The following is a 71,111-nucleotide window of genomic DNA, read 5'->3' on the forward strand; positions in this document are numbered from 1 at the left end:
TATTCAGGAAGTGACCCAGTTCTGCACCACTGATTTTTGTAGCTATCCCGTAAGGCTGCTGGCTGAAAGCTGTGTCTATGCAACCTTCCAAGTGCGGAGTGTCAACCAACTGGACAGGAGAGAGCACTGCCTCCTACTCCAGAACTCAAAACAAATAAAGCTCATCCAGCTGTACTTCAAAAAAATAATTCCATGTTTTGTATATATCTGACAAAACTGGCAACATTATACAGACTACTGACTTGAAGACCACCTCTTTTGTATTTCTCTGTTTCTGGGCTGATGAGTTGGTTTCATCCATTTTTCCCCCTTCAGAGTTTCCCTTGGAAAAAAGTACTAGCTTAGCTGGTCATTTCTTTGTAAGGTAGTTAGAAATTTTAAGTCTTTCTTTGGGCAACTTTTTTTTTCTTTTCTTTCTTTCTTTTTTTTTTTTTTTTTTTTAATGTGAAGAGTTAGGTGATATAAATTTTTTACTGCTTTTATGTTTTTCTGTCTTGTTTTGAAACCATGACGGTTACACTTTTGGTTCCTAAATAAAATTTAAAACAATTAACAGCCAAGTCACAAAGATAAATGGGTTGCACATAGACTAAGGAATAAACTTCAGATTTGTGATTTTTGTTTCTAATCTTGATGTAAATTTACACTATTTATAAATACATATTTATTGCTTGAAAATATTTGTGAATGGAATGCTGTTATTTTTTCCAGATTACCTGCCATTGAAATTTTAAGGAGTTCTGTAATTTCAAACACTACTCCTATTACATTTTCTATATGTAAATAAAACTGCTTAGCATTGTACAGAAACTTTTATTAAAATTGTTTAATGTTTAAAGTTTTTCTATTGTTTGAGTTTTAAAAAGATTTTATGTACAGTGCCCAGTTTTTGTTCTTTTTTGAATCTGATTATATATATTTTATATATACTCTTGTGCTTGTGTATATATATAATATATATAGAAACTCGAATATAAATATGTGTATAAAGATTTAGAGACTAAATTTTTCTCGTTTTAAGTTTTACATCTATGGTAGATTTGAGGTGTCTACTGTAAAGTATTGCTTACAAAAGTATGATTATTTTTAAAGAAATATATGGTATGTATCCTCAAGACATAGAATGACCTTCAGACTGGTTTATTGTTAAATTGCACTTTTTGCAATAACAGACCAATAAATAGTTGCTGCCAAAATGTAGTAGTAGAAAATAAGTAATGGCTAAATTTTAAAGCTCTTCAAGAAAATACCAACTTTGACAGGAAGTTTGGCACTAGTTTTAGAGGAGGAATGAAGAAGATTTGAGTTTTGGTGGGGATGTTCTCTAGATTTCAACCAAATTGCAACTTATATATTACAAGATGTTCTATTAACAATTTTAAAAGTTAAGACTGAATCATCTTGGCGTCATTGTTGACCCCAAAAAAGGACGTTGTTTTGTGGTATTCTATTGTATTTTCACATATTTTGTAATACGAATTCACTGGTAAATTTTTGAAGCACTAGGTTTATTTAGGACAAGTTTATAATATATCATTGTAACAGTTTGCAGTTTTAATGATGGTATTTATTTTAAGTTGCTCCTTTCTCATTAGCTTCTTGAAAATGCATTAAATCTAAATTTCAAAATTGATAGCTTTCTTATCGATCAGAGTTGACTGATGCACAAGGTTGTGCATCAAACAGTTTCTCATAATTTCTTATTAGTGGGGTATGTTAGTGGTTGCATTGTTAAATTTTTTGTAATCAATGTGAAGTGTTCCAGGCACAGAGCATGCAGATAGTTCCTTTTGAACAAAAAGAATCGCCTCTTATGTTGTAGCTTCAAACGAAGGGTGTTTTAATGAAGAATCAGCACAGTTTATCTAACGCTGTTAAAACAGTTTAACCACAGGTAGAGCTGACTTTCTTGCTAGTTCTTACTAGTTGGACAAAAGGGTGTAGAGATTAAAGAAAAGCATATCTGAATGTTCTTGCCAGCAAAATTATCAACTAGCAGTTAGGAAGCCAGTATTTGCAGTTCTGTAAAGGTGTAAGTCTCAGCTCTTGATAACAATCTCTACAAATCATAATTTTTTTTTTTACTTATGTATTTTATGCAGTCATAAATATTGTAATCTTGACAAACCATGCTGCAGCTGAAAAGCTACTCCTTTAAAGTAGTCTTAAACCCAAATAAAAGCAAGATACACTTACCTCAACTAATGGTAAACAAAAAGTCCTCATTTCTCAGTGCTTTAAAAGAACATTGCTAATTAGGGAAAGAGCTCCTGTGTGCTGATCAGAAGGGCTTTGTACCTTTCCTCCCCTTTGGAAAAGAGGATATGGCATTACCAAGGAAGAATATTCATATTTTGCCAATGAGCAAGTAGACAAAATCGGTAGAGCATCAGGCAGCATTCCTCGTGCTGTGGGAAGGGTTGTCATGAATTGGAATTGCTGCAGGGCTTTAATATTTTGCAGTTTCCACACTTCTTAATCACACTCTGCTCCCAAGCGATGGACAGTTTGGATCTATAAGCTGCTATGATTTAGAATGCTTTTGTTTCACTTTATTAAAAAAGCACAAGTTAATATTTCGTCAGTTGTACTTCTTAAGAAGCGCTTTCTGCTTCTTCAGTTGTGAAGCACATGATGCCAGGTGAAGCATTTGTAATCTCTGGGTGTTTCCAAGCATTAGGAGTTGGGCAGGGTGGGGGAGGCTGGAGTCTGGAGCTGAACTTTCCAAGGAATCTTGGTGTTGGGGCCCTTGAACTCCACAGCTGAGCCCTACTGCAAGTGATTCTGATCTGCTTGTAGCTACTAATTGTAGTAGCAGGCAGATTTAAGATGAAAATGGCCAAAGATGTGGCATTTGTTGCAAGAATTTTCATTAAGTTACAGGCTGAGAGAAAAGTTACACTGTTAGGAGATGGATAAAACCAGAGATAAAAATAGGTGTTCTAAAAAAATAGTATAAAGTTGAATTACAGATGAAAAGGAATTAGAAAGTAAGAGCAACATTTGCTACTGAGCTGTGGGTCTGAGAACTGTCCTTGAGGAGCTTGACAAAAAGGGATCCTTAAATGAGGAAATAAATAGTTGTGTGTTTCTGAGCTTAAGTTCTTCCATAAATATATTCAACAGCATTTGATTTTAAAACTTTCCTCCAGATACATAACTTGGGAGTAGTATATCTTTGCTTTTTTGGAGAAGTCCTACCAGTGGTTACAGTTTAGAAGTAGTGGTGTTGGTATCTATATACAAAGTATTTACATAAAAATCACTAGAAAGTGAGAAGTACCTACTTATGGGAAATCCCAAAGCTTCCTGAATTTGTGTGGCAGAGGAAACTTGTTGGTCCTAAAGGCAAAGTACCCTGAATCTGTGCCTTGCTGTGTGGAAAAAGGACTTTCCAAGTAGCAAAGTGATGATGCTTTGCTTAAATGAGCGTAGCTTGACTAAGATGAGGTTATTCTTGGGTCAAAGGTGGGCAAGGCTTGGGGATTTCACAGCTGGTGATTTCCTGGCCACAAATAGATTTATTGGTCAATAAAGAAAAGGAAGTTGCAGGGGTTCTGCCAAGACCACAGGGAAGGTACTCATCCTTGATAGCTGCCCTGATCATGGGAAGGGGCTCAGACATGGTGCTTAGTGCAGGGGTTAGGAGGGAGGAGGGTGTTTAAACCTGAGCTTACCTAGGTCAGAACCATTTTGTGTGGAACTAGAGCAGAGCAGATGAGTGTGGTAGGAAGATGAATGTGCTCATGTAAGGTGGGCTTGTCCATAAGAAGGCCACGGAGCTGTTGGAGCAGGTTCAGAGAAGGGCCATGAGGCTGACAAGGAGGGCTGGAGCACACCCCTGTGAAGACAGGCTGGGGAGGTTGGGGCTGCTCTTCCTGGAGAAGAGAAGGTTGTGTGGGGAGCTCAGAGCACCTTCCAGAGTCTGAAGGGGCTACAAAGAACCTGGAGAGGAACTTTTCTGCCAGAAGCTGTAGTGACAGGAAACTGGGGGAATGGTTACTAATTGAAAGAGGGGGAATTTATTTCAGATATTAGGGAGAAATTCTTCCCTGTGAGGGTGGAGAGCCCTGGCACAGGTTGCCCAGGGAAGCTGTGAAGGCCCCATCCCTGGCAGTGTTCAAGGCCAGGTTGGATAAAAGCCTTGAGGAACCTGGTCTGGTGGGAGATGTCCCTTCCAATGGCTGGATGTTGGGACTAGATGAGCTCTAAAGTCTATGATTGAGTATAAATATGACTCTGTGATCTTCCATGGCTGCTTTAGCCCGTGTGGGAACAGGCAGAGGAATCACTCCAGCTGGGAGTACAGAGACAAGGCTGATGAATGTGAGGATTTACCTCGGGGACAGGTCAAAGCCAGCCAGTGCTGCCCGTTCCCGTTGTGCTGGTGCTGAGTGGAGGAAGGAGGGGTGCAGGTGGTGCCCACACAAGTTCAGGCACAGAAGGAAGCTGAAGCCCAGGCCCAGGTGAGCTCAGTGCAGGGCTGCAGCCCGAGGGCCCTGTGGAGGAGGACACAGGGCACCAGGGACGAGGCTGCCAGCAAGGCAGCAGTGCAAGGGGAAGGGCACAGGGCAGCCTCATGGCAGGAAAACAAAGGCATTCCTCCAAAACCAGGAGAGAGCAGGACATTTGGGGGAGGCAGAACGTGACATTTCCTTGGTGCTGGATGTTCCATGCAAAGCTGAAAACAGAGCCCCTGTGGTGACAGGGCCGTGGGGAGGGGGTGCAGCACAGCTGTGTGTCTGGACAGGAGCACAGGCACCATCCCGAGCCCCACAGGAGCTGTCCCCTGTCACCACAGCAGGGAAGAGCTGCCCTGTCAGCTGCTGTGCCCAGGAGGAGCAGTGCTGGCCTCTCCCATTGCACTGGGACAAAAGGAGCAGGGATGAGTTGTAGAGGTGAGGGGTGAGGTGCCCTTATCCATATTTATTTTGGGAAGCCATAAAAACACTGAAGGGTTGGAAGACGGGAAGAGCAGCAGCAGGGAGGGCTCAGCTCCCAGCCTCCCTAGGGCAGCAGTGTCAGTGTTTCACTGCAGCTCCTGCTGCCAGGGACCTTGTTAAAGGGTTAAAATGCAATTGCTGCTGTCCCTGCCTGGGGAACAGTGGGCATGCACAGCAGTTGGGGGACATGAAAATGGATTTACCATTTGAGCCCTCGCCTCCCTTCTGTCCTGCCCCCAAGCTCCTGACAGGCAGTGGTTCCTCTCTCACAGAAGGCAGCACACTCTGCTTTCTATTAGGATGGAGCACTGCTCCCAAATTACATCCCACCTTTTTTTTTTTTTTTTTTTTACACTCTGCTTTCTGTTAGGATGGAGCACTGCTCCCAAATGACATCCCACCTTTTTTTTTTTTCCCCTCATAGAAGGTATTTTCAAGCTGTAGGAGAGAGCAATTTAAAAGCAGCAAAATCCCAGGCAAGGGTTAATGGATGGGCTAATGGTTGAACAAAGGGGCTAAAAGCACTGACTCCTTTAATGCACAGAGCTGGAAGATTCTTGGAGTCACACCCGAACAACTCAGCCATTGCCAGAGTCCATGGGAGCACTGAAACGTGGCATGAGAGTTGGCTCCAAGTACTTGCAAAAACTTAAAATCACTGAAAGAGTCAGGAAGGGACACAAGAGAAGACTGAGAGAAGAAGTAGCTTAAGATGTGTGCAGTGGCATGGCTGGGATATCATTTAGTTCAGCCTTGTGGGCACAGAGAAATCAACAGGTATAAAGGGTGTTTTCACCCCTTTCCTCCTCTGTACTTTTCATCACCAAATCAGTGGGAAACTGAGGAATCCTTTGAGGAAAGTGGGTTTTTCTTGTGGCAGTGGTCAGTCAGCTGTAGCTGTCAGTGCCTTATGCTGAGTGCAACTTGCAGTTCACATCCTGGATGCTGCTGGAGCTTTAATCTGTTCAATTTTAACATATATAAAATGTAGGGGTTTGGGGCTGTTTTGTTCCCCCAGAACATCACTGCCAGTGGGCTGTCCCACAGGCTGACCTTCACAGCAGAAACTTGAAGGATTTTTATGGCACCTGGAGAAGGCTGAGAGGTGGGCAGGGGGTGCAAACAGAGTTTGGTCACCTGTCTGCAAGCAAGGTGCAAAAATGACCAATTTAGGAACCAAAGTGGTCCTCAAGTAGGAGTGAACATTGGCTCCTGGAGGGAAGTGAGCCACCAGGAACAGCCTCATTTGGGCTGTGATGAAATCCAAGGACAACAACTAGCAGCCAGTCACAGTTGCCACATGTTTTGGGTTTTTTGGGGGGTGCAGGGGGGAGTGTGAAGGGCTTTTTAAGAGTGGTAGCACTAGGGAGGGTATCCAGTGCAATGTGATAAGAGCCTCTGCTGTGGTTCCAGTAGTTGAAGACCTCCTTAAAGGTCAAATGCCTTCGTAGTGAAGATCTGCAAACCTATTCCAGGGGCTCAGGAACTGCTGGCAGGCTTGGGGCAGACTTACAGCTCAGTATTTACGTGCAGGACTTTGTTTTGAGATGCCAGTGTTATCTCTGCTGTCCCAGATTAAATGGTGATTTAGGGATGCATCCATTGCAAGCAGAGCAGCTCTCCCAGCCCCTGTGCTGGGCACCAGGAGGAAGGAGGAGCAAGGAGGAGCTGGCTCAGCTGGCACAGGAGAGAAAATTATTCCAGCCCTGCCACAGCACAGTGGCTGCTGGATCCCCTGGGTTGTGTGAACCTTCCAGGAGCACAGCAGCTGCAATAGGACTCATCCTGAGTCCTGTGGGAGAGCCCAGGGCAGGGCTGGGTGCTCACCCACACCCCTTGGGAAGGGCAGACAGCAGGAGCTGGGAATGTGTTGGAGAGGGTTTAGGGCTGCTGCTCTTTAATACTCTGCCCATCTTGTTACCTCCTGATGCTTCCCAGGCTGGTGCAACCCTGGAAGCCTCGGGAGAGCACCCAGAAAGGTTTGTTTTTAGGTGGAAAAGGGATTGTAATTATTCTTGAGGAGGCAGAAGTGCCTAGGCAGCCCAGGGATGCTGATATGCAGCCATCAGATAAGGGTGAGGATACCGGATACCTGGCTGGGAGATTTAACAATAAAAGATTGGTTTCAGTGACAGGCTGATGGGGTATAATGTTGCTGAGAAATAGCAGTGTGGGCTCAGCCCAGGGGTGCCTCATGGCACACATTTTGCATCAAAATACTGAGCTTTGGCTGAGAACCAGCCCACAACAGACCCTGGGCAGATGGACATCTTAGGAGAAAAATACCTCAGCTCCACATGGATTAGGTTTTCTTCACCATTATCCATTCCTGCACTCAAATGCAATGAGATTTTGGTATTCCTAAACATGGATGAGGGGAATTGCTGTGTCTGTGTGCACTGAGCTCTGTGCTGTAACCATGTGATTCCAAGTTGCAGCCACACATTTAAATCCTGCATCTTCATTCTCAGGAGGAAATTATTCTCTGAAAGGGTTGTCAAGCAATGGAAGGGGCTTCCCAGGATGGTGGTGGTGCCACCCTGAAATGTTCAAGAAACAGCTGGATGTGGCATTTAGTGCTGTGGTTTGATTGGTGTGGTGGTATTTGGTTAAACGTTGGACTTGATCTTGTAGGGTTTTTGCAACATTAATAATTCTGTGATTTTTTAATCTTTCAGCTTTTACCCGTGTTCTCCAGTCAGAAATTCTACAGGGTTTTTTCTCTAAGACAGATACAGACATGTCCCCTGTAAAAGAATAAAAAATCAGGGGGAAAATACCAGTTTCTGTGGTATTAGTGGTACAAGAATACAAGAATAAGGGTCTTAGTGGTACAAGAATACAATTTTTTAAAGGTAGCAAATGAAGACGTAGAGAAGCAAATTCTGGCAGGGCAAAAGTCTGGAGAGGCAAAAAGTTGTTTGACTGAGAGCTTTGTAAACCCCCCTCAGTTCTGTTAACAGAGAAATAATGTGTGTGCCAGTAAGTGATGATACCTTTGAAAAGCTGCTTCAGCAGCTACAAGGGGAAAAGCAAAGGTGGAATGAGTTTTCCAGCACCGAGCAAAATGAGTTGGCAATTATCATAAGTGCAACTTCAGCTCCTAATTTCCAAAATCAGTGCAAAATGCTGTTTACAGAGCTCGATGGAGCCTCTAGCAATTAGGGCTGTGTTATGAAGAATGCCATGGCTAATGCTCTCTATGGCTTATTTACACAACCACGAGATGGGAGAACATAAGACAGCCTATGAATGAAGTGCTGCTGTGTTTGAATAGGTATTTGATTGCCCTGTGTGTGCCAGGAGCTGCCTTTTTCAGCTCTCTCTGGTGTTTCTCCACCTCCAGTCCTGCTGGCGCCTGCAGGGTAGGAGCCCCAGGCCCTGCCAGCACAACCCATGGCTTCCTTCCCTCGGGGTCGTGGCCATGAGATGTTTTGGGTGTGATGCTGCACTCTGCTGAGCTGTGCATTAATGTGGAAACTGCGCTAGAAAAATCAATTTGGCCTCCAGCACGGAAACATTCCCAGCCCTGTGCTCGTGGGTCCCCTGCCCTCAAACCACCTCCTGTCCCCAGCAGTCCGTCCCAGGGGGCTGGGGGTCACAGGGGTGGCCGCTGCAGAGGTGCTGGCTCCTGAAGGAGGGTGCTGGGCCGGCTCAGAACCTTCCTCCCTTGCTGCTCATCACCAGCCAGGCCGAGCGGCGCTGCCAGGAAAATGAGGAACGCGCTGTTTTCCCACACACGTCCCTGAGCTCTGCTGAGAAAGGGCCTTGGAAGGAATGAGGAGGTTTGTGCTGGTGGATTTTGGTACCTGGAGAGAGGATAGAGGGGTGGAGCACCTTGCTTCAGTGTTCCTTTCCTGGTTACCCACGTTTGGCGTTTCTGCCCGGGGACCCCCGCGCTGCAGGGACGGTGGGTGCGGGTTCAGTGTTTCCTTTCCTCCCTGCCCGTGGTTACCCACGTTTGGCGTTTCTGCCCGGGGACCCCCGCGCTGCAGGGACGGTGGGTGCGGGGCAGCAGTGGATGATGTGACTTTGGAAATTGAGTTTTTCTGTGGCTCAGGAGAAGGGACGTGCATTTCTTCTCATCTTCCAGAAGCTGGGTGGTGTGACTGCTTTTGAAAAACTTGAATACACGGAAAAAAAAAAAATCTCACATAGAGAGGAAGTGCTGCTCATTGCTCTGTGTCTTTTTTTTTTTTTTTGCACCTCCTTCCTCTTCCAGTTTGTTTGGCAAGCTATCTTGCTTGAGATCTGCCAGAGAAGAAGCCCTCTTTCTCTCTATTCTGGCAAATCTCTTCACTTCTTGAATGTCTCCTGTGCCTTATTTGTGTGCTCATTTTGGTGCTTTTCAGTGGCTGTGCTCATCTCTCCTTCTCAAAATATCTTTCTTTCTCTTCACATTTATCTCCATGCTGTCACTGGCAAACATCCCTAGTGCAGCCTTTCTATTCATTGACACACTCCTTGTGTCTCAGCCATGCTCATCACCTTCTCTTGGTGGATTTAATGCTCAAAGGGGAGGGAAAAATTGGGTTTGAAGAATAGGTTGGCATTAGGAGAAACTTCCAGACCAAAGGATATCATAAAGCAATTAGCTCAATACTGTAGGTAGGCCTGTGCCTGTCACTGATAATGGCAAATCCCCTGGGATACAAGAAAAATAGTTCTTTTAAAAACAGGCTTTTATTTGTCTCATTGCAAGGTGATTCATTTGTTTGGGCTGTCTCAGAAAGCATTCAATGTCTTTAAAGTTTTAAAAACTGAAGGTATAATGTCCCTCCAATGCTCCTCCACCTTAGTCCCCATTACTGAAATGCTGTTTTAAATGTTGGTTTGACTTGAATTGCTTTGTGGTTCTCTACTTGTTTTTTCACTTTTGCCTCTTGCCGTGCTAAAATGCTCTGGGTCTGCCACACAGGGAAGTGTGGAAGTGTTTCCCTCCTCTGCCTCCCTCCTTTATCCCTCAAGGTTGTTGACCAGTGGTTATTGGGTCAGCTGGGGAAAAAAAATGGTCTAATTGATAGAAAATGAACTAGAAAGAGTTGCATTTACATTTTTTTTCAGTGAAACCTCGTTCAGTTTCTGCTTTCTTTAATGTGTTTGTTACACCTGTTTGGATGGCAGGTTCCCCTGAGCACAGTTCATCTCATCTGATGTGCAGAAGCACAGAAAACCTCGTGCCCTGGGGACCTCTGCCCTGCCATGCTCCCTTAATTGACCTGGAATTGGAGGGCCCAGTGCTGGTTTGGGTGATAACAACCTTTCCCTGTTTCTGCTCTTTGCCATTTCTTTCATCTTCTCTGGGAGCACCACGGGGAAGTTTTTCCCCTGGCACTTCTCCAGCTGCAGCGACTTTGAGGGAAGAATTCCACTTCCCTGTCCCAAGCAGCTGAAGCTGCTCTTGTCCAAGAGGTGTCCCTGCAAAGCTCCTCTGCAGCCAAACCCCTGGGGTTTGTAACCTGGCCCCTGGCAGGGGGGACATCCCCTGGGAGCAAACAGGGCTGGAGCTGCACCATCCCAGCCTGGGGAAAGGTGTCCTCCTCCCTGGCTGCCTGTCTCTGGGCAGAGCCCCCAGTCCTCCCTGATTTCAGGTCAGAAAACACTGCTGTCTCCTTTTCTGGAGGGAGGAATTGTCCCTTGGGAAGGAGCCTGGGATCTCTCCAGTCCTCTGAGAGAAATGATTTAACTTCAGCAAACACAAGGGAGTGAGGATGGTTAGAAGGAAAAACAGAAAGAGCTGTTTTGGGTAAGACATCAAGGCAACTTGGTCATGGTAGTTAATTTCTCCAAAAACTCAACAAGGACACGAGAAGACAGGAGAGGGGACAGTTTCCTGAGCCTTTTCCTCCCAGTTTCACCTGGGAGGAAAGCAAATTCTCTGAGCCCACGATTTCCCAACCCTGAAAAGCAAACAAAGAGCAGAACAACTCTCTTGGACCATTCTGACTCTGTGAGAGGAGAGAAACCTGTATCAATCCATGTACAGCCACTGAAAGCTGTTTCAGATGTTGAAACAAAAAGTCTCTCGAGGATCCCAGCCCTTGAAAATTAAACCAGATGCATTTTTGCCTGATAACTTGCTTTTGATTATGATGAAAGTTTGTTCTGAATGAACATTTCCAGGCATGCAAAGTGGCTAATCTGGCAAAGCAGCACTTTAATAGGTCTGGGATCTCAAAGCTCCCATGTGCCATTACACAGTGTTCCCTCCCTCCTACTCACGACTCTGATGTTAGACAGTTTCTTTGGATCAGGATAAGGTTATTTCCTTCAAGTTGGGTTTGGTTTGTGGTTTTTATTCCCCAAAAGGAGATAGCAGTGAAAATTAGGGTGTTTCCTTGAGAAGACAGTGAGTCATTAGTAGCTATGTTGCAACAGCTTTATTCATAAATATTGTAAAATTATTCACATCTTTAATTCTACAGACACTGCAAAACTAAAGACTCCTTTTCAACTGAGAAAGATATTTCCTTGGTCATGACAAGTGGGCACCTGACCACAACCTGGGACATCACCCCAGGAGCCCCAGTCCTTGTTCCTGCCATTCCTGTGACATTTGGAGCTCCCTTGGGCTGGATCAAATCCCACTGGGCCAAATCTCTGGTGTTGTGTTTGGGGAGGAGTGTAGGAAACAAGACAAAGAAGGATCCTTGTCCTGCTGCATCCTTGCACTCTCTGCACTCCCTGACCTGGGGGATTCCTCTCCTCAGGCTCACGACATCTTGCAAGGCTCTCCTGGGAAAACCCTCCCACGCCTGTGCCCCTCCAGTTATCCTGTTTTCCTGTGCATTTAGCTGAAACCTCAACTCTTCCCAGGCTCCCTTGGCTGCCTGAGCTCCCTGGAGCCTCTGCTCTGTTCCTGGTTTTCTCCCCATGAAGAGCATCTGCCCTGGATGGAATCACACACGCCCTGAGCAGGGCTCCTCACTTGCACCCACTGGGTGCTATTTCCACCCATTTTTCACCATCTTTACTGCAAAACAGCATCAAAGTCCTAGTGCACCCTCCCTCATGTGCTCCTTGCTCTCTCAGAGGGGAGGCTGGGCTGGGGTTTACCTGATTTTAGTCTTAACAGGGTCACTTAAGCTCTTGCTCCTGTTTCTTCTTTGAAACACCGCCTGTCACTGTCATTGCAAAATACTGATTTCTTCATTCCTTGGGCTGCCTTGCACTGAGATTTCCTGCTGGCCTCAGCAGCTCTCCTGGCAGACTCTCTGCCTCTGATGTGTTTGAGAAAGGGCTCATTGTCAGCCTCCACGCTGTTAGCAAGTCACTCCTTGGATTTCTCTTCTGGGGCTGCCTTACTGTAGCCCTGCATCTAATTTGCCTAATTTCTGCATCTGATTCCTCCTTTTTGAAGGGTGTCTGTTTGGTTAGAATTGCTCCCTTGTGCTGCTGTTCAGCCACCTGGGGTGTGTGTGTCTATTTTTTATTTATTGTCAGTACACATTTACTGTGAACTTCTAATGTGGTGTCTTTAAAGAGATCCCACTCTTGCAGGGCTCTTCAAGAAAAACTTGGGCAGAGATCACAGCAGATCCCACTTTCCCATTGGGCTCCTTATATGGCTTAAAAAAGATATGAAGCAGCTCACAGCTGTTCCTGCAACCTGCAAATCCAGTCTCCAAAAATTTCTCTCTAAGTCTCTTCACTCCTCTGCCAGGGAGCAATCCCTCCATCCTTGTGCAGCAGCAGGGGGGGATTTGGGGAATTGCATCTGAGGGCCTTTGCTCCCACCAGCCCCAGAAGCAGCTGCCCAGTGTCTCAGAGGTGCTCATGGATCTGGGTCTGCAGCAGGGGGTGGTCACAGCTTTTCCAATAATTCCTAATTTTTGCCTCTGCAGTACTGAGTCCTCTGTCCTTTAGCTCAGTCTGTGTTTTTATCAAATTTATGAACAATCTCTCTCATGAAATCCCATGAACATGGACACCTCTGGGAATGACAGTCTTTTGAAGACTCTGATCCAGTTAGAAAAATCAATTTTTTTCCATGCCTTTTGACCTTTTATATTCCTCTTTGATCTGCCAGTGCTGAGGGGTTTGACTTTCTTTTTTTTGAAAAACATACACATTTCTTGGTGGCACCTCAAGGTCATATTTGTACTCCTGTCCTCCATTCAGAAGCTCCTTTTTCCTGCCCTCCTTCCCCAGTAATTTTATCTTGCTGCACATGCTATCCTGCAGTCATGCAAAAGCTGTATTTTTAGACAGCTCTGCTTGGCTCCAGCCTAGGGACGTGTGACCATAAAGTTCAGCCAGCCCTTCCCTGGGGTTGGTAACCCCAGAACTCCTGCTGGAATAAAAGTCAAACTGCTTGACTTTGGAGAGCCTTTCCCTAAGTACTTTGACAGAACAAGTCAGCAGCTGGTGTTTTTTTTGTTTTTCTGGTAATTTTACTCACAGAGTGCAACAAGACAATTTCCCGCAGGTTTGGTGTTTTTCTCTCACACCTTGTAGACACAAACTCCTGTCAATATTTGTCCCCAGTCAATGCAGCCATTTGATGGAAAGCCCCCATCACCTCTGGCCCTGCTCCTCAGGCAGCTGCTCCTGTCCTCTGACACCTGGGAGGTTTGATCCTCTGCATCCCTCATGGAACAAAGGCAGCCCATGGGGGCCTCTGCCTGGTGGAAAGGGACAGGCAGAACAAGCAGTGCTGTGAGTGGAAACGGGAAGGGATAACATGTTCATTTCCTGAAATCTGGACAACTGTTCCCATCCCTTCTCCACCTGCTGAAGGGATTTCCACTTTGAAACACCAGCAAGGATGCAGTGACTCCTTTCAGGGGTGTCTGAAATGGTGACAAGTGCCCTGACTGGGTGCAGAGGTGTTTAATCCCAGCTCTTGCCCCCCACAGCATCACTGTTCCAGCATCCTTCTCCTCCTGTCCTTTGCAGTGCCTGAACTGTGCACAAATCCCTGCTTTGTTCTGCTCTGTAGAAAGAGTGCAAACACAGAAAGGCACTTTATTTTCTCCATCATCTTCTCCATCTTCATCTTCAGGTATTGGGGAAAAAAAATGAGCAAATGTTTACAGCTGTTCCAGCCAGAGCAGAGTGAACACCCAGAGGTGATTTTCTCTCTTACTTTTTCTGCACCAAGAATGTGAACAGAGGGAAGTTTCAGTCCCTGAGAAAAGTCCCTGAATTATTCCAAGTGTCTTGATAATTTTTTTCAAAGCAAGAAAACCCACTATTTTCAGGCATCACTAGAGGAATGAATCTGACAAGCCCTTATCCAAATTAATGTTTAAATTTTGAAAGGGGGAAAAAAAACCTCCCGTGTGACTGACAAGGTCCTTTTCAAACACATAATATGCTGAGCCTTGCATGACATTTCTGTGGGTGTTAAGCCTAAAGAGCTATCTTTGCATGCAATGCAGCAAATGAACTGTGTAAGGCAGGGCTGGAGCTCTGAGCATCCTTGCTGAGTAGTACTAGAGCACTGTACAACCTGACAAGCTGCTTCTTTCAAACCTGCCTGTCCCCAGAGAATAGGCTGCTGTATTCTTGCTCTTCAAACACCTGAAAAATTTGTTCTAGACTAACTATTGTCATTTATACTGTGTGTTGCAAGGAATAGGTATTGTGGGGTTTTGTGGAAGAGCAGAAAGGTAGAATGATGCAAGTAAAGCTATGACTGTAACAATAAATACTGTTTGAAGATCTTTATCAGGTGTCCCTCCCTAGTTTTCCACCTGTCTTTTCTTTCCTCTTCACTTTTTCTGGATTTTGGATCATCCTCATCCTTCCTTGGGGTCTCTTATCAGTTGTGCAGGTCACCCCAAAACCCCACTGCCCCTGCTGTGGCTGAGACCATCCCCCTGTGGAGGAGAGCAGATGAGTCTGCCCATATTCTGTAATCCCTAAGGTAGAAACAGTGCATGCCTCTCCCAGCCCCCCAGCCTGGAGTAGCTGTTTCATTTCATTTTTCCTTCCCCCGAAATTCCTTTTTGTGTTTTTGTAGTTTCAGGATGTTTACCAAGCTCCTTCCAGAGCTGAATTAGGGGAACAGAGGGTACAGTAGCAGACAGATTCACCTATTAATCAAATTTATGTGTCTTGGTGAGCCAATTCAGAACACAACAGAGCTGGTTCTTGTGATTTCATAACATCTCATGACACTCAATATTTTTTGTTAAAATAATTTTTACTTTCCAGATTCATGGGATGATGGGAGAAGCTGAGGAAGAATTAGCAATAAAGCATCTAGAGCACCTGGCTGTAGAGAGTAATTGGCAAATGGGACCCAAGTGCATCCTAAAGTCTCAGCAAACCAGAAAGCAAATAAAAAGCACCTGCAAACAACTGATATTGGCCGAGCTTGCTGGAAAGATGCATGAAATGTGCTTGACTGGCTGCTCCTGTGCACTGGAGCTGTCCAGTGGTGGTTCCAAGCTCTCCAAAATGCCACAATATTCCTACAGGTTCCACAATATTCCTAATATTCCCTATAGGTAGCCCTCTGTAGGGAGCTGGGAGCTGGCAGGGAAGGGGATGAAGGGGATGTGTGTGTGTGTGCAAAGTGTGGCAAGAAATTATCACTCACAAAAGCAATGGAGTGGGAAAATTGAATCTCCAACCCCAGGATGTGTAGCAGCCTCAACCCCCTGAGAAATGACAGTGTCAAAATACACTGCAAGTCAAAATAAGGCCAAAACCACAGTTTTACAGACCTCTTGACATGAAAACTCTGAAAATATGTGGGACATAGGGCACTAAGAGAGACACCTGATGAGCAGCTGGGCATAAAGGCAGCTGCAAACTAGCCACAGAAAAAGGAAGTGCTGAGGCTGCCTGGGAGATTGGTGGAAGATCTCTCCTGCCATTCTTGTTCTGCTGTGGAAACAGCTGAAGTTGTTACCAGGAACAGTTTGCAGAGGCTCAAACAAAGCCACTGACAGAAATAACTCGAACACAGAGAGGAAAAAATTGCTTGAGAGTTCTTTTGGGAAGGATTAGATTTTAAATAATTGCCATTTATAAGTTAATTTCACATCCTTTTGGAACTTGGCCTACTAGGATTTGAAGGCTTGACTGAAGCTGGCAGACAGGGTGGGCACTGATTCCAGAGTTTGACTGCCAAGAAAAAGGAAAATATTAAGAGTAAAAATTGGCAATTCTGAAAAAAAGAAAAAAAAAAATAATAAAAAAAAGGAGGCCAGGGAAATATAGGGAAATGAGATTTAGTTTAGGAAAATTATTGTTCTCTGAGCCATGGACTGATTTTATGGCTGGCTTATTAGTCACAGTCTTACATGAGCCAGGCCTTTGTAGTCAATGTCTGCAAAGAAACTAGTGGAGAACACAGCTCCCAATGATTTAATAATTTGTAAATCCACAATTTTGTTATTTTTAATCATGAGGGTTTCTTTTATTTAAATTCATATCAAAGTCTATTAAAAGAAGTGGGGAGACTCATCTCAGCTTTAACAACTTTGAATCAAGCCCTGTAAAAATAGATGCTACGTGTCTCAAGGCTTCTGCTGCAGCCTTGCAAAATGAGTCCAAGCAGCAAAGCAAAACTCTTCTGTTTCTGACCCCCAGCTCCTTAGGGCTGGAGTTACCAGGGCTTGTGGGACACCTCTCTGTCCTTCTGCCCAATGCTGGGCTATTCCTGAGGGACCTGGGCTTGCTCCTGGCATTCTCTGTTGAGCACACACATCCTCTCTGTGTTTCCTCCGTGTTTCCAGCACAATGTGGGATGATCTCTGCAGGAAAAGGGGCCCAGCAAACTCCCAGCTCTCAGGTAACCCCACTCCCCAAGAGATTGGAGATGCAGACAGATTCAAGAAAAACTGATGGAAGCAGGTTGTTAGACAGCCTCATGCATCTCAGTGAAGGACATGTTTTTCTTTCTGGAAGAGAGCCATGATGTAGAAATAGACTGAAAGCAGGAAAGAGGGCTGCAGCCGTAGCTGAGGCTGTATATTTAAACCTCTTTGCTGTCTGACCATCTGGGCCTGCAGCTAAACTTACCTACAAATTATTTTCAGTGTTTCTAGATCTTGAGAGGTAAAAGGTGCACTTGATAATTTATGCCAGGAAGAAAGGCAAAATAATTGTCCTGAGTCATATTTCCCCATGTCAGACCTTTGTGTGTGGTTTTTGATGCCCAACCTGTTCCATCAGCCTTCATCCACACCTGCCTGGAACCCCAGGCTGGATGTTCTATGTGCACAGAGCCCCTCACAGCCAACACAAAATCTGGATTTGCATTCCTTCTCTGTACAGCACAAGTCAGAACAACCACTGGCACTGCAAATGCACTCACGTATTTTTCTGCCTTTACATTTTTAACAATTTTTTTTAAACCATAGCTAGAAGAAGACTCTTTCCATGATGAAAATTCTTGTGCATGATCCAGAAAGCCTCGTTTCTCACTTAGCTCAGTCAAATTTTCTCAGTGACTCCTGTGAGCCTGGATCCCAGGTGAAAGCCCCAAACCAGGTGAGGTCTGTCTGACCCCTACACATCAGGGAAGGTTTGGTGTGGGCTTCTGACACCTCACAGGGAGCTCACATGAGGGGGACTGACAGATTCTGGGTGAGAATAGTTGTGTTTTGCCACTTTTGCAACCATCTCGTGCAAAATGAGGCACCTGGATCTAGCCCTGGTTTGACAATTTCTGTGAAATATTTCCAGAACCACCCCAAATTTTAAGTGCCTGACTCATTTCTTTGGGGACTGTCTTACCAATTCCTCCTCTGGAAGGCAAATGGATGAAGATTGCTGTAGCTCTTGCTGGTCAGAATTTAGATCTCCCCAGCTGGGGAGCACCTATATTGTAGCAGCACCTACACTGGAGTATTGAGTGTTTAGTAAGTCTTGTCAGGCTCAGTGTAAATTAATGTCTCATCCTCTGCCTGCGTTCCTTCTCCTCTTTAGGTAATTTTCCCATTTGAATGGTTTTGTGCAAATGGTTCCTCCACTTCAGAGAGAATAATGTGAACATATCTGCTGAACAATCCTATCCCAGAGCTGGGGTTTCTTTTCTCATCTTAAACCAAAGTCCTGTATTAGTCTCTGATTACTGTCCATTGACTTGGGAAAGACTAGAAGAAATTATATTTGGGGATTAGAGAAATTAAATCTCAAGAGACATGGAACCTTTAGCTTTTTAATGCTTTTGATTGTGTCTTTCTGTTCTGTGTTCCGTCAAAGTAATAAAGTCAAAATATTTTATAAAAGCAAGATGTGATGGGTGATGGTGCAGAACTGATCTGGTCGTTCAATTTATCTATGATTCTTAGCACATTAAAAATAGCCACAGGGAAACTCTTAAATGCATCCATCCATCCATCCATCCATCCATCCATCCATCCATCCATCCCATATTATTTTTATCGTCTCCATCAGAAAGAGTTTCTTGGCAATAAAGATCCACTGTCTAGCTGGTTGTGAGCATCCTGCCTTGCTTTTCAACAAATGGCATGGGAAACTCTTCCAAGGCCAAAACACGTGAATGAGATTTATTAATCCTGCGGCCCCTTGTCAGTCATGACAATGTTAATAATCCAGAAACCATGTCTAAACCATACATCTGTCTATATCCCATGTAACAAATGCACCTCTGGGAGATGAACAATAAATCCCAAGTGCACTCTGCTCTCTCTTACACCGAGAACGCCCCAGATTTGGGGCAGCTCTTTCCAGCCACCCTGGTTCCTTCTCGCTTCCCGCGCTGGGAGGGGGCTGACACTGCCCCAGTGCCAGCCAGGGGCAGCTCCAGTGTCAGTATTTGTCACTGTATCTGCAGTCAGGGTAGCGGTAGGCGAAGCGGGAGTCGCAGGAGCGCAGAGGTTTCAGGATCTCTGCCAGCTCCTCCATGGCCTCGCTGGCACCGCGGTCGTCGCCGAGGCCGCGGGCGCAGCGCTCCAGGAAGGCGTCGATCCTCTCCTGCACGGGGGGCAGGAACTTCCCCGTCAGCAGCTTCGGCAGGAGGTCTTGACACACCATGACGAGGCTGTGCTTCTCCCTGATGGAGTCACAGGACACAAACGCAGCCTGGCAGTCCACAGTCAGGCAGCTGAAGATGTCTTTATACTCCTGCTGGCCATCGATCAGCTGGCTCCCTGTTGGGGACAATTAAACCGCTTGTTGGAAACATAATAGTGAGCTCCTGGACAGTCAGAGATATCTGTGCCTCTGTGTTAACATGGGGTTTGTTACTGTCTAAAGGATGTGACCACCTTTCACTACAAATTGCTCAGTGCTGAAGCTGACTATGTGCCAATTTTCTTGCTTTTGAAATATGTATATTTTTCTGAATGACAGAACTGCCTGTCAGAGGAACTGGAGATGAGTCTGTCGAGTCAAGCTGATGCAGAAAAAAAGAGAATTGGAGTACAAATCTAAAATGTGGAGCTCCTACAAAAAACTACCACAAATAGCCAGACCTGTAATTTTTTCCATGTTAACCAAAATCATTACATTGCAACAACAGCTCATCTAGCTGAAATCAAGTTAACAGTCATAGCTGCTGGGATAAGAAAAGGAAATCCAGTGGAAAATTTTCTGACAGCTGCTTCTGAATATTCTGAATACTCAGCTGAATGTGTGAGCAGAGGAAAAACCTTTTGAAAATCTGAATATTCAAAATGAAACTGTTAAATTACTGGATGAATAGTCTTTGACTAGCTCTACTTGCAGGAGTAGACCAATGTAACCTGTGAAAATTGAATACTAACCCTTGATTTTATGTAAAATTGACAAAAAGGGAGATTTTGTTATTATTGTTATAAATAATAATAACCCTTATTAGTCAATGTGATAAATGCAAGATAAAAGGGTCCAGTTTAACCCACTTCTTAGAACAAACAAAATTACAACATTTCTGCTGGCAAATATTGACATTTGCATGGCAGAAGTTTGAAAAGGATGGCTTCAAGTTAGAGCATTCAGCACACTGAGCACACTGAAAGCTGCTGTCAGCTACAGAGTGGCCACCAAATCACCGACGGCACAAACACAACACCCATCGCCTTCCCGACTCAGAGCCAGGACGGCAGGAGCTGCTGCTGGTGAGTGTCTCTGTGAACATATCATAATTTAATCAGTAAGGGGTGTTTGGTTAATTTAATAAAAAAAATCAAACAAAAAAAAAAAAAAAAAAAAAAACCAAAAAAAACCCAAAAAAAAAAACCAAGAAAACAAAAAAAACCCCACCAAACCAAAAATTCAAACCCCCCCAAAAAACAAAACAAAACAAAAAACAAAAAAAGAAAAAAGGCAGCAGTAGAGCCAAGGGCAGAAGGGGAAAGATCTGTGTGCCCTGCCTCCCAAGCCCTCCGCGACAGATGCGTGGCCATGGAGCCCGCTGAGTACCTTCCTCCTTGTCGATGATGCCCAGCGTGCTGGCATCCCGGATGAACAGATGCCCGTTGCTGAACACGCCGAAGGTGCCAGCGTCCACGTGGGTGAAGTAGAAGAAGTAGTTGAGGTCGTTGGTGGCCATGGAGCGCAGCACGGCCAGGAGCTGCAGGGCCAGGTCTGCGGCCACCTCGGGCGCGGCGCCGAAGAAGTCGCGCAGGGGCCGGGTGCTGGCGCTGACCACCAGGCGCCCGCAGGAGCCCAGGTACCGTGGGAAGGGCCAGCCCTCCACGTCGGGGAAGATCTGTGGGAAGAGCAGCAATGGGGGGATTCTCGGGTTTCCTGCGTTCAGGATGACCCTGAGAGTCCCTTTTTCCCAGCCCGGTGGTCAAAGAAAGAGTCGGGATTCTTCAGCTCTGGTTCACAAGGTTGTTTATTGTCTCTTATCTAAAATATTTTCTCTCAGACCTGCAGAGGTCTGATCTGCAGGTCTGTCAAGGGCACACTGCCCACCCTGGGCTACATTTTATACCATGAATTACATGTACTTTATTTATCATTATTTTCCAATACCTATCACCTATGTTAGGCTGTCTACTTCTATTCTAAACCAATCCAAATGTGGCAACGTCACCAAGATGGAGGCTAGGAAGAAGAAGGAAGAAGAATAGGACAACACCCAAGTCCCTCCATCTTGTCTCCTAGACCCCTATAGTAAAAATCCCCAAAATTCCACTTTTCACCCAGTTATTAATTCATTATCACTCTACTTAAACTTCAGTGACTTGTGATTCTTCATACAAGGTTGATAATTTGCTCCATGGGTCAGGATTAAAAACCCAAGTCTCTTTGGCTTCTTGCCAGAACTCCCCAGCCCCCTGCCAGGGGCTCGTGTCATCCAGGGCAGCCAGAGGGGTGTCCTGGGTTCCAACAGGGGATTACCCCTGCCCTCTGCCCATGGAGCTGCCTCCCCCTCAGAGTGCCCTTTCTGGCTCCAAGCAGCAGGGCTGTGGTTTGGTTTCCAAGTCAGCCTGCAATCCTTCCTCGCCCCATCCAGCCCTAGCAGCTGGGAAAGGAACTTACTACCCCATCCTGGAGGAGTTAGGGTGCATTTTTCTTTTTCTTATGGTTCTTTTTTGTAACGGAGGAAGAATCTGGTATTTCAAGACTGATTCTGTAAAAGAGAGTAACTGGAAAGTCCAAGATAATAATAGTTTTCAGATTCATGAAAATTTTAGCCACAGAACAGCTAAATTTAGGTGTCTTTGATGGGTCCCTCATGAGCACTGAACAGATGAAGTCACAGCTTGGAGTTGAGGTAAGGCTAAAGCAGTTTTTGCTAATTGGTAAGAACTGCCAGGCTCATTTGTAAGAGACTTTGCAGTCTCAGGGGCAGAAGTGGTGGGTGTTTGCTCCAGTGGAGACACCTGGGCTGGGCTCCCTGCATCCCTGCAGCTCGTGCCAAACTGTGTGACTGCTGAGCTATGCCAGCACAAAGCTTCCTGTCATTTGCATTAAAGCTCATCTGTGTCCCCAGCACCTCAGACCCCAGCACGTCAGACTCTGCCAGCCCATTATAAACTCATCCAGTTTCATGTTTAAGGTTACTTCTCCCTTCTTCTGCGAAGGCATTCTGGGCAACTGTGTAAAAATCTAGCTTTTTCTCTATGGCATATTTTTCTCATCTCTTCAAGTTGTGTTCCCGTGTCTTCAGAGTGCTAAGGGCCACAGATTAATGTGCCAGTGACCCATAACTGGGGCGGCTGAATGACCCCCAGGAACCTCCCAGCACCATTCCCCCTCCCTGGGACCACACAGAGCCCTGTGAGCTGCTGAGTGCAGAGTGGCCTTGGGCCAGAGATGGATGATGCTGCCACACTCATCTTTCTTTCATGGAATCATAAAGGGTTGCAAGAACCATCAGTGAAGACTAAAGATGGCATGGGGAAAGGTGAGGAATCTCCCTTGGAAGCATAAGGAAAGAGAGGAGCTGCGTGCCAGGCAGGTCAGAAGGGGTCCAGGGGAAGGGTGTGAGGCATCCCAGATCACTGCCTTCAAACCCAGAGTTTTGAAACCCAGAGCCAGTTACCAGCGGCAGGCGAATGGAAAACACAGCACTGGCACGTGGAGCATGGGAAGTCATGCTCCTTCTCTTCCAGGAACAGGCTGTGATTTTATGTAATTAGCATTAGCAGTGCAAACCTAACACTTTGAAGTGCTGGGGATGTGTAAAACCCTGGGTTTCACAGTGCTCTAGTGCAATAACGCACCTGGGGTTCCCTATCTCTCCCCAGCCTCACAGACTGATGCAGGAAGCACCTCATGAGCCTGCCTGGCTTCAGCCTCCCAACCCCATAGAAGAAACATGCTTTTTTGAAGGCCAGGGAGCTGACAAAGGCCAGGACCTGACAAATTCCAGGGCTGGGACTCCTCTGCCCCTGAGGCTGGCACACATCTCATGTGAGGGTTTGCTCGTGAGGGGCTGTGGGGCTGTGTTTCAAGCTGGGGCAGGCTGGCACGTACCTGTAGGAGGATGGGGTGTGAGTTCACTGCCAGGGTGTACAGCAGGCGCAGCTTGTCCCGGTCTGTGAGGTGATCCATGTAGATGCTGCCGGCATCCGGCACCTCGGCGTAGCGCCGCACGATCCTGTCCAGGAGGCGCTGGGATGGGCAGCGCAGCATGGGGCTGGGCAGGCCCTGTGAGAGGGGAAAACCCAGCAGGGATGTCTAATTCCAGCCGAGACATTGCAACGTGCTTGGGTCATGCTGGGGGTAGACACACAGCTCCGTGCTCTGCCCACTGTGCCCCCCTTGCTGTGGCACAGCTCCGAAGGATGTGGGCACACGGGGCATCTCACCCTTCCTAGGAGAGGACCTGTGCCATCCAAAAATGCCATTTCCCAACTCAGGTTTCAAGAATGGCCCTCATTCCTGGGCACTGCAAACCTCATATTCCCCCAAATGCACAGCACTATATCTCTCCACACCATGGGACTCTTCCTTCTGCCTGGATTTCCAGCCCTGGCATTCCTGGTGGAGGCCCTCCAGTTGTTACCACAGTGAGTCACTTCCCTCATTAAATAATCTTCGGATCACTTTGTTATTTGCTTAACCTGAGAGCAGCTTTCTTGGAAATACTATTTGCTAAGGTCAGTAAACATGCTTTAAAAATGTAAATAAACATTATGTGTGAGTATAAGCAGAGGATATGTTCTCCTTCTGATAAACTCATGCATTAACTATCAAAACCAAATAGCCTGTGTTTATTTTTTGTAAATACCAGCAACAAATAGAGAACCGTTGTGCTAATGGAGTCAATTATAACTGTATTTCACCCTTCAGATTTGGAGGTTTGGCTTATAAAATTGCATGAGCAATCTATGGCTGGGAAAAATGGCATAGAAAATTATACCTTTTTTTATTTGTCAGTTAGTCTTCCTTAATAGCCAAGGAGAGTTTATATACGGAGAGCTGCCCACAGTGGCACAGAAGCACTGCCCTAACATGCCTCTGCTGGGGAAGGGAATCAGGTTTTTTAAGCCTCTTTATTAAAAATGATCCCAGTAGCCAAATTTGCTCTTTTGAGTTTTGTTTATAATTTGATGGCTGGGAGATGTGCTTCAGAGGAAAGGGAGGTGGAGCTCACGTTGCTCCCTGCCATCCTCCATGCTGAGAGCGAAGATGTGACGCAGCATCTCCCCAGGCCACGTGGGAGCTCTGAGGTGGGTCCTTCTCAGCCCCTCCTGTGCGAGCTGTTCATCTGGCACAAAACTCTGAACCACCCAGCCGTGACAAAGAAATAAAGGAGTGTGGAAAGGATGAGTAGGACACTTTCCTAGCTGGAGGAGGAAAGGGGAGGCTATATGCCCCATGTCTCTTCCTCTGCATCCCTGTTGGTTGGGATCTGTGAGATTCCAACCACTCCTACCTTGGCCATCAGTTGCACAAAACAAGTCCAAAATGCCAACAGCTGGTCAAAACTACCTGAGAAACTCAACCACAAATGAAGAGTTGTTTCACAAAAACCAAAAAACCTTTTTTCCCAAAAAGAAAAAAACCATTTGCCAAAAATAATTCTACTCAGTTCCTGTTGCAAGTCTTCATACACTCCTCTGGTGTAGCCTCATGAGGAAAATTTTTTCTCAATTAATTGTGTAAAACCATAGAAGAGATGCAGGAGGAGGGATGATTATGGATCGCTCTCTTGCAAGAACGTTGTGGCTGACTCTGTCACTTTCCTTTTGGAGGAGATGTGATACAAAATGAGCAGAGCAGAGCAGAGCTGTGTTAAGTAGCAGATAAATGGTGGAGAAAGTCTCTTGCAGCTCCGTGTGTATGCAAATATTTGCAGCCAAAGTTAGAAAGCCTTGCTGCTTCCAGGAGTTTGCAATGCAAAAGCTGAGGCCCTGAAGAGTACACAGTGGGAACATAAATCACAGCAGCAGAGAAGGCATGGATGGTGTAATTAGGGTTTTTCTGAGGTCAGAGCTCATCCTCTTAACACAAATGTGAGCACGTGCTACCCATGGTGCTCATGGTTCCTGAGGAACTGTTCCAGGCACATCCAGGGAGGAGTGGGAGAAGAGGAGCAGGGCTGGGTGATGACACCTACCTACAGTTTAATGAAGCCCTGACCCACAAAAACTGGACAATGGGACCTTTTGATTTCAGCAGAGACTGTCAACAGCATAAAGCTCAGCACCTGCTTGATTGTTTCAGTGGAGAGGGGTCTCACCTTCCTGCAGGCTGATGGAAACAACCCTACAGCAGAAAAGGAGCTGGAGTTGTAAAACTGTCAGACAAAAACTGTCAGCGGAAGAAAAATGTGAAGAACACATACTCAAAACACTGGAGATACAGATTTATCTGAGAATATCTTAAGTCCTTTGCAGTGACTTATCACCCTAGAGAATAAGACCTGACAGCCTGATGTATTGTTTGTGATTGATGTGGAAAGCTTCTTATTTACTTCGATTAAATACCCACATTTCTATATCTGAGAGTGAGTAGTTCCTGAAAAGCCTACCTCCACTCAGCTGTGAGTTTTTAAACCCTATTGCACAGTACAGGATGCATTTTAAACTCCATGAGTTTATGCATATGTAGCACAGGCACACCCAGAATTCACTTGGATGTAAAGACAACTTGTGGAAGACAACTTCTTGCTCTGTTTTCTTTTCAGACAGCCCAAGGAGGGATGGCCCAGACCAGGAGCACAGCTGCCTCCTGCCCCATGACCCACTGCCTGGGTCCAGCTTCACCAAACTACCAGGTTTAGGATGGGTTCCAGGAGGAAACACTTGGATGTAGGAGTCAAAGCAACTACAGATCCTGGCGGTGTGAACCCAAGGGTTTCCTTAACTGCCAAAAGAAAGAAAGTAAGAATGCCCTGACAAACTCATCTCCACTGCCAGCAGGTTTATGGAAGTCTCTGATGATGAGCTACTGGGTCAAAGAGGTGGCAGGTCTAGGAGGTGACTCTGGGAGCCTCAGAGTGTCCATCCTTCCCTAGGATGGACAACTGGACATGTGAATGTGCTGCTGACCCTGTGCAGCAAGAAGAGATGTGAACTGGACTCATAACCGGGGTGCTGGTGCACCTGCTGTGGGCTGGACGAGGTGCTGGTCAGCAGTTGTTGGTCAGCAGTTGCTGGTCAATAGTAGCTGGTCAACAGTTGCTGGTTCAGTAGTCCCAAACAGTCCATCCCAGAGAGAGGGTCTGCAAATGCTGGATTTTCACCTTGGTACTGCTTTCCTCTATCTGCCTTCAGCATTTTCCAGGCTGTGCTTTGTAGGCAGGGCTGTAAAATTTCCCTGTGCTGAAACCAACCTGCTTTGTGGCCCTTCCAGCAGGAAAGTACCCAGAGTGGTTTGAGGTGATGAGCTCCTGGTGAAGCAGCAAGTGTCTGGGGCTGCTGTGCAGGCTGAACCCCAGCTAAATCCTGCTCATCTCTGAGGCAGGCTGGATTTTAAGACTGAAGACTTTGCTGCATCCAATAAAGATTTTCAGCGTGGCTGGTGAAATAATCGCTGTGGCAGGCGGCTCAGCTGATGGCTGGGTCAGGCAGGGCAGGCAGCGTAAAGTGGAAAAACATCACTTCATGGTCTGTCATTTTGATTCAAGCACGTTGTGGTTTGTCTATCAGACAAAATTACCTGGGCCCATTAGCTTTCCCCAGTGCTGCTATACAGGATAAACTGCAGGGAAGGGAGAACAAGCACTGCTGTGTGACTGCAGCTCTGTGAAACAGGCTGGGCATCCTGTCAGGCCTTGAGAGAGGTGTTCTGTTAACACCTCTGAAAAGAGGGAGAGTGGGAGAACAGAGCCATAGGAGCAGTTCTTTAGGTAAGAATTTGCAGAGATATATGGTAGCCCCCAAAACCCCTCTCCAGTGGCTTCTGCTGGGTTACCAGTATGTGTCTGCACAGCAAACTCTGCAGAGGGGCAGCAGTGCTGGGCTGGTGCAGGCAGAGCTGAGGGAGGAGGGCAGGTGGGATGGCCAGGGAGGAAGGGGATCCCCATCCCTGTGGGGCTGGATGGGCTGGGGAGGTCAGACTGTAACCTGTAGTGCCCCACACATCAGGGCTGGGAGGGGGGTCTCACACACAGACTCACACACACAAACTCACACACACAGTATGACTGAAATGTTGTTGCCACTGACTGTTTTTCCATTAAGACCACTGTGAGACCAGAAGCCATTTTGCAGAGCACAGGCCTGATCTTAAAAAGTGATTGCTGCTGAAATTTGGTGATGAGGAAGTAGATCCCAGGGTGTCTGGAGCACTATGTTTCTCTGTGTATTCAAATCTATATGCTGTTAGAAGGGATTTAAATTCCAATTTTTGTTTCTCTGATTGATTTACAGAACCAAAGGATTGTGAAAACAAGAGCAGAACAATCCTGAGGCTGATGTGCAAAGGTCTGGGCCTCCCTGCAGCCTCCCATGCCCTTTCCAACTAAAAAGCTGCAGGGGCTGATGAAATGTCCCAGGGAGTTTGTCACTGGGCACGTCCCCCCGGGCTGGCCCTGAGCCCTGGAGCTGGCATCAGCTCAGCTCCCCACTGTGCTGCCCAGGGAAATTCCTGGGAGAAACTGGATAGGTGCAAGGGCAGGGTGCCCCAGCCAGGGTCTCTGGTGGTGCTGTGTGTGCACATGAGCATCCATATATGTGTGTGTGCCCGTGTGTGCAGCCCTGCCAGCTCAGCTGGCATTTCTGACTCCGGGAGGACAGGGTAGGCAAAACTGTAGCACATGAAGAGCCTTTTAAGGAGAAGGATTTGGGCTCAGCTGATGATTTAGCTTTGCAGCAGGTCTGAGATACCACAGAGCCACATTTCTCCTGTTACTTTTTCACCCAGCTCAGCAAATTCAAGTTTCAAGCTCTCGATTCCTTCCCTTTCCCTCAGCACTGCTGGGGAGTGGGGGGACAGCACAGTTTGGCACAAACACCTGAGACACTCCAGCAAGGCTGGAGGACCTGGCAGCCCAACTTGCCCTCCTGCAGGCCCCTGCAGTGCTGCTGGGGCAACAGTGGTGGCCAGCCTGGGCAGCTGTGCCTGCCAGCCTAAGGAGCTGTCCCTGCCAACAAGCTCAGGTGAGGGATGCTCTGAGTGGAAGTGATGCACCATCCCCTCTCCCTAGTGCCTCTCCTGAGGTTACTAAACAAAGTAGCTTTGCTCCAAAAATCTTTTCCCTGTCAGGGATGTGCTGCCCAGGAGGGTGCTGACTTCAGGGTGACCTGCTGTGCTGGACTGTCAGTGAGTCCTTTTTGGGGCAGTTCAGGCATAACTCCAGTGTATCCCTCCCTCCCTCTCTCTCCTAAGGTGTGCTGCTCCACAGGGTAACAGTAGAGGAAGAACTAAAGCAGCAGCTTAGAACTATAGTTTCAGCACTCACCAAAGCTGAGTGGATGCAGCAAGCAGCTGCCTGTATAGAAATATAAATGAAGTCACTTTTTCACAGTCACTTCTCTCTTGGAAAGGGAAGAAGTACTGGAATAATCCTTTGTATCTCAGCTCTTGTTCAGTGCATATCCAACCCCCACCCTGGCCCCTGCTCTTTCCAGGGGTTATTGTGATGTTTTGCTGTTGTTTGGGTGGGGTGAGGGGCGTGCCCTGTGCTGTAGCTGCCCATTTACCTGGTGGTGTGACCCACACTCACCGTGCTCCTGTCCTGGCTTCACCTGTGACACCCCAGGACTGTGGGAGAAAGGGCAGTGTGCTTCCTTGTGCCTGAGGTCATTTGCTATGGATGGCAGGAGAATGAGTAATCGAGGCTTTGACTCTGACTGCCCGTGCCCCTCGTCCTGCCAGCCACAAGCAAGAGAGACCCACACTGATTTGGCCCCTGGCCCAAAGCAAAATCACTTTCAAGGCACTGGCTGCCCTTGTGGGTACAAATTTATGATGAAAAAAACCCCAAAATCCCACAATGCTGAGACATGATGGAAAACTAGAAAAAAAAATGGCATTAATCTTCCCACTGGAGCTGTTACCACATTTGTGCGCACAGCCGGTTGTTATCCCCGTGCCTGAAGCCACCTGGTGCTAGGGTTTTCCACAGGACTTCAGCTTCAATCTGCACAAGGAGCCAGGAGCTGGTGCTCTCCTCACTGGGGCCAAGCCCATCCCAGCCCTCGGCAGGCTGTGCCATGGCATTGCCTACGGCTGGCCTTCAACTGTGGCACTCTTCTTCCCATCAGGGAATCATTTTGCCTGTCTCCTTTGGCACTTGGTGGGCTTGGCTGGGGGCACACAAGTCTGCCCCATTGTCGCTGAGCGGGCTGAGTGCCAGCCACACCCAATCTCACCCTCCAACCAGTGAGTTACAACCACATCCCCACGAGCCCCTAAGCCCCAGGGGCCTTGCTGTCCCCCAGCTGTGGTGGGGCACCAGAACCACCGGGCACAGACCTGGACCAGGTCGGGCGTGAGGCGCTTGGCCCGCAGCCACTTCTGGAAGCGCTGGGTGCGGCGCAGGGCGCGCTCCAGGCTGCAGCTCTTGGTCCTGAACAGGGAGGTGCAGATGCGCTTGTCCGCCCGGTCGTGCTGGTACTTGGAGGTCAGCCGGGTGATGTCCACCAGCCGCCAGCTCTTGGCATCGTCCGTGTAGTTGCCCGAGTAGCTGAGCAGGGAGCTGGGGGGCAGCTTTAAATGAGAAGAAAGCCAGGTGTCAAACCTGCCAAACCAAAACGAGAGCCCCACGGAGAGCGGGTTAAAAGCCACACGGACACAGCGCCTGCCCCGCTGAGCTTCTTCTCCAGGCCGGCCCTGGGGCTTCCTGCCATGGCCTGGGCATGCCATGGCCTGGCAAAGGCCCAGTCACCCTGGCTGGGTGGCCCCAGGGAGAGCAGGCTGAAACCATCAGCTAAGGAAATTGCTTTGGTGAAAAAGTCCTTCTTTGCTTCCCACTGATACCATCCCCTGTCATGCATGCTGCCACGGAGTGAAGGGTAAAACACCCAAATGGGGTCTTTTGGGTAGAGGGAGGGAGGAAGGGGAAAGGGCTACAGGGTTTTGGTTCATGAAGAATTCCTGGTGTTTTTAAATTTTCCTGTTTCTAGAGAAAGGGTCCCAAAAAAGGAGTACTTGACACTTTAAAGGACCCTCCTGATATTAAAACCCCCTCACAACAAATCTACTTGGGAATATCAAAATGACCTCTTGTTTTGAGGTGGTGTCTTTTGTCAGGAATCTTGACAGGGTCTACCTGTCTCCCCCAATATCTCTGACTCTATTTTTTCCCCCAACATCCCTGACTATTTTTCAGCCAGGATGAGCGACCTCCCTGAGAGCAGCAGATTTTGGGGTGTGATGGGGGGACAGGGTGATGGAGGGACAGGGTGTGTGTGCCCTGGGCGTGCAGCACCTCTGCAGCCATGGAGATCTTGCACTAATTTGCTCCCCCTCCACAGGCACAGGAGGGGAGCATATGGGCTGGGTAATTAGGTAATATTTTTTTTGTTTCAGCAGCCCCCTCAGCCCTGCCCACACGCGCGTCGCACACGCCGGAGCCGAGGAGCGCGGTGCCTGCTCTGGGAGGGTGTCTGTAACCTGCTCTTGGAAAAATGGCCCAACTCTGACCTTTGGTTTGGCCAACATCCTGCCCTCGCTGCCTCTGAACCCTCCTGCCCTGAGCTCCTTGTCCAAGTGCGTAGGAAAGCATGTCCTAATTTAATCTCACCCTAAATTAAAGCCGGTGGCTCAGAAGTGAAACAGGAGAGGCAAGAAGTTCCCTGCAGGATTAGCCTAGCTGGAGTTTCAGACAGCTTACAAGACATTAACAAGTCTGAAAGCTGAAGCTGGTCTTTCCTTTCAAATTCCATTTGGGAAATTGACACAGAAAAATTTGGGGAGGATTAATTTTCTATGATTTCAGGCAAATAACTGACTCAGTGACACGAGCCACCAGCTGCTATCAGAAAGTGATCAGATGATCCCTCCTGAAGGCAGCACTCCACTCCCTTTCCCCACCACAGACCCTGTGCAGCTGAGCTCTGGGGCAGGCATGGGTGCCCAGGATGGGTGAAACCCTGCTGCTTCCCCTGCTTTGGCTTTCAACTCTTGCCATGTGCCTCCTTCCAAAAATTTACCATGGAGGATGAATAGAAGTGGGAGAACCTTGTGTGAACAGGTTGGTGGATTCCAGCATTTCAGTTGTTGTGGGCATTTTGCCTGACACAAAATTGAAGCTCCCTACAATTAAAGCACCTGACATGATAATAAACACTTTGTTTGGGTTTGGGTTTTTTGTTTTGGTGGGTTTGTTGGTGTTTTGTTTAGGTTTTTTGGTTTTGGTCTGGTTTGAGCTAGGATTAAAGGAAAGAGAATAATTGCTGTGCCTCACTGTGACTGTTGTGCATCAGGACCCCTCCCAGTGCCTAATCTGCAAAGTGGGCACAGCATGCCAGGCACGTACTGGGAAAAGATGGCTCTGGGCTGGCTCTCTTTCTTTCTTTCTTTCTTTCTTTCTTTCTTTCTTTCTTTCTTTCTTTCTTTCTTTCTTTCTTTCTTTCTTTCTTTCTTTCTTTCTTTCTTTCTTTCTTTCTTTCTTTCTTTCTTTCTTTCTTTCTTTCTTTCTTTCTTTCTTTCTTTCTTTCTTTCTTTCTTTCTTTCTTTCTTTCTTTCTTTCTTTCTTTCTTTCTTTCTTTTCTTTCTTTTCTTTCTTTTCTTTCTTCTCTCTCTCTCTCTCTTTCTCTCTCTCTTTCAGCACAAATATGCCTTGTGACTTGTGTGTTCAGGGCAGCTCACGTCAGGCAGAGAGCAGGAAAGTGTCACATCCTCCATGCAAGCATGGATGTGTGAAGTCTAGGGCTGAGCATTAATTTGAGGGTGTATGGAATGATTCCCTCTGCAGATCTCTGGGGGGAGAGACACCCTGGCCTGGGAACCCAGCATGGGCTGCAGCAAGTCTGTATTTGGCATAATTTCTGGGCAGCACAGTGCTGGCCTGGCACATTTGCTGGATACTTTCAATATTCATCATCAAGTTGTGCTGTAACCACTCCCTCTCATACAGAGATTTTTAGCTAAGGGCCAGAAAATCCTCTAAGACCTTCAGTAAGATCTATGCAAATAAGTGAGTCACAGATTACAGATTTTAGATCAACCCACAACTAAATGCTGAAGAAATCCAAACTAGTTTTCCTTCATTTTTTTTTCCTGAGTGAAATGAAGTATTTTGTTTCAGCCAAAATAATTTTGCTTGCATTTGGTATTTCAGATTTTTTTTTAAAAAAATAAGTAAGCTAAAACAAAGTCTTAAAACAAATCAAAAAGAAATAACCTATAAACCCCCTTCTAACTGAGGCATTCTAACTTTTTCAGTCTTCTTTCACATTATTTTTGGACAAAACTCAGGACCAGAATTGCCACAAGTCTTTGAATAGTTTTGGTCAGCTCAGTTCTGCAGTATTTCAAAGATGTAATATTTTACAAAAACTTCCACTGCACTCTGCTCTCAGTACAGTTGGTAGACAGGCTTGCTATCCTCATTTACAGATGGATAAAGTTGGGCAAAGATAAGGGAAGTATAGAACATTAGAGCACAAGATGAGTCACCAGCCGTTCTGGGAACAAAACTCACATCTTCTCACTGTGAACACATGTCAGAGCTCCCAGAAATGATGGAGAATTAATGAAGCATGTTCTAATGTGAATTAACACAGAGAAGCCCAAGTGCCATCCACCTTTGTGAACACGTGAAAAGGTACGAGGGTGGATCAAAGAGTGTAAGCACCACTGAAGTTTCCCTAGTTTCAGCTCCCACTTGCCAAAAAATAAGCCCAGTTTTTAAGAAATCAAGTGGGAGAAAAAGTTTTACCCATTCAAAGGAAAGCCTGAAGCTGAGTGACTGCTCAGGAGAACATTTTTAAGTTCCCCTTCCCGAAGCGCTCACAGCAGAACTTCTCGTTATCACTTATGTGTGGGAAGCCAACTGCAGGCTGGTGGGAGAGAAAAAGAAGTGTCTGGCTTAGGGAGCCCCTCTGTGTCTCCTGAGGCAGAAGTACTGTGCTCCCACATGTTTGTGGCTCTGCACTCCTGGAGCCCAGTGGGACCCTCTGCACCCCGTTCCCGCTGTCCCCTGGAGGAAAGCCAGCACAGCTCCTCCTGCCTTGGCTCACGTAGCACCTCCCTCCCTCAGTGCGCTGTGCAGCTGGAACCCCACAGCCAGAGGCACTTCTGCTATTTTTGGCAAGGCTGAGGGAACCTGCATAGCCCCAGCATCCCCAGTGGCCAGGTGGGAGTAGCCAAAAGGGAGCTGCTTTGTAGCTGGCAGCAGTTCCCTAAAAGCCCTGCACAGGTGAGCGCTGAAGGGGCTGCAGCAGGTTGGGGTAGGAGCCAGCTGTGGTTCCATCCTGCTGCAGGGAATAAAATGCAGAGCAGACCCTACCTTGGATGCACCCCTGGCCCCTACAGACCCACACTAGCCCGTCAGCCAGCTGAGCATGCTGGGCTGATTGCAAATCCATGATGCCTTTTGGGACAGGAATCCAGGCTGGGCTGGGAGAAAGCCGGCACTCAGCCCTGTGCACCTCACTCACTGCTCGCTCTGGCACTGCGGATGCGGAAAGCCAAAGGGCAAAGTGACAAGGACTGGGACCCCCAACGTCCAGCAGCAAGGAGTGCTCTGGCTCAGCAAAGCCACAAGCTGCCTTTTCCCAGCAGGAAAGGATGGATGTCTGGTATTAAAAGTCCATCCCAGACAAACCATTATGGTTTTACAATGCTGCGTTTTATAGGATAGTTTAAGATAAAAATGGTGATTTGTCTAATACTATACTACTTACATTATAGCATTAAAAATACAATTTTACTATAATAATTTCTTCTCCCCCAGGCTTTTATATCTATAAAAGAACATGCATACGGCTCTATAAATCATATCAGACCCAGTAAACCCTTCCTCTGCCAAGCACTGCCTTTAACTTTTTGCTCAAATACAAGTGGCAACATTTTCCCTGCTGTCATCAGATACTCTCTGCTTTTGAGCCTAAAAATGATTGGATTGGTCCAATGACCACTTGGACAGTGTGTGCCTCATCAACAGTGAGACAGAAGCAATTTCTGCCTTCAAGTTCTCACACAAATTTCCCCAAAATGTACCAGTAATTTAGCTGCGTACTATTTTCAAGCGTGTGGGTAACCTCATGTGCAGAAGTCCTCATGCCTCAGGCAGGTTTAGATCCCTTTTGATCTTAGTTTAAACGTGAAATTCTGCACATTCACGTTGTTGCACCTGGTACAAAATTATACAGCATGTTTGTATGTTTGTAGTTAACATATTCTCTTGGGTGCCTAAACCCCCTTTTCCCTTTAGTCAGTTGCTCATAATAAAATATTTCCAGTAAATCTAAACAAGCTGATTTCTTCCTTCCCTCTTCCCTTCCCCCATTGCTGCCTTGAATTTTTTCAGAGCTGTTCTCTAGACAGAAATTTGTGCCTTTTACTCCTGCTTTCAAGTTATAGTTTAGGGCTGAAGTCTGATCATGTTTGCGTTGCTTTAAAAGAAAAGACACATCAGCTCACAGGCATTAATTAAAACACTCAGAGATGTAATGGCAACTGGGTGCTAAGTTGCTCTTTGCATTGCTGTTCATGAAAATACTAATTCTAACAGGCAACTTTCAAATTACCATACAGAACACTTTAAAAATTACTCTGCTGAGTTTCTGACCTTATCTCCTCTTTAAAGAACTTCTTGCATATGGATGTCCCAATGCAGGCGTTGCATTTATCAAGTCCCAGGAAAGTCCGGCCAAAACTGTAGCTGGGTTTGACGTGGGGCACAGGCGGAGAAGCTGCTGCTGTGGAAGGGTCACAGCCCAGAGCCAAAACCAGGAGCAGCATCAATGGGTCTGCAGCTCTGGAGCAAAGGCAGCATATCCAGCGCCCCATCTACAGTAGTGGAGAGCTCTGCTTTTTGCAAGTTGTCCCTCTCTAGGATTTCGGTCTCTTTTTGATGACTTCAGCCTGCAGTGGTGAGCCCCGAAACACAGCAAGACACTCTGGGTGCAGGAGACACTGCTGCAGTCCCCATCCTGCCAGCTGGTCACTGGCTCTATCAGCCTGAGGTTTGGGTGGGAAAGATATGCTGTAGGGTGGGGAGAAGGAAATACATGGAGGATGCAGATAACTTGGGTTGCCATGGTTATCTTTCCTTTCCTTGTTGCAGCTGCTTTGGCCCCTGCTGACCCTCCCATCAGCCGACTTGGAAAACAACACGAAGAAGTGCTCATCTGCTCTTGGTGCAGACAAATGAAGGATATCCTGTCGCTGGAGAAAAGGGCACATGTGGGACACTTAGTAAAAAAAACTGATTTGGGAGGAGTAGTAGCATGGCAGAAATGCACATTTTACCAGAAACCAGACCTTTGGTGTTGCTTTATTCCTGGAGGTTTGTGATGGTGCATGACATGACTTCTTGGATGCTTCCTTGGCCCTTCTCATAAAAGCGCTGGAAAGGCTCTCAGGTGGAATCATCGCTGTTCTGTTTCTTGAAAACAGCATTGTTTAGCAGTGATTGCACCACAGAAAGCAGAATAGCCTGCAGCATTCCCAAAACTCCCAGTTGATTGGGCAGCCTGACCTCTACGTCCCTCTTGGAAAATGAGGTTTTCAGCAAGATTTGCGTGCTTTGGAATGTCTTTTCTTGATGGTCCTGGCATGGAGAGAAGCTAGAGAAAGGGATGGGGGTGAACTCAGGAGAATGTCAGAGGTTTCAAATAGACTTAGAGATTACTGTGATCACACCAGAAGCTGTTCTTGTTAGGACAAAGACTTGGAAGTTATGGAAACTGGTGGCTACCTATCCTGGCCTGGCTGCTAGGGACTATGCCAGGAGATCTGGCAGGTGGCTGTTCAGGGTCAGGAAAGCACATCTTGAAGGAGCAAGTGGTACTCTGGCTGCAGGCAGCACATGTTGCTGTGGTGGCACTGGGCCTGGGTTCTCTCTGTCCCCAGCTGTTGTGTTTTCAGTGACAGGGAGACTCTCCTGGGCTATATTTCACCATGGGAGCAGTGAGGAGCAGACTGAGGCTTTGGAGACTTCTTATCCCCCCAGCAGGACTACTCACACCAAGTGGCCAGGCCATTTCCCAGCACATTTTTAATGGAAGAAAAGGTGCACTGTAGCCATCCTTTATTATCCCCTCTGGCATTTAATCTGATGGGACTAAGGGATGTGAGAGCCACAGGGATGTATTTTGGGCTCTGTGATTACCCCTCACTCTCTGAAGGGGCTGCTGGGTGATCCTAACAGTGCAAGGCAACTATTTAAAGCTCAGAAACTCCTTAGTTGTGGCACTTGGGAGATCCAGTGTCCCTCTGTGGCTCCACACCCTCGTGGGCGGTTGCTTCACCTCCTGGCGCATCCTATGCACAAAATGGAGATGGTGACATTTGGGTTTGTCTAGAGGGTACAGCACTGACAGAGGAGGATCACGAGCCCTGCTGAGAAGAAAGGAGGATGTAATGGACCCTGCAGAAGCTGCAAAGCAGAGGGGATGGCAGTGCAAATACACCAGCAAGTGCATTCAGCACAACTCCGCACTGGGCCATCATCACATCTGGCCTAACACTCCAGTGTAAAGCTCTTTGAAACATGTCGGTGGAAAGAGACAGAACCAGAGCGAAACAAATATTAGCTGTGTCCCACTTCCAGAAGTTTATCCCTGGCCTTTTCTATTGCTGGTACATTGTTCCTCTCCCCTCTGCAGGAATCAGCCCTGCCCACTGTTTCCTGCCAGTAGCTCTGCAAATTTGGCCATGCCCACATTGCTCCCTGCCCAGCTCTTCCCTGGATGGTACCAAAATTACACACCAGCAATCTGTCTTTATCTTCATTACATAATATATAAGCCACATATCCTTCAGTTTCTCTACTAATTCAGTTGCCTTCCTTCTGTCTTCTATCCTCTGCTGTAATTTTAAGAGCAGACACACCAAGGCTTCCACCTCCTGGTGCCCCAGCCTCTGCTGCCCCACAGAAAAGGGAGGGCTTCAGCCTCTGGGGGTGGTAATTGAGCCCTTCTCATGGCAAACCCCAGGGTCTGGCACAGAACCCAATACATGGGCAGCAGTATTCTGTGCTATTAATGATGCCTCAATGTGTGTGTTGCACTTTTGTGTAGTTCAGGAACATGTAAAGCAATTTTTATGCCTCCCTAGGAACAGCATGTGTAAGCGTGCTATTGTACAGTGTATCACACCAGCATTACCTTGAAGTGTTATAAAAGCAACTTTTTATTATCATATTTATATTTATAAAAGCAACTTTTTATTCAAAGAATGGGAGCAGGTCCATCATGACCACCTCAAGCTTGCTGCTGGCATTTGCACTTACCCCCAGGGTCCGAGCTCCCTCCTTTCCCTCAAACATTTCTGCTCAGGCTGGGCACTCCCTGAGCACAGATGATGTGTGTAGGAAACATCCATGCTCACAGCACTACAAAACCAAAGCTTAAATATGAGTAGATGCATATCTGAACCAGCCAGAGAGGCAGGTGAGAAAGCACAGCTGGGTGACTGCTGTGAGAGGGGCTGCATGTGGAAGCCCAAGGCACAGGGAATATTTCTCTGCCTGCTCTGGGGTGCCCTGACCCCCAGGGGAGCTCTGACTTTGACCCTCATTCATGGAGAAATTTTCCTAGATTTCAAGAAAGACTAGAATCCACTAAAGTGTGAAATATATTATAGAGAGTAGAGTAGGTGTGTCACTTGGTGAGAAATTTAGGTTTTGGGATTTTTAGTATGTTGTGGATGGAAGCAAGATGGAGGGCACAGGATGTTGTCCTGGGTTTCTTCTTCATGATTCTTCTTCCTCCTTCTGTATGGGTTTGGGTGGCATTTTGTAATTGGGTGGGAAAATCCACACTGCAGGCTCTTTGGGATCAGTTATTGGGTTAAAAGGGGAAATAATCTAGGTGTCAGCTCTTAATTGGATAGTTTAGTCTTAAAAGACCTTGTAACAAGAGATCGTTGGCCATTTTGTGCCTTTTAATGAAAAGCTGCCAAACTCACAGTACTGAGACTGTTTTACTGATAAGAAATAATAAACACTGACTCCGAACATGAACTACCATCTCAAGTGCCTTCAATCCAAACCCAGAAAAACTGACAACTGGGACCCCCACAGCTGCACTCCTGAAAGTGGCCTCTCTTTTACTGAGGTCATTCAGCAGGTAATGTCAAACCTGTATTTGTTTTCCTTTGTATTTGTTTTCCTTTCCTTCTGGTGACACGGTACGGAGCTGTTGTGGCCAGGTGGTGAACAGCCAGGTCTGCAGGAGCCTTGTAGATGTCTTCCTTGTGCCAGGATGTGGGATTTTCAGGTCATGGATCACCATGGTGTCTGCTGGAAGCAAGGGCTGGTCCTAACAACCCGGTGGGACCTTCACAAAATTTGTAACAAGAGAGACTCCTATGCAACACCATTTACCATGTGGGAACATCACCCTAAGAGAAAAGTCTTGTTAGTGTTCTAAAAGTCATCATTTCTAAAAATTTCTAAAAAGGATCAATATGAATGCACTGCCCTGCTGAAGTCAGACCAGTCGCATAAAAGCTTTTGGAGTGGTTTCTACCAACAGAGGTGAAAGTTTTTTATCTAGCCTCTGATCCCTCCTTTCCCCACATGCCATGAGGGGTGTGGAAACACACCTGGAAGTACAGCCCCACTTCTGGCCATAACCATGTGGGCAGTGGAGCTCCTGGGTCCAAAAACCACCCAGTCCCTGCAGGTTTGGGTGGGTGTGGCTGTGATCTCCAGCTGCTCATCGAGGTGGGAGAGAGCCTGCCCTCCCTTCCCTGGAGGAGATCAGGAGAACACAAGCTGATTTTTCCCAAGTATTCATGGGATGAAATACATATTTTACTTAACCCACCTCCCAGTTTCCACCCAATCCATTAATGCAATCCAGCTGTTCCTCACTGCCTCTTTCCACCCCAGTCTACTGCCCACCTTCCCTGGTCAATGCCAGCTGCCCCCAGGGATGGGTTTCATGAAGTCAGCAGAGCCTTGCAGCCTCCGTCTCCCCATCTCATTGCTGGCTGGTTCACTTGAAGCAAAATATGGTGCCAGTTCCATGCTCTGGATCAAACTGGGACACTGGAAATTACTTTGCAGAGCAGGAGACCTTTTAAATTAGTTAAAATTAATTAAATAGTTTGGGATAACCACCAATAAGTGTTTCAAAACATCCCAGATGAAGCTGCAGAGGAGCAGAAGTGCAGTGCTGCTGCTCCTCAGCTGACATTGCCACCAGGGTCTTTGTTGTTATTGACCTGCACCTGCTCATGGGCATTTTGCTGCTTGGCCAACACAAACCAGCAGATTTTGGGTGTCACATCATCTCATCTTCCTCTTCAGCCCAGGTTTGCAAAAGAGCCTGCTCAGCAAGGATGGATTGCCGGGCGGGTTGCAGGAGGGCTGCATCTCACTGCCACGCACAGAAAGGAAACAATAGACAGGAAAAATCAAAGTTTTGCTGGAAGAGGAGAGGCTCCTGCTCTTCCTGAGGCCCTCAGCAATCCCTGCCTGGGTCATGCTGCCTGCAGGGCCTGGATAAGACCTTGGCTGCCACGCAGAGCGGCTTCGCAGGACAGGGTGGAAAGCAGCTCAGGGTGTGGTGCAACCATGATTATTATTAATAGTATTTTTCATTACTCACATCCAAGATAATCATTAAACTATTGCCAAATAATCAGTACAGACTTGGTATCAAACTGCTTATCACTTCAATCCCAGTTCAGGCTGGATGTGTGGATTAATAGCTAGAGCAGCTTGACACATTTTCAATTCTTTCAAAACGAAAAATGTGACTCTGAATGCTACAAAACTCACAGCACTTGGGAGGATGCAATCACTTCCTTCTCCTCTGTTTTCCTCCCGATTGCATGATTATGAAAGAAACATCTGTTGTGAAGCGATCTGCAACAGAAAATTTTTGTTCCAGTTGGATTTTTTATGGACAACTTCTGTTACAGTCTTGTTCTCCCCAACCCTGTTTCTTTCCCTTTTTCATTTTTTTTGTTGAAAGATGAAAGAGAAAAGAAGAGGAGGAGAAAAAACTCAAGCAAACAAATGCCACTGCCCAGACTACAAATACAGGCAGAAAAAGGGGCCACTGAGGTGTGGATGGTGTGAAACTCCACAGCTGAGCTGGCAGAGAATGTTTGCACTTTAGTTCTCTTTGAGAACATTTGATGTTGTGTATGTATGGATTTTTCTACATTTTGAATCAATAAAAATACTAAAAGGAGATACAAATTTGACCTTTTTTTCCCCTTCACCATGGATTAATTCCTATTGTGTGATAATCTTGGATGTAATTAATCTGAAACAATAATCGAATATATTAATTATATATAAAAATAGGTCTTGTTGTGTATCTGTGGTATTTTTGGATTCTCCCTGACTCGTTCTTCTGCTGCAGAAGAGGAAACCTGTTGTTCTTTGGGAAGTCTTTACATACTGGCAGGCAGCTGGAAGAAGAAGCCAGTGAGAAGAAAAGCCTCAGGCACTGCAGCCAACACATAAGACCAGTTCTAGTTTGTGAGAGGCTGAAATGTCTGTACAAAAGGCCACTGAATGCTATCAGCTGCTCTGGTGTTTGCAGCATTCATGGGAAACCATGCCAAGAAGAAAAACTGTCAAAGAGGATCCTGGATTTTGGTGCATCAGTATCCACAGACTGAAAATGAGATGCAGGAATCTCAAGCCTAAGGGAAAATGACAGTGAAAAGAAAATTGGCTGCACACCAGAACGGGGTGTGCTGGTCACTCCCTGCACAAAGCAGGAGGGAGAAAGGCGAGGATGAGCTGCTTGGGGAGGGAGCAAAGCTCCTCCTCAAGGAGCAGCTGTCCTTGGTGGTGACTTTCCATGGGCTCCTTGACCACTGGTACAGCCAAGCAGCTCCTCAGGTCCAGTCCAAGCCCACCTGACTGCAACACCAGCACCTGCCTCCTGATTTTTATTTATTTTTTTTTTTAATAATGCTTTCTGATATTTGTGGATTAATTTTCCTAACAACTTCCTAGACTAAATAAATAAATAAATTTTTTTAAAATCTCTTCCTATGGAAAACCAGAAATATTTTCACGTCCTACAGTTTTTCAGAGGGGAAGGACCTACCCACCGTATTTTTCTTGAGTATGTGCTATTTGTTCAGCATCCCAGCAGTTAAAAGGATTAAAAATATTGCATACTTTCTAGTGTCATTCAGATTTTCAGTCATCTTCCTCTGTGAGGCAGAAGCAGGACAAAATATGGTATTCTAAAATAAAAATGGCATGGCAGGGAGACCCTTTTGGAATAGGCTGGCCGATTGACAAAATATGGTCTTCTAAAATGGCATGGCAGGGAGACCCTTTTGGAATAGGCTGGCCGATGAACCAGAGCTGTTAAAAGAACCTGCCTACTTTCCAAGACCAAAGTGAAGCCCTTTTAAAATATGGGTATGAAAAGATTCCTTCTGAATTAGTTACTTTGTAAATGAAAAATCTTTTTAAAAAATGCCCTGGAAGAATAAAACATGACAGATATTTGATCCAGTGGCAGACTGCTAAGCCATGAATTTGTCAAATCACAACTTTCTTTTAGATGCTCATTGTTTGGCCCCGTTTGTTTTCTGTCCATCAGACTGGAATCTCTCTTTAAACAGCTGTCCCATTCCAGCTGTCTGGGTGGAAGCAGAAGTAGTTTGGGAGAAGTGGAGCGTGCTTTGAGTAACCTTGGGAATGGTTTTGACCAATACCCAGTGCTAGGACTGGGGAATTTCAGGATGAATTTTAACAGTACAAGTGCACTTTAGGCAGTGACCTTTGTGTTTCCCACATACCAAAGGGAACATGTGCCCTAGAATCTTGAATGTTTTTGTAAGAATGCAGCTGACATTTGCAGGTGACAATTTTCCATATTCATAAGCAATTTTTGATATCCAGGCATTGATTCCTGTTCAGGGCTCAGAGCTGGTACAGACCAGGTTCTGCTGTGTCCAGTGCAAATATGAAGAGGTTCCTTAAGTCTGGCGAGTGTATTAATTGGAAGAAAAAATGAATCAAGACTTGAAAGTATTGACTTTTTTTTGTATTTTTTTCATCTCTCTTAAAACCTTGGCTTCAATTCTTTTCTGGCTATAAATACGGTGTTCTAATATTTTGGTAACTAGGTGTGTGACCTAAACCACCTCAATTCTCTTCAGCCATTTTCTCCCACCAGCCTCCTTCTTGCATTTAAGAAGAAATAACAATCAATTGCAGGAGACTCCTCAAAAGCTGCCCAGGTCTAAGCAGATTTACAATCTGTAAAACATTTTCTACATGAACACATTGGTCCAACAGTGTGAAACACCAGAGCATAACCAAAACTGATTTTTTTTTTGGCTTTTCCAGGACTCAAGTAGATGATTCAGTGCTTTATTACACTGGGTTTTTCATGTCTGGATCCAGGTTTTTTAGGATAGGCACCAAAATCCCTGCTAACGAAGCAGGATAAGTAAATCAATTCCTTAAACATGAGTTATCTCAGATGGGGTTCAGCCATGAACTCAAAGAAAACCTGCATATTTCATGCTCCAAGGTCAACCCCAGCCTGCCCAAACTCTGTAACACAGCCCAAAATGCTCTGGCTCCACATTAAATTCTGTGTGTTACCCAGCACCTCTGAAAGCTTGTGGCATGTGCTCTATGTGCTCTGGCACACTGCCAGACCAGGGGGGGGAAAAAAAGGAAGAAGAAAGAAAAAGGTATGCCAGAATCTGAGTTCCAATGGGTTTTTAGCCAAAAAGAAGACCATACATGTCTTCAGAGGAGAAATAGTCTAGAAAACTCTAAAAAACGTAGAAAGCCGTAGGCAAGAACTGCCTTATCTTTTCATCACACTGCTTCCCTCCATTGCCACTTTATTTCTTCTGCCTTTAACCTCCACGGGGGACAATCATGCATGTCACCCTCCCTTACATCACACACTTCTTTTTCTTTAGCATCCTCAGAGCAAATTGGAGATTACTTTGAAAATTCGTGTTAGGAAGTGAAGTGCACACAAATGCTCACATGCAAACACCTGCACAGGCTCCTGAAGGCGTCTGTGATGCTCCTCCTTGCATTTCCAGCAGCTCTGTGTCTGCATTTCTGGCAACAAATTAATCTGGAAGCGGAAAATGAAGAAAGGGTTAATAAAAAAACAAAAACAACAAACTTTGCCTTGTTTGAAGTGATTTTGCATCAGTTTCCATGGAAATGGAAGTAGAACAAGCCAAGAGCAGTGGTGTAGCCAACTTCAGCTGCTGGCTTCTAGTTCTTGCTCCTGTTTCCATGGAAATAGATGCCAAATCAGCAAAAAATAAGGTAACTTGTTTTAAGATAGTAGAGTTTTAAAGGCTTGTCCTTATTTAACCTCAGTCAGGAAGATAGCTGGTGAGGGGAGGCAGCCAGCAGCTCAATGAAAACCTTCAGAGGCTCTTTCAGCTGCTGACTGCTTGTTGAACTCTGCAGAGAGTGAATTCACAGGGCAGCCACCAATCTTCAGAAACATTCTGCAACTTTCCTGCACTTTGTAAATAGAATGCATTTTCCTCTTGGCATGGAGAGTCACAGCAGTCTGTGGGAGCCCAAGCTGGCATTTCTTTGCAAGGCACCCATGCAAGTGACTCCTCGGGCTGCCTTTGCCTCCCAGAGTTCAGAAGGAGATGTGCTTTTCCCAGCTGCAGTATGCAAACTATTCCCATTCCAAAAGCAAAACGTTCTGTTTCAACCTACAGAGAGAGAAGCAAAGGAGCATTAGCTGGGGGAATTCCTGGCAGTGTTTTACAACAAACACCCCACTTTCTTTTTTTCCACGAAGGCAAAATTGCAGTGAGATAAAAGAAGTTGGCCATCACCTTGATTATAGCAAAATGTGGATGGGAAAGCAGAACTGAATCCAACCAGAAAAAAAGTCTGCTGTAATTTCAAGAAGTGAAATTTCATCCAAAGCTAATTTCATTAAAACAAACTTTAATAGAAAGCTATTTCAAGATTGGCTTTTGATCCTTAGCTCCTGCTGTGATGGAACTGTCTGTGGGGAAGAGTATTTCTTTGTGAGAAGTTGTGTGAAGACAGAGATGAGAATCCCATCCTAGACCCCATTGTTCTTTGAATTTCTCTTGAATTGTGATCATTTCCAGCCATCCTCCACCTCTGTCTTTCCCCACAACCCCTTTGCTTGCATGCTCCTTAGGCACTCTTTAATGACCTGCAAAGACACCCTTAGACAAGGGATCATATCACAGGCCACTTGTGGCCCCTTTTTTGGTAGCAGAATATATCTGGAAGCCATAAGTGTGGGTATATGTTTAAAAAAAAATTCTTGGCTGGCATTTGTGGTGAAGTAAATGCAACTCTAATGAGGCATTCCTTCATTTGCAGCATTACATTTTTGCTTTTAGGGACATGAAATCTGCTCTTGCAAGGGCACGTGCTCTGCTTCACACACAAAGAATATTCCCTTGGGCTGCTGGGTGAGTAAATAAACGAAAAGTGTAGGCCAAACTAATTTTAAAGAAGTGAATCAGGTCTAGACTGGGGCCTCACTGTTGTTAATTTTAGGTATTACAAGGAATGTGCTCATTTTCTGACTGGTTTCTGTGGATCTTCTTTGAAGAAAACCCAAGAAACATCAAGCCCTTCAAGAAATTGCCAAAAAAGGTAGACTTTTTTTGCATAACGAACACTTAAACACATGGGAGGTTTTTTTCTTTTCCTTTTTGACAGCACATATTGTCTTAAAAGTCACGTAACTTTCTCCAATTTCTCTATCAGACATTTATTGCTGCTATTGCTGCTATGATGTCATTATTTTGTAGCTGTTTTTGAGCTGTTGAGATCCTGTTTGAGGGGGGCAACTCAGAGCTGTGTTACTTATGATCCTCCATGACATTTCACTAATATTTCCCTTGGAAAAGCTTTGGCCTTTTCTGTACTGGCAAAAAACCAAACCAAACCAAACAAACAAAAAAACAAACAAACAAACAAAAAAACCCCAAACCATCAGGGAAGCAATGGAAAGCAAAGTCACACATTTCAAGGGGAGATGTGGGAGGTGGAGCTGAGAGCACCACTGCTCCCCAGGTGTTTGTAATTCAGCTTTCAGTGTATTTTTGGACTCTCCATTACACAACAGTTCATCATCCTCTTCCAGGAGGCTTCCAGGCCCTCGGGTCAGTAACCTGCACAAACGTCATCCCCTCCAGCTCTCCGTGGTTCAGTCACTCCAGGAGGAAAAACAGGAGCCATCTGCCAACCCCTCTGCAAGCAGCTCAAAGCACCATGGCACAGCTCAAAGGATCATGAGAGCGAGCTAGAGAACAACAGGCTGTGGAGCCAAAACTGAGATCAAGTAAAAAGAAAAAAAAAAAAAAAAAAAGAGAGAACAAGGTCTGGCATGAGGTGTGCGCAGCAAAAAAAATGACACACGTGCACTTTTCTGTGAGTTTCATAATGCTGGCAGATCCCTGGAGTGTGCTGACAGCTCTGTCCTGGAAATCCAGCTCTTCCAGCCCGCCCAGCCCTGCTGCTGGCCCTGCCCTGCTGTCCCCAGGACGCTGTGGCAGGTGGGCACAGAACAAGGTGTGGCAGGAGGGGTGGAGGGTTCCAAGCAAGCCCAGGCTGTCCTCTGCTCTTCCTGTGAAGTGACTGCTCCCAGAGCACAGGCTGCTCCCTTCAGGAGGAAAAATCTCATGGGGGAGTGGAGCAGCAGCCACCAGGTGCAGGGAGATGTCACACTGGGGAACTCCCTCCTCTGGACTCTGGTCAAAAATCACTGTGCATGGAAATCTCCTCCCAGAGACACCTGGCAAAGCTGGGTGGTGACTGAATAACTTGTGTTATGAGTAGAAAAAGTTGTCCATTTTTTTTAAAGTTGAAGAGTTAACAAGTTAAACCAATTGCTGCTAAGTTGGAGTCTTTACTATTTGTTGTTAATAATTTCATGTTGTAATCACCTGTTTAATTACCTGTTGTTGATGGTTAGAAATCCCTCTTCGTCTGGCATCACCCTGCTGCTTCTTGGAAAATGGCACCCGGGACTGTGAAGAGGAGGTGACATCGGGCTGGTATGCAAATGTGGAAACACCTCACCAAATCTAGCAGGAAAAACCCCTAAAACAACAAGCCACCATGGAATTAAGAGATCTAAGTAATGTCTAGAGGTGAGGAACCGAATCCAGTGTCTGCTAAGATCCTTTTTACCTTTCACCCTAACCTAAGGATGTTGGCTGGAAAGAGGACCTCAAATGTCAAACTGAAAAAGGGGAATCTCCTGGTGTTCTCGTGAGAACAGAAGCCCCAGCTCTGCCTGCACACCAGGGACACAGCTGCATCATCATCCTCCTCCTCCCTGCCACTCCTGGGAGCAGCGGTGGCGTGTGCGCGACCTGTTGGTTCTCCCCACCCGAGCTGGTTTTTAATAAAGGCATTTAAAAAGGAGAAAGATCTCCTGCCCTATTTATTTCAACTTGTAAAACCACAATCACTCCATCCCTGCTGGTTCCCTGAGCTGGGCAGGGGGAGATGGACAGACAGATTGCTGCTGCCTTCTGGAGATGACACCCCAGGGTGCTCCTGTGTGATCCCTGAGCTGGCAAGACATCCTTTCTTCCTGGCTCTGGTCTCAGGTTATCATCCATCTCAGTTCCAGCTCCATCTCTGTTGGAACCCAGGACATCCCTCTGGGTGCCCTGGATGGCTCAAAATCCTGGCAGGAAGCCTAAGACACTTGGGAATTTGATCTTAACCCATGGAGCAAGTTACCAACTTTATATGAAGAATTACACGTCACAAAAGTTTAAGTAGCAAAACAGTAGTTGTCACGGGGTGAAAAGTGGAAATTTGAAGGTTTTTACTATAGGGGTCTAGGAGGCAAGATGGAAGGACTTGGGTGTTGTCCTGTTCTTCTTCCTTCTTCTTCCTAGCCTCCATCTTCTTGGTGATGGAGGCACTCTGGGATTGGTGTAAAGTAGAAAGTCACCTTCTAACACAGGTGATAGGTATTGGAACATAACTGTAAATATCAAATACGTAGTTTATTAAAAGACAGCACCAGCCCCGTGGGAGGGCAGTGTGCCTTGGACTGACCTGCTGAACAGACCTCGGCAGGCCAGACAGAAAATGTTTTAGATAAGAAATAATAAACAACAACCTTGAGAACTACAGCCGAAAACTTCTGACCCCTTCTTCAACAGCTGGGTTGGGGAAAAGAGACTTTTAACACACCTTGGGGTCATTGTGACCACAGGAGATCCCTAGACATCTCCAGGATCCTCCTTGCTCTCCCAGGTTTTGGGGAGGCCAGGGTGGACAGGCATGACACCTTGACCAGTGAGAGCCCCCTCTGCATCTGAGACACAGGGTTAGCAAAGAGCAAATGTGAGCAGTGAAGCAGCACAACTGCTCTGCTCCAGAGCTCAATGTTGGCTGGGATGTGACCTTTGTCCAGCCACCTCACCAGGGACTCTTAATGCTTGGGACTTTTCTCAGTGTCTGCAAAATTTCTTAGGTTAGTTTAAAGTCTAATTTGTCCTTCAATCACAGAGTCATGTAATTTTTTTTTTTTCCTCCTTCATCCATGACTAGATAAGGCTGCCTTGTCTATGGCTTGCATTATGTACCTGTACAGATTTCTTTATTTTATTTTATTGTTTGTACTAATGATTTTAATCATGGAGGTTTTTGCTTTGGAAATGGAAGGCCTGTAGCTTTCACAGCACAGATGGGAGATAAAAGCACTATAATCACAGAGTGCGATCAATGAGACTTTTTCCAGGAAGATGCTAAAGGCATTATTTGGCATTAACAAAGAAAGGGATAATTAGAAAATAGGCAGAGAAGCCTTTATTCCTGTAATTAATTTCAAAGTTGGAAGTTCCCTAGTGCTTTTCTGTTCAAAAGTGACAGCATATGAGCCATTGCAAAGGAGATGTGTATTAATCATAAATCAGAAACAGGGAGGAAATTGAAACCTGTGTTTCCACCGACTTTAAAAAGAAAAAGCCTGGACTTAATGTGTATTCTGACTGCATGTGAAGGAAAAAACAATTATAAATAGTTATTGACACATTACATGAAAGGCAGGAGGAGGATGTAGCCAAACTTGGTTTCCTGGGAGACTGGGCAGTCCTCTCCAGAGTAAAAATAATACTCAGGAGTCACTTTGATAGCTTGAGGTTGTGCCTATCTTTGCAGCTGGGTTTTTTTTGCACTAATTTTCTACAATTGCTGTCAGCCCCACTGAGGGCCACAGTGATGGAAGAAGTGTTCAGCAAACTTCCTGTGCCTCCCTTCTTTTTAACACTGTCAAATCTGTTTCTGACTGAGAAATAAGTGGCTCTGCTTTAGGAATGCCAGCAGCCACAGCCATCCTGCTTACAGCCTTCTCCCATCTGGATCTTCAGCTTTAACAGGCAAACCGAACATCTTCCCCCAGGGTAAGACCAAAAATTAGCAAAGGAAAAAGGCATGCACAGCTTTCTGTATGTTTTTTTTCCCTTCTGTCGCCTAGTCCGTGGCTGTTGTCCCCATCATCACGTCCACAGGTGTGACATGGACTGGTGCAAAGTGTCCAGCTGGTGAAGGCACCAGCCTTGCTACAAGGGGTGAGGCTGGAGACCTCTAGCACTGGTGGTTTTTACTCAGAAACACTGGATCCCCTCAAGACAGCTGATGTTGCATACAGAGCCACATATTTATTTTTTATTTTTTATCTTTTTTTCTTTTTTTTTTTCTTTTTCTTTTTTTTTTTTTTTTAATGTGGAATTATTTACAATTAGTTTTTTTTAATTCAGTCTGGGTTGAACTGATATTGTTGGCTTTGTATCATGGCTGGCTCATCTGAAGACTGGTGTAGGTGAGCGTAACCTCATGGTGCCTCCTCACACCATGAGGAATTCACAGCCTACACACACTTGCAAGTTCCCATTTGTGTAATTTTGGGTTGACTGCAGAACAATTGTTCAGTCAGCTGCACTGTAGCATATATGTATTTATATATACCATCATCCACATGGTAAAATTTTGCATGTGCACACACACACACATACACATACTCTCTATGTAATGATTTTCTCACTTATTTGCTCACAAGGTGGGTTAGGTCTCTTCATTTACATTCCTCTCCAGCTTTCTCTAGTTCTAGACCTTCAGGCAGGTAAACTTGGCATCTTTACAACTGGATCAAAAAAAATTTATAAAGGTAGAAGGATTGCATACAGGTTCTATATGGCTTTATTTTTTTCAGAGTTCATTCAAGGACAATCCTTCTTTTAGGTCCCATTCCTAAAGTTTCTTTGCTTAAAGCAGAGAAATATGTACATAAGCTTATCACAGAGCTATACCCAGCATTTCACAATGTGCAGTTGGCATTTGCTGGTGGCAGCACTGGTGGAGCTCTCTGTGTTTCCCAATGCATGGAGAGAGTGTTTGAAACAACAGTTTTCTTTTCTATTACTTGTTAATTTCCATATTCTCTTCTCATTGCATGAGCTCCAAGCTCTCAAGCAAGTGATGCTATTTAAGTTCTCCTGGAAATACTTCTTTCACATGCAGGAATAGAAAAAAATGATCTGCATGTCCCTGGCAGAAATATCTCCTGAAACCGCTAATGGTTTTCTTACCTCACAGCTATATCCCTGGAATGTTCCTGCATTTACCACTCCAAATCACTGCAGTGATGGCTTAACTCAAGACAGACAGGCTGTTCTTCTCCTTCCAATGAAAAGATTTTCTCCTGATGTGTGTCCTTCAGTCTCATTTTTGAACATAACTTGGGAAAAATCACCCCAATCACTGTCAGTAGTTAGTCTTTGGCCAGTGGTTGTAAAGCAAATATTATTTTTCTTTTATCCATTTATCTCTTCAGAGAAAAAAGTTTATTAACTTTGATAGAAAAAAACTTTTAAATTTTAATTGTATGAATAATTTTAGAAGGTAGCACTAATTACTTTTGATTTGTAATTAAAAATCAAATTTGTAGAAAGGCATACATATGAATGTCAAATATCTAAAACATCTTAAGAAGGTACAGAATAAGACAAAGGAAAAAGGCTATAAAATTACAATTTTCCAGAACATTTAGATTTCATACTAACATAGGCAAAAATATCTGCTTAAAATACAACCTAAAGATGTGACAGGACACAATGCCATCCTTTTACAGCCATGTAAGATATGTTATGATGCACTGCAATGACTGCAAAACAAAAAGCTTTGAAGACAACTTAGTAATACCTTGATTAATGCAAATTTTATGAAACATTCAAAAGGATATTAACATGTACTCAAATTTCATCCCTCGTTGGCAAATGTAAATGAAACATTTGGCTAAATAATTGTCAAAATTTCCGCATTCAAAACCTTTCAGTAGCTGATTAGACTGCGGAATTAACTTTTGTGTAAATCTTCTTGAACCTTTTGATTAGCTTCCCAATTGTCACTGGGAATTTATAATAAAAATTACAGCAGCAGGCTTAAAATTATTTGAACATGCCTAGAGCTAAGAGCCAACTAAATTGAAATCTTTTTAGTTATTGGAGTATTCCTGCTCTTCGCTCCTCTAGAAGACAGAGCAACATTTTAGCTTGTCCTAGAAAGGAGTCCAGCTTGACTGCAGGCAATTCCAGCCTATGAAGAGACCCAAAATAGACACCTGGCTCATTCCCAAGCCATAGTTTCCAAGTGAACCAGCTCCCAGCTCAGTCTCAGCGATCTCTCACTCACACAGAGACAGACTCTGCCGCGCCATTCATGCTCAGCAGTGTGGTAGTCCTCAATTAATAGCACAGGCTACACCCAGAATCAGGCATTTATTCTCTGTGAATAGGTTTAACACAACCTAGATCTCCAAAATGGCCTTTCTTTGTGGAGACAGACCTCATATGCTGTAACCCTTTGACTGTGGTTGCCCTATTTAGGCTGTTGGACTACTAAAAAATCCTCTTTCAGCCCAAGTCATCCCAGTGCTGCCCTGGCCAGCAGCACAAGGAGATCTGGGTGGGATTCACAGTCCATGGGCTGTCTCAAGGTGCTCCCACCCCATCCAGAACATCTGACACATCTTCACTGACTATTGGCAAGGTGGTTTGGACTTCCAAGCAATAAAAAAAAAAAAATTAAATTCTTGGTTTTCTTTGCTGTGAAAGGGAAATTAGTTCCTTACCCACTCCTCCTTCCAGACCGGGATATGACTCAGATCCTGACAGTTTAAGGATGATCAGAGCCGATGCTGGATTTCTTTTGTGAGATGTGTCGTAGCTGTACTAAATGCTGAGGATAAAATTACCTTCTGCTGCAGTCTGCTGCTGCTGGAAAACAAGCAGGACTCCTTCCTGTAGCTGGAGGTAGATTGCTTTTCATCTGGACTTCAGTCAAATTCACAGTTTTATGACTTCCCATCTAATGCTATCTAAAATTCATGTGAAAATACCAAAAGGAGGATACTTGTCCAGCTTTGACAGTGATGATAACTGGAGGATGTACATCATGGGCAATCCTTTTAGAAACGTTTACATTTCTGCTTGGCTTCCAAACGAAAACTATCACAGGGAAATATGGGGTTATTTGTGGTGCTAACAATTCGTATTTTTGAGGGTCTCTGGTTTCCTGTGGCGCCTCATCCTTAGGGCACTTCATTGTGAACGTGCTGGCACACATCCTTTTCCCAAGCCCAGAGCCACCTGGCAGCTACAGCAGGAAGAATGAAAAGCAACATCCCACTTTCAACGGTAAATTCTCAACCTCTGCACAATTTGTTGTAGCAAGCTACCCGTTTGCTCTCCTGCAGGGATAAATTACTGGTGTCTGGACTATGCTGTGGAAGGAGAAAGATTTCATAATAACCCCATAGTTTATACTCCAAAGCATGAAGGTTTCTCCTTTATTTTAAAGCATGGGAATATCTAAAGCAATATTCTCCCCATGTTGACTTAAAATAGTTTTGAAAGGCATAGTCTTATTTTTCCTCTTTGCCTTTAACTTAAACATACAAACATGCATCTTATAGAAAAAATATTAAAACAATAATTATTCCTTTTCAGTACTGCCTTAAAATACTTTGCAAGTTCATTGATTTTTCAGAAGGCTGGAACTGAGCACATTCTAAAAAACAGGTATCTCCTGAGGCATTTCAAATAGTATATCCCAAAGCAGAGCACTCACTAGTCTTCTTTGCTTTAGAAAACTTGACTGTGGGTGACATTTCTGTTGGCTGGATCCCTTAACTCCAGGTAATACACAGCAGAAATTAACTGCCCCTCTGTACACATGCCCATGCCTTTTAAAAATGATATTTTAAATGTAAATAACTCCCTGAATACTCGAGGTTCAATCGGCACATAGTTCTTATACGTAGGAAGCCTCAAGATGGCACTCTTGAACTGCAGAGTTTTTCAGGGAGGCTGATTATGAGTTTCTTGCAAGGGAAAAAAAAAAAAAAAAGAGAGAAAGAAATCCAATGGTGAGTGTGAACCTGTGCAGGAATAACCAGAGGAAAAATCAAATACAATAGCAATATCAGACTAAGGCATGAAAACCTATCAGAGCTTGAATGGAAAAGCATGGCTTACTATACAAATTAGGGTTGATAAACCCTCCAAATGTTGTGAATAAATCCACAGTTTTTTGAAGCTTCCTCAGTTTTTTATTTTGCTCACCCTCCCCTATTCAGTACTTCCTTTTCTCTCCCTGAAGGTGTTTTGATGTTACCTCATGAGTGTCCTGGGGCTGGCTGAGGAGTTTCTCGTGTTTGGTAGATGTCAGGCAGAACACACCTGTGCAGGGTATTTATTCCAGAGGCATGTGAATAAGGGACAGTGAGCAGCAAAAAAACCTGGGTGAAACTTTGCTCTGCAGACCACAGGTAGAATTCTGTGATCTGTAGTGGTTGTGCCTCTCAGTTCCTCCTTCCATCACTGCCCTCCACAGAGCAGAGGCTGTGCTGTATCTGTGACAGGAGACCCTGATGGCTCCTTCCTGGATGTTCCTGCTTCCTCCTGCAACACAGGGACACAGGGAGGAGGCCCTGATGTCCTCAGCTTCAGAGGGGAGGGAAGGACACCTACCTGCCCTTCATCTGGAACTCACAGAACTCACCTACTCTCGTATCATAGCATCCTTCCCTGCAAGTGGGCTCCTGGGTGGGAATCCTCCATGGGACTCTGTCAGCGTTGCCTGGGGGTGGACAGGGCTGCTGTGCCGTGGCTCCCAGGCAGTTCTGGAGCAGCTGGCTCCAGCCAGGCACTGCGGTGGGTGAGAAAGTGCTGGCACCAGCAGGTCATCAGTCCTGTCCCACTGGGGAAGAGGGACCCCAACATGTGAAAGAAAAGCTGGGAAGGAGAGCATCAGCTCCCAGGCCTCCTAGAGCCTTTCTCTCCCTCTTCCTCTTCGTCCTCCTCTTCCTCCATAAGAGGAATTTTTGTGGGAATCAGGGAAGTGCAATAGGAAGAAGACATGGGAGGGAGGATGAAGACCATGGCAGACCTACCCTGGCTTACAAAGACTTTTTGGTGTTTTTTTTCCCATGGCATTTGCCTTCCCTGCCCCAGCAGTTTTCCTCAGGTGTTGCTTCTCTCCCTGTTGGCCTTGGTGACTGCATCCTGGCAGGTCAGGGTCACAGCTGGCACCATCCCAGCCCACCAGCCAGCCTGCCCTGCTCGCCAGGCTGGAGCCACCACGCTGGAGGCAGCTGCGGATCACTCTTACGAAATCATCTGCTGACTCACCCTTCCCTTGCTTGCCTAAGTGAAATCATGCCTGCCTTTAAAAATCTCATTGCAGCATTATGTGACACATTTATCCACCTCTTTCACTGCCATGAACTGCTTCAGATAAGCAGCTGTGAGGTTTTTGGGAAAGATAATGTGGGGTTTTTTCTTTGCTCCAGGGCCTCTGCAATAGGCATTACTTCTTCTCTGCTTGCTGATATAAACACAAATCTGTTGAATCACTGAGGTTGTTCCTGGAGATGCTGGGAACGTGCTTTCTCCATCACAATGTGGACTCAGACGTATCGCTCTGGGCCAGGTTTGGTTTAGGGAGCAGCACTGTGAGGATTTTCAGTTGCTGTGCCAAGACTGGAGGCATTATTTACGTGCACCCTATTTTGCAGAGCCAGTGTCATGCACTGAATCCATGTCCACATCCATTAGCTACCCAAAGCAAGAGCCTGATGAGTGACGGATTTTAGAAATGGACAGACAGGTAAAAAAATGAGTGGAATTTTGCTTAGGTTGAGCCAAACCACAAAAGTTTTTCTTGGTTTGTTTGTGGTTTTTTCCCCCTGTTTTTAGTACATTTTGATCATATGAGCTTTGGGTTTGCTTCTGATTTCATTATTTTTTGATTCAATGTTGGTTTAGATTCTGAATCACCTGACACTTTTAAAATTCTTTTGCTTTATGAAAGAGTACATTCATTTTTAATTGAGAGAAACCTGTTGAAGATTTTTATGGTCACACCAGCCACACCTGTTGAAAATAAGTGGAAGGTTCTGATTTTTCCCAAATTTAAGAAAAAGAAAGTCTCTTTTTTTTGAAGTAAAATATTTCAATCTGACTTTAAGGAAAATACTACCTATTTTTTTTCTTTAGGAAGACCAATTTTCCAATCATGATAAATCTTATTTATTTAATCTTGTGATGATGTTATTAAAACAGTATTGAAACCATGCTTTGGCAAGTGATATACTACTGTACCTTGGCTTTTCAAACACAGCCATGCCATGGGGCAAGAAGGCAGTTTAGGACTTGGGGTTGTATCTCTCCTTGTGAGGTGCTGTATCTCTCATTTTCCTATTGCTTTCTTCTGTCATTTGAATTGCTTCATGTGCTTGAATGTTCTTGGTCCTGTGACATCTCTGTAATGTTTTCTACAGCTTGAGCAGATCCTCAAAAGCACTAAAAGCTGTGTAGAACTCATACAAATGTGCAATTCATCAATTCAGAAAGGTACAAATAAAGACATTTAACAGGCTAGCATGTGAAAAGCATCAATTTTCTATCAGTCCTGTAACATTGGTCATTTTCAGACCTCAAGTATTTAAATACCTCCTGTTTCTTTCTGATCTAAATAAATTCAGATTTTTTTTTTCACATATAACACCCCCAAAAATGAAACGACCTTTGAGCTTTGTACTAGAATTTTTTTTACTTTCTTAGCTGCAAGATGAAAACTAATGCTCCCCTCTGTCTTAGGCTGGAATACTGATTTGCAGAACTTTTCACTGGAGGACATGGTAGATATTTTTAAATCATACTTGCTCTTTAATGTGGAGAGCCATCTCTGGGAAAAGTTTGCAAGATCAGGCCCACGGTCATCATTTAGTCAAACTGCATAATTCTGAGGTCTTTTAATCTTTTCTCATAAATCAATCCTCCAATCCCCTTAGTCGTATTTGTTGCTCGTCTCTGAATGCCTTCCAATTTTGCAATTTACATTATAATTAAGGCTTAGTGAAACTGATGAGAAAGTGATTTTTGGGGCCAATTTTTATGCTGCTTGTAAATATTCAAAATCTGGCTTTCCACAGGCTCACGAGGGCCCCCTGAACTGAGTGACAATGGCAGGGACCTGAGGAACTCCCACTCCTGGGGCAAGGACGGATGTTTTGCCAGATTCTCCCACTGTGGCTTGCCACTAATTAGTATTCATTATCCCATTGATTTCCGTGGGGCTATAACTGCCTACAGCACAGCTCACAGTGAATAAGGACAGGAGGATCTGCCCCAGCCTGCAGCCAGGATCACCAAACCTCTCCCTGGTTTGGCTCAAGGTGAGCATCGGGCACAAGCAGGGCAGGGGTTGGGAATGGGCTCCTTGGGGGAGCAGAAGGCATCAGGCAGAGATGTTTTCTGAAGGAATGCCCATGCTGGTGGGTGACAGTGCTGGGCAAAACACATCTTCTGGGTGGTTTTGGCTGCCACTCCACGCTCTGCAGGCAGCTGGGACAAATGGTGAAGTTAGAGCTTGCACCCCGTGGCTGCTGTCCCTCCTGGCCCTTGGATCTGCCAGCTCTGCTCACCTCTGCTCCATGCAGCCACTGTCTGGAAGGGTGTATGGGCAAATCCAGAGGCACTGAAGGTGGTTTGCTGATCAGAGACCTGAAGAAGCTGTACAGCTGGCAGAAGAGCAGCCACTGCCACCACCGCCACCTCCCCTGCTGCTGCTGCCTGGCTGAGGGACATCTGCCCACGGGCAGAGCTTGCCCCAGCACTGAGCACATCCTCCATGCTGGGGAGAGAATGTGGCCACCACAAAGACCTGATGGATTTAACCTTTCCCATCCAGTACAGCCCACTGGGGTGTGTGCTTGTCCATGGCTGGAGGGGTGGATCAGGGTAGGGCCATCTGTGAGCCTTTGAAGAAGAAGCCTGTGCTGAGAGTCCTTGCTGTCCCTCTCAGATCAGCTGCCATTTATGCCTCTCAAGGGCACAGAATTGCTTTCTCATACTCTTTTTCAACCTATAGTTCTTGTTTTCTTATGTGATAGCTACAGTGGATTGGAAATCTGCCACACTGGCAACAGGCTGGAGACTCCTGTGAGAGTTTTAGCTCAAATGAAAGCTAGAGAAAAACATTAGAAAATTAATAACTGAACCCCTGCCTGCCTGTTTTCTGCCCTTGGCCATACCATCCATACTGTCCTCTTGGTTCTACCTCCTCTGAGTGCACAAATGAGAAGCCACCAGTCCATGTTTTGAGTCTCAGTCACACAGGTCAACCAGAAACTTTAAATGGAGGATATTCAGACCAGACCCTCAAAACAAATTCCTCCTGTATGCACCTTTGTAACCAGTTTCACCAAAATAATTTCTTATTCTCTACACAAGGTGCAGAAGCTTCCAGAGATCCTCCCTCAACAGGGCAGGCATATGGAAAACAGCAGCCAAAATAATGACTGCAAAGTCAAAATGTCAGGGTTTTAAGTCCTTTAACAATCATATTTGACTTTCAGTAGAAAGGCTTGAATTCACAAAGCTGCTTGGTGGTGCTCTGATGAATTTAAACAGGTGGTTTAGGATGAAGGAAGCATGAGATGGCAAATCACTCACCTCTTTTGTTATTTTTTCTCAAGGACTAGAATTAGTACTGGTGCTTTCTGGACTGAACCAAAGTGCCATGTAAACGGCTGCAAAATCACTGGAAGCAACTTTAGAAATAGCCCATATGTGCCAATTTGCTGTAGCTGTGCCTTTCTCCTGAGAGACTTTCTTAATCTCTGGAAACTGTACTTTCGTACAACAACACAGACAGGGTTTCAGGTGCTGTGATGGGAAAGGAGAATCTCAAAAATGAGGAATTAAGGTAATCAAGGCAGATGTGAGTCTGCAGAAAACCTGGGACCATAGCTCCATGACATGTGAAATGTTCCTGAGGCTGACACTGAAAACAGTGTAAATCACTGTGGTGTTCCTGTAACAGAGGAAGAGGATAATGCCAGATATCCCCATTTCAATACCAGGCACATCTTTCCTGGTGCCACGAATTAGTAACATTTAGAAAGAGCCATGATTTTTTATTCTGCCACTTTCAGGGTCAGGAAGAGACTGAGATGCATCTTGACATTCAAGAAGAGCAGATCTGTTGGTCAGAGCTGGATCTTTCACAGGATATTATAGCTGAATACAGTTGAGTCTCATAACCCCTCTGGTTCCACCTCTCCAGGCAGAACTGTCTCGCTCAAATCAGCCACTCCATAGATCACATATAATCTTAACTATAATATCAAAGCCAAACTGGGAGACCTGAGCAGCTCAAACCATGACATGACAGTTTTTTATCAGATGAACAGTCTATGCAAATAAATTGCCACATCAGCACCTCCAGCTGGAAGCCATGTAGGTGATATGCAATATCTGAACACACCAAACACTGAAGCCTTTGGAATTATGAAATACTCTTGAGAAGCTCCTGGCCAGCAGCTCAAACCACAGAATCACGGAATGGTTGAGGTTGGAGGATCAAGCAGGATCACTTAGAGCCAGTTGTTCAGGACCATGTCCAGGCAACTTCTGAATATCTCCAGGGATGGAGACTCCACAACATCCTTGGGCGAGCTGTGCCAGGGCTCTGTCACCCCCACAGTGAAAAAGCATTTCCTGCTGCTGAGGCAGAGCCTCCTGCATTTCAGTTTGTGCCACTGCCTCTGGTCCTGTCACTGGACATCACTGAGAAGAGCCTGGCCCTGTCCTCTTTTCACCCTCCCTTTGGGTATTTATATACATTGATGAGATCCCCTCTGAGCCTTCTTATCTCCAGGCTGAACAGTCCCATCTCTCTCAGTCTTTCCCCACAGAAGGAATGCTCCAGTTCCTTAAACATCCGTGCCATGGCTTTTTGCTGAGGTCTCTCCAACATGCCTGGTTCTGAGGAGAGTGGAAGAATCATCTACCTCCACCTGCTGGCAGTGCTTTTTCCAGCCCAGGATACATTTAGCTGCCTTTGCTGAAGGGAATGTTGCTGCTTTATCTCCAACTCAGTGTTCACTGAGACCCCTGGGCCTTCTCTGGCCACCTACACTTCATGTCACTGAGCACCATCCTTCAGACCAGACTGTTCAGCAGGATTTTAGTGCACCTGACTGCTCATCCAGTCCACACTTTATCAACCTGACCATAAGGAGAGTGTCAAAAGCCTTACTTTAGTCTAGGCAATGTCCACTGCTCTCCCCTCACCTACCAGGCCAGTCACTTCATCACAGAAGTTCAACCATGCCTTCCCCTTGGTGAAGCCACTCCCAGAGACTTTCTTGAACTTCTTGTGCCTGGAGATGGTGAATGGTTTTATCTGCCTTACCAAGGCTGGAGGTGAGGCTGATTGACTGGAGTTCCCTGGCTCCTTCTTCTTGTACAGAAAAACAGTTTCTCAGATTGCTAAATGATCACCTTTTTTTTAGGCCTAAAAATGTCAGTGTTTCCAACTGTGTTCACTGAGAACAGGAATTAGACTCAGCTGTGTCAACCAAACTAGTCCTGTGGGGTGGCTCTAGAATCTTCCCAGAACATAAGGCTCCTAAACAGGAAAATTCAATGTCTTCTACCTAGTGTAGCTTGCAGTCCAAGCACAGAGCATGGGGAGTGGGGTGCAGGCAGAAAGCAGTGAATGGAAGTGGCTTCCAAGAGGTTGCAGTGGCTTCCGGAAAAGTTGCAGTGGAAACTCAGAGCTGAAAATGCTGAAAACAACAGCATTGGCACTGAGCAAAGATGATCACTGTATCAAAGACAATCTCTGTATTTTTTCCTCCCTGTGTGGTACAGAGACACCAGTGCTAAAAGAATTGTCTCAAAACCAGCTTTTCAAATGACTCCCAGCTCGACTAGAGAGGTAGTCCCAAGAGATTAAAAACTACTTGCAAACCTTTGCATTCAAGTATGAACATTGGGAACTACCCTTGCTCTCTCGACCCTTTTACCCCAAACTGAATTATTCCCAGGTATTTCACCACTTCTCACTTTTATTTTTTTTCTTTATCATGGCAGATTAGTCTCTTCTGCCCTTCAGACAGCATTTATCACAGATGTGCTTACCATGTCTCATGGAGTCGTTTCTCTGAGATGTGCTTGTCATAAACATCATCACAGGTTAGGAAAAAATAACCTGGAAGGAATTTTTACAAGCTTTTGTACACCACTCTTCAGAGATAGGTTCTTTTCTCCACATGCTGCTTAACTCTTACAAGGTCAGATCAGCCAGATGTGTCCAGACATGCTGGTTCTGGCACTGACCAATCCCTTCCCCATCAGAGGATGGTGGGAGCTGCTTCCCCCTGCCCCAGCTCATAGTGAACTTAGTTAATTGTGGAGTTCAGAGCAGGGCAGGGGATCAGCATCTACTGCTGCTGCTGGAGAAGCCAGTGTTGTTGAAATGGTAGGTGAAAAGCAAGAGACATTTTCTCTCTCTCATGCTGTCTTGTTTTCTTTGAGTTCAAGCTCTGCTGTGTGGCTAATCAAGGGAGGGAGTAGCAGAGAGATCATCTGAACAAACAGAGCCCAATACTTGATTTGGATGATGGTAGTGAAAATGCCTCATCTTGCTTTAGTGGCCAAGTGACCAACCCCTACTGCCCAGCCTTCTGTGCTCCCCGGGCGAGCCACCACCGTGCTCAAAGCCTTTGAGGAGAGCTCCAGTGGGGAGAGGATGAGTGTGTGTGTGTGTGTGTGTGTGTGTGTGTGTGTGTGTGTGCCTGCAGGCAATGAGGGAATGAGCCTGGAAGGAGCTCCTGCAGCGAACGGGGGAGTTTCTCTTTCTGGCAAAAAGTTTGGATTCTTCGCCAAAGCTTGTCACCACCTCCCAAAGCACCGGCCTGCTCTCTCTCCCATGCTGGTATTTGGCTCCTGCCTTCTTTCCTCAGCTGCTGAGAAGTTTCCCCTGGTTTTGGCAAAAGAGAGGAAGCCCTGGCCTGGGGCTTGGCACCCTCCTGAGCTGGAAGGGAAGCTGCTCAGGTGTCCAGGGTGCTTTGGACCTCCCAGCCCTGCTGTCACACACTGTGCCACACAGCTTCTCGGTTCCCATGGGAATGTGAACACCTCCTTGGGTGTTTAAATCCATTTCCTTCTGGCCAGGGCTGGTGTCTGCTCAGCTGCTCTCAGCAGCCCTTGGCCAAGAGGTGCAGGAGCTGCTCAGGAGCAGAACTTGAGGCTGAGGGATGAGCTCAGTGTGGGCTGGAAGTGCTGCTCAGCCCTTAGAGGCAGGGTCTGAGGGGATGAGGGAGCCAGTTTGAGCTCTGTAAACAGGAGGGAACAACTTTCAGTGTTTAAAATTTAGTTAACCTTAGAAGTGAGTATTCTGAATTGTCTTGAGAATTGGATGGAGTTCTGGGTGAGGTTTTTTATTCTTCATAGTAGGAGCTATCGTGAGGTAGGATAAGTTATAAGTGTGTACACTCTCTTTCTTTAGAAAGGACCATACATGGCCTCAGAGAATGAATATAATTTTATTAGTAAATTAAGTATTCTTCCATTTGAAGTATGTTTTTCCTAACCTCTCTCCCCTTGTCACATTAAGGCATTGTTTTTAGCTATTTCAAAACTTATGTATGCATAGATATGGACATTTTCTCTCTCCTTTTCTCCTTTTGTCATTTGGTAATACCGGAGTTACTCTGAGTGAAAATCCTCTGGGAGATATTCCAGGAGGAATGAAAGCGTTTCAATCAAACCAAAAAGTGAATGCAAATCACATTTTGAACAGAGTACAGCTGTCCAGCAGAAACAATGATTTCCCTCCCTGTGTGTATCTTGGTAAAACTGATCTGTGCTCTTCACACAGGGAGGTAATATCAGAAATTTGAAGTTACATATTGTTAGGTTGGGGGGTTTTTCCCTTTGTTTTGTGGAGAAGAGGTATTCCTCATTGAAAATTTTCAGAGGTGCGATCAATACACAGAATGAATTATCTGTTGTTAGTTCTAAACTGCAAACCTGGAGACAGTCCATTTTTGTACTCCAGGGTGCTCTAACGAGCATCATGGCTGAATCATAATAAACATTTGATTTTCCTATCAAAAACATATGGACCCACACAAACAAACATATTTCACTCCACTTCCAGTGTCTTTGACGGCATAAAATTTAAATACCTGAGGCCATTTATAAAGCCGATATAATGCAAAATCCATAGCCAAATCACTAGAATTAAAATATCTAAGCCTTTAAGAAACAGAAAAAAAAGCCAAGCAACATGTAGTGGCATAAATGCTCCATTCCCTTCTTTCCTTATATTCAGAAAGAACTCATAAAAAATCCTCTGCCATCTGCTATATCCCCACCTATAAGGCATGCTTGCAAATTCTTTTGATGTGCAGACCGTTACTTGGGATTAAATTTTCATATATGCATACCAGTCTCTTCTTCCCATTCTGCTTCCACGCTCCTGCCCAGGTACCAGGTGTGCCCAGTTGATGGAGGCCTGCTTTTGTGATGCTCAGTCTTGTGGGCACAGCTGTGGAAGGGCTGGCAGAGCACTGTCTCCTTTCACAGCCACTCAGGGCTGCTGGAGAATATCACTTCCCCCAAAAAACTTGGCTGGAGCTGATCTGCCTGCCCAGAGCAAGAGGGAGGTGGGGAATCCTGGCAGGTTCCTGCTGCTCCCTTAGAAAAGGCTTGCCTCACTTACTGTCCTATCCCCTTTCTCTGTAAGAAATATACATATAAATAAGTGCAATAACTAGCTGTTAGTTGCTGTTGAATCATACTGAATCATTTACCCAAGAAGTACAAGAAAAATTATGATGAAAACCTCCATTATTTAGAGCAGCCTCAATTAAACCATCCTGCTGGCCAGGACTGTGTATTTCTCAGCTGTAAACAGCAGTCATATTTGCAGTTCTGTTCTGCCACGGGAAACTCTTCACTTTGATCTTGTTACAAAAGTTTTTACTCCCCAGATTGCGGGTACAGAAAAGGGAGGACTGCAATCCATAAGGGTACACACACTTGCTGCTAGTTTCTAAATCTTACCTAGGAGGAAGCTTTTTGCTTAAATGCGTCTGAAACCTGACATTTCAAAGCAGAATCTTTTGTAAACTGGAGGGAACTGAAGCTGTTAGACTTGCAATCTGGAAGCTGCTAAATCTACAGAGGATGTACTTCCCAGATTTACAGACAGTCCTCAGAAAGAGAACTGGATTGACCCACTGATGGTGATGGTAGCAGCACCTGGAGATCCTTGGTACCAACACAAGGTAATTGAAAGCCCTTAGAGTTGCAGTTTAAGCTGAAGAAGAGAGGAGAAAGGCTGAGATAGAAAAATGAATTTTTTTCCTCAAGATGACACCAAACCGTAGTGTCAGAGTCAGGTTTTAATCCCAGGTTTTGTGGTTTCTAGCCCAGTGTCCAGTGATGTGTCCTGCTGCCCCCCAACAATTGTGGAATTAATTTCTTTCTATACCTGCATCTCTCGCTCTGCCTATGTAGACACATCTATATTTAACATACAGACAGAGTTCTCTGTATAGATGGATAATTCTCTATTCATTTACTAATTTATCATACATACCACATTCCAAACAATGTAAATATTTAAAATACTTCACTTGAAATGCTATCTGTTTATTTTGCTCTTTTAGAAATAACCAGAATGTCACACACTTTCCCTTCCTGTTTTGGAAAGGAATCCTTTCTTGCCTGCAGAGAAAGAGGCAGCGATATTGAAATTTTCACAAAGAGAGTTTGTCCCCTGAGTGTTCTTGCAGGCATTTGTGCTGAAGAGATGTTAACATAAGCAGCATTTTACATGAAATATATTCCCATTGCTGCTTGATGCTGCAGCTCCCCATGTTTGCCAGCCCTCCAAGGAACCCAAGAACACAAATAAGAAAGGCAGGACTTAATATTTAGATTTTTTTTTTTCCCAAGCAAAAAAAATATCACTTGAAGCTTTTTCTTTTATATGCATAAAGATTTGCTTTGGGATCACTTTAAACAGTTTTTTAGTTCTGTGTGGCCAGAGCAGTCTTTGCTTGTGATGAGGGTCCAGGCAGGTGGGTGCTGACCCACAGCCCTGTGCTATCCCAAGTACAATTCCACTCAAATACCTCACTGTGGGGTGAGCCATCATCCCAAAAGGAGCAGGAGGCTTTTTCATTGTGCCTGGCAGTCAGAAGCTCTCCTTCAGGGACAGGGGAATCTGAGCTTGGGACATTATCCTTCACTGACAGCAGAGTGTTTCCCAGGTGACCCCAGGTGTTATGTAAATGCTGATTTTTATTGCTGTGGGCACGGGAAGAGATTAACCACACCAGCTGGCAAGGGATTTGAAGTGAAGCCTCCTTCCCCACCTCTGATCTCGGATCAAAAGCTCCAGCCCTGCCTGCCATGCCCTGCTCCTGCAGGAGGACGATGCCAGGGGCACCGCGATGCCAGGGCCACCGCAGGGACCCGGCCCCCAGGCACTGCCAGCTCCTGCTGACACCTGCTGTGGGTCAGGGAGGAGGAACAGGAGAAGGAGGAGGAGTAGGAGGAGGTGGGAAATGCAGGGAAGAAGGACAGAAAACACCATACCATGACATGCTTTGCACAGATGTTAAAACCCAGGAGCATCTTTACTAATTGCGGCAAACTTGGCAGAAATTAAGCCTAATAGGCCTCCTTCGTGTGATTGTGTGACTAAACACCAGATGCCCTAAAGGCACAAACTGACAAAGCTGTGGAAATCTTCAATAAAGTGTCTCTGGTCCTTCAGAAAGGTAAAGGATGTCACAGGGCAGCCTCCCCAGAAGACATCCCCCTGAGGATCAGAAGGATGGGGTGGGGATGGAGGTATTGGGGCTTTGTGTTATGAAACCCAGCACCAAAATCAAATCTTATGACAAAGATGCTCTTGAGGGTGCATTTTCATGAAGTCATAATTTTTCTGGAGAAGTGGCAAAGCTCCAAATACTTCCTTCCTATTTTGCTCTCCCAGCACAGCGCTTCTGCCCGCTGTCATGAAAAGAACCGGATACTTTGCAAACGGCCTTGGTGCGTCATGGGATTCATCCAAGAGTGTTGTAAACCACATGGCCCTTCTCTCTCCAGCCTTATCTTTGAAATGTCTCAAGAGACATCTTATTTTTATGACTGCTCAAGGACTGTAAGCCCGAGGAGCTGCTTTTGGGAATGCATATGATCCCTGTCACATCAAATGACTGCATCGTAATGTCAGCGCTGTCTGTGCAACATAAAGTAGCTGCTGAGTCCCAGCTTTCCATCTGCAGTTCCCCAAAATCCAGGATTTTGGGTCTGAAATTCCCATTCCAGCATTTTCAATAATTTGAGACTCTTCATTAAAAGGTCTAATGTGTGATATTTTACTTCCATGTGTTCTGTGGTCAGGAAAACATAAAGAGTTTGCTCTTGAGAAATTTTTATCTGCATTTGTGGTTAATGTGCATGATTGCCTGAGGGAACAGCGTGGTACTGTGCCAATGATTCTTGTTCCAAAGCACAGTAAAACTTTACAATTTTAAATCATTGGCACAATACCTTTTTAGGTTATTTCAGAAATACCAGCTATCAGTTTCAATAAAGTTGCAGCATTTTGTTTTGATCTTTAAATTTATTGCTAGCATGAGAATAGTAATCTGCAATATACCTGCAGGTCAAAATGAAGAAATTAACCTTGTTGGAATGAAACTTTAAAGGTTTTATGCTCTGTTTTAACATGCTACAAAATAGGGATTTGAGATTTTTAAGGCACCATTTTCTGATGGACAAATTCCACGGGAAGACATGTGACTAACATTAATTATCAGGACAAATCTGGGAATTTGAGGATATTCATAATAAGAAAATAAGGAAAAGTTGCTGCACATATGAGTGTAAGTTTGAGGGCTTGTGGCAGCAGTTCTGTGTTTCAGAAGATAAAATCAGAGGGTGTTTCTCCAGGCTGGTTTTGTGAAGCTGACATCTGATTCAGCCTCCTTGACCCCTCAATGGACTTGCATCTGGTGAAGCACATCACTAAGCATCAGAGGAGGAAATAAATACTATTAGTAAAGACATATTCCTCTTTGGTGATGTACACTGTCAGGCTTTTGAATTTGTCCTGGCTCTCCTTGACAAAGAATTAGCTGACAAAAATGATACTGCAATGTCAAGAGATAACTGGTTGATCTCATCCTCCAAACTGCCTCACCTATTTCTCACTGTGAGCTTGGTTACTCATTTCAGACACCCATTTATTTCTGTTTCACAGACCTATATTTTGCTGCCATATGTCCCTGGAAACCTTGACGTCAGAGATGACTACTCTTGTACCTGAGTCCAAATGTTAGAGGTTCATCAAATGTGTCTCTAATGGTTCCTTTTTTTCATGCTGCTACCCAGGGTTTTGGTCCCAAGCTGAAAGAAATATAATCTAGGAAAAGAGAGCAGCCTGGGAGGATGACTGGGCGACTTCACAGGAATACTTATTTTCTGGAATATGAAAACACATTGGTAGTGTAGGAGAAGCAGTAGGCTGAATGACTGGGGTTTTTAATATTAATGACTAAGTGTGTGTCACACCAAAGGTCATTTATTTCATGTACCCCACAACTATGCAAGCCTAAGTCTGCCTGGTGGTGACTAGTGGTGACACTTCTTGTTTGTCTCCATCATCTGAGCTTGTGACTGTGGTGGGAAGGCCTGGGCTCTATGATTTTATTGCTGCTGATGTAATTATTGCACAGCCAATAGTCATGGTTCCCCAGGGCCTGAGGAAATGGCAGTAGGTGGGAGAAGTGGCTTCTAGAACAGTCAGCCCTGTAACCCCTCTGCCTTTCTCACCCACAGACAGCAGGGTTTGGGTGAGCACATTCCTGGTGAAGGAGCTGGAGAATGTTGTCTGGGTTCATAAAGAGCCTCATAGATTTAAAGCAAGACAAAAGGTGAGTTCATTTGTCACCTAAAATTAAAAAAAAAAAAAAAAATTAACCCAAACTCTTGCAACAGTGTTAAAAATAATAAAATAAAAAGCAGGCCTTTATTGAAAGCTTCCAGGTACTCCCATGGTCATGGGCACACCTGGCATCAGCTTTATATAATTTTTATAAGTTTAACAAATAAGCATATCTAAAAAATATTGTTCAATTAGAAGAGCAGTTGGTTAGGTAATTTTCCCCTGGGTTTTGCCCTACTGGAGCTAGTCCAGGGGTTTCTTTGCCCCATTTCTTGTTGTGTCCTCACAGATTCTGGTTGGAAAACAAAATGTCTTTTGGGAGGTTCTCTTCTTGGCAATAAAACAGTAAACAGTATTTCAGAAATATGTTAGAAGGTTAGCTTATTATTCCAAAATCTAAGAGAAAGGGTAGGAAAAGTATCAAGAGCTATATAATGATGTATTAACAGTCTACAAAGCTCCAAATGCATGAAAAATGTATAAAAAGGTAAAATCTTTAGGCATCACACTCACTGAAATTGTAATTTCAAAAAGGAATCCCATAGACACTGAGTCCCTCCAGACAGACCATGGCCAGGAAAAGACTTACAGAACCCCAACATCTCTATCTGAGAAATCTGAGTGGAGAACTTAAAAACAAGCAGGTTTATTAACAAGCCGGGTTTCGTTCTGTCTGGCAAACCAGCCTGTTTGAATCTACCTGCAGTGCAAAGAAATAACAGCATAAAAGTGACCATTTCATCTTGTAACGAGGAACTCTCTGGCAGGAGGTCCCCATCTGATGGGATCCGCTGTTATGTGTCTCTGCCCCGACACAGGGAAAGCTGGTTCTGGGCGGCCGCGATTGCAAAGGATGAGTCTGGACTCTCAAATTCTTGGTCTTCAGTTTATCCACCCAGAGATGATGTGAGAGCAGCTCCTCGTGCCCCGGGAGGCAGTGCCACTGCCTCGGGTCACCTGCCAGCACAGACACAGCAGGGCACAGCTGCAGGTCACCACACACCCAGGCAGGTCATAACCCAGCCCCTGAGGCTGGAATGGAACCAGCCGTGATTTAAGGGACTTGGGTGGGAGAGTCCTGTTACAGAACTGTGCCTGCCACGGTCAGAAGGAAGGAAGGCTTATATCACCCAAATCTAAAGAATCCTCTCCTTCCTGCCTTGGAAGCTGTTTCTTTGCTGTGAATGCTGACTCAGCTGTGCTTTGCTTTCCAGTGCAAGAGACTCTGAACAGCACAAAGTTTCCCAGAAAATGTAATGTCTTCCCCAGAAAATCTCTCTTTTTTTTTTTTTTTTTTTTTTTTTTTTTTTTTAACAGAAGTGTCACCTTCTTACACTGGTATTTCACAACTTTTCTGACACATAAGAAATAAAATTTCTTACAGTCATAGCTGAGCTAGGCTGAGCATGGCCTGAGTCAGACTCTGAGCACCTTCTCTGAGCAGATATTTCTGTATCTTACTGTGGAGATACCACCATACAAGCTGAAAGATGCACCTTATTTCCTTAATCCTGGGAACAGATCCTTATCCTGGAGTTAGGCACTTCTACTGAAATAACTGTATGGACAAATGGGACCTGAGTGAGCAATCCAGGATTTAAAAACAAATACTATTCCATACTAAAATATCCATATCGCATCAATAATTGAATGAAAACAGACTGTAAGAAAGGTGTAAATTCTTTTCCTCAGTTCAGAAAATGTTTCCTTTCCATTTGACTCCTCTGCTGTGATATATTTCATTGCTTTTTTATTAAAAATGCGTTTATTGAAAGTATTTCTATAAGTCTCAGGAGACCTGGCAATCATTTTTATTGGATTGATCAGTTCCACTTGCATACAAATTGCTCTCTTTGAATTGGCTGTTGCAATGCATCTTTTTTATATAAACTGTTCTATTGATTCCGACATAAATAATGGACAGAGTACTTCACATCATAAAAAACATCAGTTTGGGGGATTCTTACCAGAATCTGCTACATACCAGACAACAAGAAACACAAAGCCACAATGCAACAGAAAGGATCTGTGAAACCTTTAGCTTTTAGAGACTTTTCCCTCCTGATTTTGGCAGCTGCCATTTGTCTGTCAATTATGTCCTTAATTTGCACACGTTGCACATGTTTTTACATTCATGAAACATGAATAGGAAAAAAAATTCCCTTCAGCAGATCTAATGTGTCTAATGAGAGAAAAAGAAAGAAGAAAATGGGGGGAAATTGCATTCAGCTGTTCTATATTTGTTTTGAACAATTACATTAGGGGGGGGTTTCTTACCTTATAGGTGTGGCTGCCTCTCTGCTCAAGTTAAGGCACAGCTTTGTGTTCCCAAGAAAATGTTTTCTACCACAAACATACCTGCTGCTCTTGGGATAGCTTGGCCAAACCACAGCTTATTTGGAAATCAGGTGTCTCAATCGTGGAGTGGTTTGCTTCTCAGTCTGCACTTCCTGCCCCTTCATTTCTGAGTCATCACCAGCAATGGAGTTCAGGTTGGTCTCTATTTCTCTTTCCACTTCCATGTATGACCATCCTCCTCACTTTTCCATTTTAATTACTGTCTGGGGTTTAGGTTACTTTTGGTTCTCCAAACTCCCACAGTTACAAACACACTCTTATTTCCTTAGCTGCCAGTCAGGGCTCACTAAGAGGAGCTCAGGAGCAAGGCTGAGCTGGGATTTGCAGACACAAATTGAATTGATGCAGTGGGGTGCAGTTTGTAACAGAGGTTATTGAAAATGGAGGTGTCAGGATGAAAGGGTTTTCCAAGAGAGGATGCTTCTATGCTGTAGGAGATACAACTGCCACGTGTTCTGGGTTTTCTTGATCTTGTCTCATTTTCTGACTGGAAATATCACTCCTTCTGGACTGCTGAACACTGAGAAATTCAGGCCAAATGGGCATGCATGTTTTAGATTTTGTCTGGACAGAGTTTCTGGGCAGAGAAAGAAGGCACGGCTGGTAAATCTGAATCCTAGGCAGATGTTCTGCCCAAGAACAGTGAATCCAAGACACTGAAGATGGATAAAGGCCCATGAACATGCAGTATCCTGCATGGACAGAGGCACTTCTGCTCAGGACATCTCTGGCAGACTTGTGGAAATCCCAGGAAGAGACATTGTTGCAACTGTGGGCGCCAAAAAAGGGTGAAATAAAGATGGGAGAGCATTCACTGTGCTGCTCTCCAGCTAAATTATGTCTTTGGTCTTGTGTTGGCCTTGATTTCCTGCCTTGATTTACACTGAGACCTGGGGCACACTGCTCGGGTGTCCTTGTCCTGCCACGGTGGTGGCCTCCTGTTTGCTGCTGGTCAGCACGTGGAGCACGACTTGGGTGTGCCAACAGCTGCGACATGAGTGCATTTCCTGCACAAAATGGAAGAAAATATAATGCCTCAGGACATGGTAGGGTTTTTATTTTATTAAAAAAAAAAAAAAGTTGGGCAACAGGGGGTGCCCATATTTCCTTAAGACTGCAGAGGAATTGCTTTTTTTCTTTTTTCTTTTTTCTTTTTTTTTTTTTTTTCCCAAGGGGCTGTGTTTCTTTTTGTTATTGGTTTTGTTTTTTTTTTAATTAAGAAAAAAGGGAAAAGAAATGTTCTCACCCATCTGTCAGCAGTCCATTAGCACACAAGTCCTTGGCAGTAGGGAGAAGAAGAGCTTTTACCAGGCTCTGAGGTGGATGGTGGGGCAGAAGCAATGCTGGCTGCCTTGAGGCAGTGGCAATATGTCCTGTGTTTCTTTTTGTTCTTGGTTTTGTTTTTTTTTTTAATTAAGAAAAAAGGGAAAAGAAATGTTCTCACCCATCTGTCAGCAGTCCATTAGCACACAAGTCCTTGGCAGTAGGGAGAAGAAGAGCTTTTACCAGGCTCTGAGGTGGATGGTGGGGCAGAAGCAATGCTGGCTGCCTTGAGGCAGTGGCAATATGTCATGTCATGTTGGAGCCACTCCTTCAGCAATAGCCACTCTGATGCCTCTTGTTCCTCCCTGCCTTCCACTGACTGAAATTTCTCTTAGCATACAATGCAGCGCTGTGGAACAGGTGAGATTCCACATTTCCTAACAATATCTGGTTATTTCCCAAAAAGAAAGGTGCTTTCCAAGAAGACCTCACTATGTGATCTTGAAATGCTTTTGCAGAACTTGCCTGACTGATACTTTGCTTGTCTCACCAGAAATCTGTGATTACATCCTTGTTTCCTCACGCTTTGAGCAGACTCAGGAGCAGCCACAAAGCAGTGGGGCTCCTCCAAGCAGCCCTGGCCAGCTTGCCTCCCTAACATGCTTTAATAACACTTTAGTTGTCCCTGTCCACACTGTGGAAAAATTCTGTGAAAAATGGGAAAGAATGATCAGCTTAAATGATGGTCTACAGTGACAGGATGGGGAAAGTGAAGCTGGTTTTTTTTCTATTTACACTGTGCTCCGTGGAGACAGCAAAGCTCTACCCGGGCTTGCTTGAATAATGAGGCACTAAACAGAGAGCTGCATATCACTTACCAAACAGCTCCTCGCAGAATTCGTGTTAATTATGCCATTCCTTCTGATTAGATTCAGCTGATTTCTCACTCACATGGCTCTGTGGTGCCTTGTGGGAACGGCAATGACACATCCATGCTGGAGCAGTCATTGGATAGCCTGAGAATTCGCCCTGCCCGGCATGGTCATTTTCCTGCAAAACGACACCGGTGCCACGCAGGGAAGGGCTCTGTGTGTGCTCCTGGAAAAGCTGTGGCTGATCTGCAGGGCAGATTGTCAGCAGAGAATAGGCAGAGGGGGAGATCTGCTTCCCAAAGATGTGCACATCCTCCCAGAGCTGGGGTATGGTCGTGAAACTTTATTCTCATCACAGATTTGATGGTGTGAGCACTGGCAATTAGAGCTTTGCCGGCTTTTTATTTTTCACTTTTTGGCTGCAACTGGGCAGGTGACAGATTCCATGGGGCTGGATGGCCATAATCCTGCAGGAAGAAG

At 45.2% G+C, this 71,111-nt stretch overlaps 2 protein-coding genes across 14 annotated transcripts in view; one reads left to right on the forward strand and one right to left on the reverse strand.

Annotated features, from left to right (window-relative positions):
- KDM6A (lysine demethylase 6A) overlaps positions 1 to 2,570 on the forward strand; it is a 152,346-nt gene extending 149,776 nt beyond the window's left edge. For all 13 annotated transcript variants that reach the window (XR_005952299.1, XM_041399930.1, XM_041399931.1 and 10 more), the window contains one exon: positions 1 to 2,570. This exon is cut by the window's left edge. The gene's annotated coding sequence lies outside the window, so the exon portion shown is untranslated.
- Positions 2,571 to 18,387: 15,817 nt separating this feature from the next.
- Positions 18,388 to 34,827, reverse strand: DIPK2B (divergent protein kinase domain 2B). Its single transcript, XM_041399835.1, has 5 exons — positions 34,435 to 34,827; positions 29,172 to 29,436; positions 22,779 to 22,952; positions 20,271 to 20,559; positions 18,388 to 19,018 (listed from the first exon to the last, which is right to left on the reverse strand). Exons 1-5 carry the CDS (start codon positions 34,653 to 34,655, stop codon positions 18,678 to 18,680), a joined length of 1,290 nt encoding a protein of 429 aa, XP_041255769.1. The 5' UTR covers positions 34,656 to 34,827; the 3' UTR covers positions 18,388 to 18,677.
- Between the last annotated feature and the right edge of the window lie 36,284 nt (positions 34,828 to 71,111).

This window comes from Onychostruthus taczanowskii, unplaced genomic scaffold (genome assembly GCF_017590055.1).
Source record: "Onychostruthus taczanowskii isolate IOZ18803 unplaced genomic scaffold, ASM1759005v1 scaffold17, whole genome shotgun sequence".
NCBI lineage: Eukaryota > Metazoa > Chordata > Aves > Passeriformes > Passeridae > Onychostruthus > Onychostruthus taczanowskii.

Excerpts from the sequence above, each read along its gene's own strand:
- DIPK2B (XM_041399835.1), bottom strand. The coding sequence starts at position 34,655 with ATGGGGCGCTGGATATGCTGCCTTTGCTCCAGAGCTGCAGACCCATTG. Across the intron at positions 29,437-34,434 it reads TTCTTTAAAGAGGAGATAAG|GTTTGACACCTGGCTTTCTT; the intron begins GTCAGAAACTCA and ends TTGGTTTGGCAG. Across the intron at positions 19,019-20,270 it reads CATCATCGACAAGGAGGAAG|GGAGCCAGCTGATCGATGGC; the intron begins GTACTCAGCGGG and ends TGTCCCCAACAG.